This window comes from Diospyros lotus, chromosome 4 (assembly GCF_014633365.1).
Source record: "Diospyros lotus cultivar Yz01 chromosome 4, ASM1463336v1, whole genome shotgun sequence".
NCBI lineage: Eukaryota > Viridiplantae > Streptophyta > Magnoliopsida > Ericales > Ebenaceae > Diospyros > Diospyros lotus.
The window spans coordinates 34,062,889-34,134,977 of record NC_068341.1 but is presented as its reverse complement, the minus strand read 5'-3'; the positions used below and the strand labels follow the sequence as shown (position 1 = coordinate 34,134,977).

General features: G+C 37.4%; 2 pseudogenes; one reads left to right on the top strand and one right to left on the bottom strand.

Annotated features, from left to right (window-relative positions):
- Positions 1-45,334: 45,334 nt before the first annotated feature.
- LOC127799794 (cytochrome P450 89A2-like) lies at positions 45,335-47,038 on the bottom strand (annotated as a pseudogene).
- Positions 47,039-55,767: 8,729 nt separating this feature from the next.
- On the top strand, positions 55,768-66,319 carry LOC127799792 (cytochrome P450 89A2-like; annotated as a pseudogene).
- The last annotated feature ends 5,770 nt before the right edge of the window (positions 66,320-72,089 follow it).

Genomic DNA, 72,089 nt, shown 5'->3' with positions numbered 1-72,089 from the left:
TTAAGCACCAAATCTAGCTTTTAAATGATTCCAATAGCCCTAAATCATCCCAAAAATCTCTCGAAATTCTCGGCCAAATTGCCGGTCACTTCTGCCATTAAACTCAATCACACTACCACTGTTCTCGGCCAATAGCCTTCCCCAATGCAACCATCATCACCTGGAAGCTATTCTAGAGCCTCCAAGAGATCTTCCCCACGCCCAGAGGTGGCTGGCCAGTAGCCACCGGGTGGCCGGTCGATTCCACACCATAATTTTTTTTTTTTTTTTGCACTTTTACCCCCCAAGTAATTTCCAAACTCATTTCACCCCTATCCTTGATACTCCTAAACTTTCCATTAATTCCTTTATTGCCTATAAGTTCCATACTCTTCATTTCTCTCAAGAATGTTTGAAAATGTCATCATTTTGACCTCCCTTGAGTAGCTTACATATTCTGCACTTTGGCCTGGATGCCCGTATTTGCGTGTTTTTTACCTCAAACCCTTGTGAATATCTTGGTTTTGTCAAATTCTACTTATTTGGCTAATTTTACCTTCCTTGACTTGCTTTGACATGGACACTTGCCTTTCATTTATGTTTTGGATATTACATGTTGGCCTAAAACTATGATAAATTTCATTTTTGACCCTATAACCTTTAAAATATCTTTGATACAAAATACAGGGTATTACATCATCTCCCTCTAAAAAGGAATTTCGTCCTCGAATCACTCACTCTTAGGGTTAAACAGATGTGGATATGAAACTCTCATCTCTTCTTCGGATTCCCAAGTGGCTTCTTTTTCGTCGTGGTGTCTCCATAGTACCTTTACCAATGGAATAACCTTGCTTCTTAAGACCTGATCCCTTTGATCTAAGATTTGAACTGGATCTTCAGGGTAAGTTAGATCATTTCGTATCTCTATTGTCTCATTTCAAAGAACCTGTGTAGGATCTAACTTATGCTTCTGCAGTTGGGACACGTGGAACACGTTGTGGATATTTGTTAATGCCACTGGCAAAGCTACTCTGTAAGCTACTGGTCCAATTTTCTCCAAAATTTCATATGGATCGATATATCTTGGGCTTAGTTTTCCTTTCTTTTTCCCTCAAATCACTATATTGAATGGGGAGACCTTCAAATATACCTTATCACCGATTAGAAATTTCAAATTCAATCTTCGATGGTCGGCGTACGACTTCTAACAACTTTAACTTATTCTCATTTTCTCCTTAATTCTCTTGATCTTTTTAGTGACGGTTTGAACTATCTCGAGTCCAATCAATCCTATTTCCCCAGTTTCCACCCAGTAGAGTGGAGTTTTGTATTTTCGCCGGTACAATGCTTAGTAGGGAGCCATTCCAATGCTACTATGGTGTCCGTTGTTATAAGCGAATGCCAGTAGTGGTAGATGTTTCTCCCAACTTCCTGAGAAATCTAGAACGCACACTCTCAACATGTCTTCTAACATCTGAATTGTTCTCTTGGACTGACCATCAGTCTGGGGATGGTAAGTCATGCTAAGTTTCAACTGCATTCCCATACATTTGTGGAAACTTTCCAAAAATCTTGATGTAAATCGTGAGTCTCGATCTGACACTATGCTTGTAGGGATTCCATGTAATCGAACTATTTCTTCAATGTAAAGTTGAGCTAAGGTATGAATCGGTTGCCCTATCTTAATAGGCAAGAAATGCGCTGACTTTGTCAATCGATCTACTATCACCCAGATCGCATCGTTTCCTTTGGGACTTCGAGGTAGATTGGTCACAAAATCCATGGTAATGTGATCCCATTTCCACTAGGAATGTCTAAAGGTTATAGCAATCCTCCTGGTCGTTGATGTTCAATTTTGATACGTTGGCAAGTATCACATTGCTCCACGTATCGAGCTACATCATTTTTCATCCCCGGCCACCAATAAACTTCCCTAAGGTCCTTATACATCTTTGTGGACCCTAGATGTACGATGTAGCTAGCTCGATGAGCTTCTCCCAAAATACTTTGCCTCAAGTTTTGATCTCTTGGCACATACGTCCTTCCTTGAAATTGAAGTATACCATTATCATACTTGAATTCAAAAGCCTTCACTCGATCATTCTTATCTATCCATTGATTCCTCCTTGCCTCCATCTGAAGAGCTGACCTAATCTGATTCACTACATCAGGTTGGATGGTTAGGTTTGTCAAATACCCTTTGGTTGGCTTAGGCTTGACACTTACTGTCAGGTAACTAAATTCCTCAACCATTTTCCATTCTTTAACCATCATGCTAGCCAAAATTTCCAAACTCCTTCAACTAAGGGCATATGTGACTACATTTACCTTCCCTAAATGGTAGGAGATGATACAATCATAATCTTTTAGGTACTCTATCCATCTTTTTTCTCGCATGTTTAATTATTTATGGGAGAATATGTACTTCAGACTTTTGCGGTCTGTGAAAATTTTGAATTATTCTATGTATAGGTAGTGTCTCCACAACTTCAAAGTGTATATGATAGCTGCTAATTCCAAGTCATGGGTTGGATAGTTTTGCTCCTACTTTTTAAGTTGTCGGGATCCGTAACCTATTACCCTTTCATCTTACATTAGAACACATCTCAAACCTATTCCAGAAGCATCACTATACACCACTGTGAATTTTTTCGACGGTCTTGGGTGCTTGCCAATTTTGAATTGCTTCAATCTTTGCTGGATCGACAACTATACCTTCCGCGAAAATTATATGTCCAAGAAATGCTACCTGAGTAAGCCAGAATTCACACTTTGAGAACTTAGCGTACAACTTGTGGTCGTTTAAGGTTTGCATTACTATCCTCAAATGTCTTTCGTGCTCACTCTCACTTGCAAAGTATATCAAGATATCATCAATAAATACTATCACAAATTTGTCCAGATAGGGTCTAAAGGTACGGTTCATCAAATCCATGAGCGCAGTAGGTACATTTCTCAATCCGAACGGCATCACCAAATATTCATAGTGACCATATCGAGATCGAAAAGCGGTCTTAGGTACATCTTCTAGCTTAATCTTCATTTGGTAGTACCCTGACCGGAGATCTATTTTTGAGAAAAACTTGGCTCCTTGAAGCTGAGCAAACAATTCCTCAATTCTAGGTAACGGGTACTTATTCTTTATAGTTACCTTGTTTAACTGCCGGTAACCAGTACACATTCGTAAGCTACCATCCTTTTTCTTTACGATGAGTATCAAAGCTCCCCAAGGCGATACACTTGGTCTAATAAATCCCTTGTTGGTTAAGGCCTATAATTGCTCTTTTAGTTCTCTCATTTCGGCTAGGACCATCTTGTACGAAGGTATAGATATAGGCTGAGTGCCTAGCACAAGGTTTATTGAGAATTTAATCTCTCGACATGGAGGTAATCCTGGTAAATCTTCGAGAAAAACCTCAGGGTATTCATTCACAATTCTCACTTCTTCCAACTTAGGACTTTTCTTACTCTATTCGGGTTTGGTTGATTGTAATGCCTGTAAAGTCATGCCTTGCTTTTCTTTACCCTTACTATTCTGACCTTGAAAAACAACCCACCTTCCACTAGGTTGGAGTAGGATCACCATTTTATTCTTACAATCTACCTTAGCCTCATGTAATGATAGAAAATCCATTCCTATAATCACGTCGAAATCCTGAATGTCCAATACTGCTAAATCTATCTTGAGATTTTCTCCTCTCACATTGAAAATACATCCTTGACAACCTACCGCAGTTCCTAGGGTCGCACCCACAGAGTGGCTATAACCATTTGATAACCCAGTTCCCTTGGTTTTAACTTTAAACTATCTACTGATACATGTGAGACAAATGAATGCGTAGCACCTGGATCTATTAAAGTATGAATGGGAATATCTGAGAAGAATAGTGTACCTTCGATAACTGTAGGATCGGTCTCAATGTCCTCACAGGTCAAATTGTACACACGGCCTTGACGAACATTCTACGCTCCCCCGCTCGGTTGCTCTATCTTCTGCCTCTTCAAGCACTTTCACGAGATGTGTCCCAATTGTCCACAGTTATGGCGTACAATCCTTCCCTGATACCCAATTTGGGGCGTCTCTTTGTTCTTTGGATAGTTCCTCTTGATGTGACCTTCTTTGCCGCATCCATAACACCTTATGAAGCATCTCTTTCCCAGGTGTTTCTTCTAACCCTGAGGACATTTTCCTTCATCCTTGAGTTGAGACATTAAGTTTCCTGTTTTACTGTCCTTGCTTCCCTCCTCAACACAAATTATCCTCAACTACGTTAGATTCCTTTCGGTGGTTAGAGCTCGGTTCAATGCTTCTTTATATGAGTCGATCGCCCACGCACTCAGAGCTTGCTGAAGACCCACTTGCAATCCAAATACAAATTTTTGTGCCTTTTGATCTTTGTCAGTCTCATACATGGGCACGTACTTCATCAATTAGATAAATCGAGTATCATACTGGGTCACAGACATTTTGTCAGTCTACTTCAGCCTCATGAATTCCCAAATTCTTTCTTCCTTCCAACTCCTAGGAAAGTACTTGTCATTAAACATTTCCTTAAATCATGCCCACATAAAGATTAGTGTGTCTTCATCTTCGTCCTCAAGCTCCTGACGAGATCTTAATAACGAACGCTTGGTTGATTGCCACCATCGTCCTGCCTCTTCCTTTAAGATGTAAACAATGCATCTTACTTTTTCCTCCTCACTGCATTGAACATGCTGAAGTAGCTTTTCCATTTGCTCAAGCCAATATGTTAGTTCCTAATGATGGCAAATATATCTCACGAGGGGTGAATTGGGATTTGTATAAATTTTTGATAATTTAAAACTTTGATTGTTGGTAGAATACTAGGTTTCGAAATATAAGATATATGTTTCAAAATAAAACTTTCTGCTAAGTAGGTTTCAAAACCTACTATATATGTTTCGAAATATACCTCACTGTTTTGCATGTTTCGAAATATGAAATGTATGTTTCGAAATCTACTTCAATGTTTTGCTTGATTCAAAATCTTTTACCTTGTATTTCAAAATAATGATTTTTGGAAAAGATGATTTATATAATTAAGAGTATACCAAAGATGTTTGTATATCAAAGATATGTTTGTATGTATGTATACAATTAATCTTAAGAAAAACTTGTTTTAGACTTTGATAACAAAACTTATGAATGCATGTGCAATAGGCAATAATGATAAGCGAAAGCTTTAGAACACTTGCACACAAGATGTATAATGGTTCGGCACCCCGCTTAGTCCACTACCTTCAAGCTTACCTAGTTGAAGGATTTGTCAATCCCAATCACTTTTACTAGTGATCAACCACAACAAGGGTTTTACCACGGTTCACCCTAAAACCTTACAAAGTGAGTTTTTACGGGCTCAACTCAAACCTAGCACCAAGTGAGTTTTTACGGGCTTAACTCAAACCTTACACTAAGTGAGTTTTAAGGCTAAACTCAAACCTTTGACACAATGAGTTTTAGGCTCAACTCAAACCTTTACACCACAATGAGTTTTAGGCTAAACTCAAACCTTACAATATTAATAAGATAAATGAATCTTATCTTTACAGCCCAATAGAATGTAAGCAATAAAATGCCTTTCCAAATGGCTGTACAAACCTCTTAACTTGAGGTGAGGAGAGCTACAGAGATGAGACTCGATGTTTGCACTTGCTTCTCCTCTTTTACATCATAATGCACATCTTAGGATGAGTGGATCTTCTTGAGAGCTTGTCAAACGGATTGCTTGTGTGTGTGTGTCTCTAGTGTGTGCTCACTTGTTCTTACTTGTTGTCTCTCAATCAATCTTTTCTTGTCTTCAAATACCTGCTATTTATACCAAGAGATAGAAATCTGGCCATTTATAGCCGTTAGAGACAAGACAGAAAAGTAGATTTTTAAACATACTTAGTAGGTTTCGAAACATCACAGAGATACACTAAGGTTTCAAAATATACAGTCTTTTACAACTGGACAAGCACTCAAAGACAACATATAATGGGAGACAGATTCTAAAGAATCTTATGGGCACAAAGAATAAATAATGGTCCCCATTTTCAAACTTGAATTTGAATTATCATAGCATGAGAATGCATTAAACAAATGATTTTGATAAATACAAAATTGCAAAACAAATGCATCTCAATTTTTTAAATGATCTGCTGACAGAATGTCAAAGGTTTTGAAACATAATCCAAAACCTGGTTTGAAAACACATATATTGCATAGATGTTTCGAAATAGCATACACTGAAAACATTGAAAACCTTTTCAAAGGGGTTTCGAAACATGCATGGAAACATGACAAATTTTCAAAATGATTTGCTTGAAGGCACAATCCACAGCATGTATACGTCACAACTTATTTATATTTTCTTTAATACATAAATGTAAATAACAAAGTACCCCCTATTTGGATTCAATAAAAATATCTAGAAAATCAAAATCCAAAACAATAAGAAAGTAGATTTTGGGTTTTAATACAAACTCAAGATTTAGCAATATTACCACCTCCAAAATATATACTTTCTATTTAATGAAAAATTCTTTAAAAATCATTTTAGCATTACTGAATGTTAGCTATCAAAATACTAGGAGATAGTTTTCTAAAAAGAAAACATTTTATTATATGTCTCCTTATAAGGTGCTAACCTTCCAGACTTAGTTAATACAGGGTTTTGAAATCTTGATACATGAAATTCATTTGGTTTTCATTTTCATTAAGTAGTACTAGATATTGAAATTGATATATATTGAAAATTGTAGTCTTGACTCATGACTTAGAGATTAAACCAATATATATTTTTCATCATTAAAACTAATATACAAAAAGTGCAACAACACAGTACTCGGCAGAGCTGGGATCATCACACACTCTACCCTTAAACACAGGGGGTCTGAGGTATCGGTACCACTCTAACGCTTGTCGTATGTCGAGTAGGTTCCTCTCTACTCACATAAGTTAACATGTTCTCCAAAAATCTTTCCATCTGATCGAGCCAATTTTCACCAGAGCTTGATTCCCCAACATACTTCCCATTTCCTCCCTAGTGATTTCTACGCTCACCCTGACTCTTGAGGTTATCTTCATCTTTTCTCCCATAATCATTGTTGACCGCATCTCAAGGTCGTCGTGTATTCACCATCTGGAGTGAACCATGAAAATAAGTTACACTCAAGACGAGATCGTTTCTTTAAAGTAAGGCAATCTTATTTCTTAAAATTAAACCACGAAACGTAACATCCTAACATAGCAGAAAAGAAAATAAACATAGCATCTTTTATATTATTTTTTTTCCTTCCTTCAGCTAATCCTTCGGCTTCCAAATCCCTGGCTCCTTATAACCCACTTCTCGTCGGATTCCGCCAGGGTCCTTTATCATCCTCCTGAGACTCCTCATTAGAATTGATGTTGATGACATCCTCTTCTTCTTTAAGTTCCACAGCGACGACATCTTCCTGAGCTTCTTCGTACAAATCCACATGCTATGCCCTTGATCCTTGCTCAAAATTCACTTAAGGTTTCAAAATCCCAATTCTTCCATATCCACTGGGCATATATCTTCCATTCCCCTACCATCAGGTTGATAAGATAGTTGATCTGGTACTCTGCCAGATCTTCCAATTGTCGATACCTTAGGGGTACATCATTTATGATTTCTTCCATAGCATTCAAAAACTCAAGCACATCTTCCTCTTGCGGATTTCCTCGGGCTTCGATCCTTTGAGCCTAGTGTGTCAGCAACACTTATCAACCATCCTTATTAATAAAAGATAGATTCTACTTAGAAACCTCGAATGTGTATTTCCTAGAGTTTCATATCATTCATTCTAGGTTTCAAATGCCTCTTAGGATCCATAATCCTATTCTAAGTTTTCGTCTAATAGTTCTAACCAAGCTAAGTTTGACAACCTAACTTAACCTAGGGCTCTGATACCAATTGTAACACCCTGCCTTACCCAAGCATGTTACTATAAGGGAATTCCCGAGGATATATTTTTTTTCCATGATCATCACGTGTGGTGCATCAAGAACAATCTTCACATGCTTTAACATGCCCGACACATAAGACAATCCAATGAGTAATCTCTCATGCACACATATGCCGACACCCGCGGTGATTCCAAGAATAATCTTCACATGCATACAAAATCCCAGAAACCTCAGTCTTGCCAGTTTAACTAACAAGATCCATAGTCTTAAACTAAACGAGTCATAATATTACACAGCTAATAATAACATCAAAATATCATGGTCTACCAGGAGGTTCATACATAGTGTTTTGACATCATATTACAACGTTACATAATGATGATAACACTATCACGCCATCATTTATACATATATCAAAATAAGTACTACTGCTTCAAAATGATACAACAACTGTCACACTAAACACCATCGGCCCTCAACTGCCTCATCCTCGCCTTTGCAACAGTCCTTGGCTGGAACATTAAATGTTCCAGGGGCATAGCCCAGATTTGATGATAAAACATCTAAATGATTGCATGATACAGTTTACCAAATGCATGAATGATTACGAGCATGTCATATACAGACAACGATAACATGCAACATGTCTATCTTGAGAAATCTCCCTGGCATACTTAATCTCCCGTGGAAAATCCATTCCACACATCGTTGGGATTGACCTTACCGTGATATACATAATCCTCGGGTGCCCATCCACTTCACCCGATCACTGGGATTAACCTTACCCCATTCTCAAGCAGACCCCATCCCCCCCCCCCCCCCCGCGCGCACAGATGTAACAATGACACAAAATCAACACTACGATGATATGAAAACCACACGCCATGCACCGACTCTTTCATAAGTAAAAACAGTTGATGTAATATACCACATGTTCAATATGCATACGATGCCACAAATACTTAAGTAAAACGCCTACACGATACATCCCAAGTTCTGGAGGGTATAACCGCTCGTTGCAACTAATCCAAACACGTACAACCTAAGATCGGAAGAGTAGAACGGCTCACCTGAACCCACTATACACACACCAAACCACTTTCTAGAAAAAGTGTAAGACTAGAATCGAACCACTCACCTTATTTGCAAAATCGATTTACGCCTCGTAATGCGTGATAAGCCTCGATAGTTGTGCAATCCTTTCCTCCAACAGTCACTATGTCTCCTATTTACCGTCAAGACTATAGAAATCAATATTTCTATTTTTCCCATAATTTCATCAATTTTCTTTATTTTTCTCTATTTTCCATAACCTTTCTTTCCTTCGAAAATTCATAATAAATACCAAACACCCAATTTCTCCAAATATTTTTGCATAAATATTCCTAAAATAATTTTACGGCCTTGAAGCTCTCCTTAAGGCGATCCTAATGGTACCCTTTGGTGGCCGAAAAACTCACCGGAAGGCTCTCAAAAGTCCAGTTGCAAGTCGTGGTCTGGCGAGGCCCGACTTTCTGGCCAGCTTCTTGAAACCCTATGAAACGTATGCTAAACTCTCCCAAATTCTCCAGAAATGCTTCCCAACCCTCAAAGAACAAAAGCTCTCTAACCTTGAGGCTCGATTCAAGCTAAAATGAGAGAAATTTTGCTCGATTTGCTTTTGAAACCCTTAGCCCTCAACCCCTTTTATACCCATTCTTGACGCCAAAATCCACCAAATATCGGGCATTCTTATCCCTTAAGCACTAGATCTAGCTTCTAAATGATTCAAATAGCCCTAAATCATCCCAAAAATCTCTCAAAATTCTCGGCTAAATCGCTGGTCACTTCCTCCATTAAACCCAATCACATCAACACCGTTCTCGGTCAATGGCCTTCCCCAACGCAACCATCATCACCTGGAGGCTATTCTACAGCTTCCAGGAGAGCTTCCCGAAGTCCAGAGGAGGCTGGCTGGCGGCGACAGGGCGGTCGGTCGGTTTCACACCATAAGTTTTGTTTTTTTCACTTTTGCCCTCCCCAAGTAATTTCCAAACTCATTTCGTCCCTATCCTTGATACCCCTAAAATTTTCATTAATTCCTATATTGCCTATAAGTGTTGGAAATGTATGCCCTAAAGACACGTTTTGTTTAATTTATGGTAATGATGTTTCTTTTATTCAGTTTATGGCACATATATTATTTTCATTTAATTGTTGGAAAGGTGTCCATGCTATTAAGTAAGTGATTCATGTGATGGGTCGTTCTTCACAGTTAGGCATGAATCATGGGTACTTAATAAGCAAGAAAATATAACTCTTGATCTTTTGATAGAACTGGGCATTCTATCATGATAAGATCATTGTGCAATAGATCCTAATGGAGGATGGCTTGCCTTAGCCAGTAAACAGTCCGTTTACTCTAATTGTACAAGCGCATTTGGAATGCGTAGAGTGGACCTGTGATAGAAGCTAATGACAAAGTGCTAATTATCATGGAGCTAGTCTATCACTGCTACTACGTGGACGAGTACTCTAATACTTGAGTATTAGTTGGTGGTCTAGTGAACCTAGAGCTATATTCTTAGATTCATTGCAGGTGAGGTCTATCAAAGATCAATATCCTTTTGAGTTGGGAGTATGGTTTCTAATTAGCTAAGACAGACTAATACAAGATAGTTTCTGTGATTCACCCCCTTGTGATTGTCCAAGAATAATCGAATAATCCAGGGCCCTGGGAACGTGACTTATGAGTGTGTGCTTCTGGGTAGCTCCCAATGATAAGCAAGTACATTCGAGTAGTCACGGATTATTGGACTAGTGATCTAAGGATGGTAGAAGTCATTTAGAAAGGTGTTAGTACATTATTCCTTTCTAAATGATGGGTGTTACGCAGAGGGGTATTTTCGTCATTACACTAGTAGGTCAAAGACATGGCATATGCAAAATTATTCGTGGGGTCAGTGTTACCATATGGTGATAGTTGGAACACTTAGAATGACAAAAATATAGCTACTAGGTAGCAGGGATATTTTGGTCATTTTAACAGCCGTGAATAATTTGTCTTTTGGTCCCCGGGGTAGCTCGATGTAACTCATGTATTTTTAATACATTTGGCTTGTTGGATGAATTACATTAAGAGAGAGTTATTTTATTTAGAATGGTCCATTGGGCTAAAATAAAATAATGGTTCATTAGGGTCTTAATTAATTAATTGGGCTAACCCAATTAGAAAATTAATTAAAAGATCTTGGCCCATTAGGGTTTGGCCCACTAGGGTTTTTTAACCCTAGGGTTCTCCCTATATATATCTCTCTTTAGTTGTTTTTTCATCTAAGTCGTTTTTCATTCTTCTTCACCGAAGAGAGGCCACGAGTTCGAGTCATACTCCGGAAGATCGAAAGGGGGCGTTTGTGTTCTGATGTGACGGAGCCGAAGGCTAGCAGGGCAGCCGTCGTCTCCTCCACCCGAAGAAGCACCCATCGCTCCATTCCGTCCGGTAATCCGCCGAAAAAGTAAGTCTCCTAGACTCTAACCAATACGAGGATCGTTTTATTTTTAAAACGCTTCCGTTGCATGCTTTTGATCCTCGTTCATGATCCTACAATAAGTTCCATACTCTTCATTTCCCTCAATAATTGTTGAAAACATCATCGTTTTGACCTCTCTCGAGCAGTTTACATATTCTGCACTTTGGCCTGGATGCCCTTATTTGTGTGTTTTCGACCTCAAAACCTTGCGAATCTCTTGGTTTTGTCAAATTCTACTTATTTGGCCAATTTTACCTTCCTTGGCTTGCTTTGACATAGACACTTACCTTTCATTTATGTTTTGGATATTACATGTTGGCCCGAAACTATGATAAATTTCATTTTTGACCCTATAACCTTTAAAATATCTTTGATACAAAATACAGGGTATTACAATTACTACTTTTGGTTGTGCGTGCAAGGAAGAGTCATCCACTACGGGAGGAAGAGATGGCATTAGCAATATCGTAGCTCCTAAATGTTTCTTTAGTTGACTCACATGAAAGACATCATGTATTTTAGACTCAGGTGGTAGCTCTAATTGATAAGCAACTAGTCCAATGCGAGCCAACACTTTATATGAGCTGTAGAACCGAGGTGATAGCTTGAGAGTGCTCTGAAAATGGATAGATTATTGGCGGTATGGTTAGAGGCGTAAATAAACGTAATCACTAACATTGAACACCACCTCACGCCTATGTTGATCTACCTGTACTTTCATTCTATTTTGTGCCATAACCAGATGATGTTTTAGTGTCTTTTAATTGGCCTCTCGATTTTGCAAGTATTCATCTACCACCTACACTTTGGTGGTTTTAGAAACATAAGTCAGTAAATTAGGTGGAGAGATGCCATACACTACTTTAAAATGGGTGAGTCGAGTAGCGGAATGGATCGTCGTATTATAGCTATATTTATCCCAAGTGAGCAATTCCATCCATTTTCTAGGTTGATCATGAGAAAAACACCTCAAATATTGTTCAAGAACTCTATTTACCACTTCGGATTGCCCATCCGTCTATGGGTGGTAAGTAGAGCTCATGCGAAGCATACGTAGTTCATTGCATTTGAAACAAACCCTTCCAAAAGGCACTAACAAATACTTTATCTTGGTCACTCACTATCGATTTTGACATCCCATGCAGCTTTACAATATGATTTAAGAAGGCCTTAGCTACTGTCAAGGTTGTTAAAGGATATCTAAGTGGCACAAAATGACCATACTTTGATAAACGATCCACTGCCACCATAATAACAGTGTACCCAAGTGAGGAAGGGAGTCCTTCAATAAAATCCATAAAGATATCCTCCCAAATTTTCTTTGGAATGTCCAAGGGTTGTAAGAGTCTAGCGGGTTTAAGAGTGTCAATTTTACAGCATTGGCATATGTTGCACTCCTTAATGAATTGTCGAATTGTAGAACGCATACTTAGCCAAAGAAAAGTTGTTCGAATGTGACTCAAAGTCTTTTGAAACCCAAAGTGGCCCCGTCTGGTGATGAGTGATTATCTGATAATATGGAGGGAATCAAAGTTGAACGAGGACTCAATAGGACCCTATCTTTTTTTAACCAAATGCCATTCCTTTGTAGATAAAGGTGAGGAATTCTTTCATGATCAGACTTGATAACTTCATAAAAAAAATCTAAAAAGATTTCTTGCTTGAGAGTCTCCCACCAATCTGGATACAACTTTGAGACATGAAACTCCAATGCCAAAATGCGTCAGAGTGCATCAGCTCTCTTATTCTCCATGTCGTTCTTATATCGTATCACATGATCATACCCCAAAATTTTTGGAAGCCAAAGCAGCTGTGAAGGAGTTGTAATACGTTGCTCCAAGAGGTATTTCAAACTTCTTTGATAAGTTCTAATGATAAAGGGGTGACCCAATAGGTATGGTCTCCATTTCTTGATAGCCTTGACAATGGCCAACATCTCCTTGTCATATGTAGATAATGCCAATGTTGAGCCTTTTAAAGCCTCATTAAAAAAAAAGCCATAGGTTAGTTTTTTGGAGACAAAATTGCACTAATGCTAGAGTCACAAGCGTCATATTCTACTATAAATTGCGTGGAGAAATCTGGTAATCGCAATACAAGTGCACTAGTGAGGGCGGCCTTGAGTTTGTTAAAGGCATGTTCGATTGTAGCATCCCAATAGAATCCTACCTTTAAAGTTAAACGTGTGATGAAAGGAGTAGCAATAATTCCAAAACCCCTAATGATTTTTTTGTGATAGCCTACTAGCCCACGGAATGCCCGCATGCCTTTGACAGAAGTTGGTACAGGCCACTCTTGGACATCTTGTATTTTTGCCAAATCCATTGAAACCCCATTTGTTGTGATGATGTGGCCGAGGTAATCAATTTGAGTGGTCCCAAGTTGGCATTTGGAGGATTTAGCAGTGAGCTTGTTGGGGGATAACAACCCCATAACTGATATGAGATGTTGTAAATGCTCATCCCAGGACCTGCTATATATCAGTATGTCATCGAAAAACACTAAAACAAACTTATGGAGAAAGGGTTAGAATATGTCATTCATGAGACTTCTAAAAGGTTGTTAGAGCATTTGTCAATCTAAAGGGCACAACTACGAATTCATAGTGTCCTTCACGGGTGTGAAATGTTGCTTTGTAAATATCTTCTTACTTGACTATAATTTGGTGATATCTAGAACGGAGATTAATCTTCGAAAAGTATTTGGCTCCATACAATTCATCCAGTAATTCATCTATCACAAGAATCGAATATTTATCTTTGGTAGTAACGCTATTCAATATTCTATAATCCACACAAAATCTCCAGGTACTGTCCACCTTCTTTACCATCAATACTGGAGACCAAAAGGGGCTGGTGCTAGGACAGATAATACCTGCATTCAGGAACTCTTGTACCATGCTTTCAATTTTTTCCTTTTGGTACTAGGGATATCTGTAGGGGCATACGCTCACTGGTTCTTGGTCAGCTTTTAATGGAATTTGGTGATCTTGCGATCGGTGTGGAGGGAGATTCATGGTCGTAGCAAAGACTTCCGAAAAGTCCTCAAAAAGTTAGTTCAAGTCTATAGGTGTTGTCACTTATCACCTGCCTGAATTCAAATATTGAGTTCTAGTGAAACTGAGATTTGCAAGTAGTGTTGTTAAAATAACACCAGATTAGACTAGGGTTGCAGCTGACAATTTGAGAAAAATAATTGGGCACACAAAATTTATGTGGAAATCCCCCAAACAAATCGGGGTAAAAACCAAGGGAAAGGATAGAAGAATTCACTATGAGAAATAATAGGAGTTACAACCTTTCTTCTAGATCACAAGGAGATAACAAGAAAATAATCTCTCTTGAAAATAGGAGAAAACACTATTTTCTCTAACTCTCTATTTTTCTCTCTCTCAACAATTGAGAACCTTTGATAAATTAAGATACTTGAGCAGAAGATAGGATGCTCAACAAATGAGCTGGGGAGGCCAATTTATAGGCCTCCCTCATGTGTGAATGCATTAGGCAGGAAGCATGAGCAGCAGCCAATTTTGGCTGCTGCCTAACAAAGGTTGGCTACTTACCTTCCCAATTTAATAATGTTTTAGCCACCTTCCACTTCTTCAATTGCAATTCCAAGTGCTGGTGGCTTTGACTATTCAACAATCTCCCACTTGAAGATTTGATTGAGGATCAATCAATCTTCACACCATTCTTTCTTCCTTACCATTCCCTGTTGCTTACGTCTCTGCTAGACTACTAGAGGATCGACACCAAACAAATTTGTCAGTATTGACCGCCTTTGTCATAAAATCTTCTAGGTTGTCCTTTGTATGAATTTTCTGCATATCCACTGTTCCTTCTTCCACTTTCTCATGAACGAAGTGAAACTGAACTCGAATGTGCTTTGTCTTGGAATGAAATGCTGGATTCCTTACAAGATGCAAGGCACTCTGACTATCATAGAATAGAGAAATCTTCTCTTGTTTGTGCCCGAGTTCCCCCAATACCATCTTCAACCATACTGCTTCTTTACTAGCTTGTGTAGCTGCTACATATTCTGCTTCTATTGTTGACGTGGTCACAACTGAATGCAGTTTTGAAACCCAGCTTACAGCTCTGCTATTAAGTGCAAACACATATCCTATGGTGGATTTGCTTTTGTCAATATCACCTACATAATCTGAGTCAACATATCCTCTGATAGTAAAATCTGATCCCCCATAACAAAATGCAACATCTATGATCCCCTTAATGTATCTCAGGACCCTTTTCATGGCATTCCAATGCTCTCTACCAGGATTCGCCATATACCGACTAACCACTCCCACTACATGTGCAATGTCTGGTCTTGTACAGATCATAGCGAACATTAGACTTCCCATTGCTGATGCATACGATACTCAAGACATCTCCATTTTCTCTTCTTCACTGCTAGGACTCATATTGGAGGAATTGACTTACAGTCTTGCATGTTGAAGGGTCACAAGATCTTTCTTAGGTAGTTCTTTTGAGAAAGCCAAATCTTCCTGCTATTTCTGTCTCAATGAATTTGCATCCCTAGAATCTTGTTTGCTGGTTCCAAACCTCTTGAAATATGCACAAGGGTATGCATTAAGTCTGTTGTATCCAAAGCTCATGATGAAGGAATCAAATCTCTTATACCAACATCTCGGCGCCTGTTTGATACCGTATAGAGATTTGTTCAACCTACAAACTAAGTTCTCTTTCTCTTTTTCTTCAAAACCTTCTGGTTGGAGCATATATATTTCTTCTTCAAGATCTCCATGAAGAAAAGTTGTCTTCACATCTAATTTTTGTAGATGTAGGTCAAATGTAGCACACATTTTTAGGACTACTCGAATTGTAGTAATTCAAACAACATGAGAAAATATCTCATTGAAATCAATCCCTTCTTTCTGAGCATATCCTTTTACCACCAGTCTTGCACGATACCACTCCACTTGATCATCGCTATTACGCTTGATCTTATACACCCATTTGTTACCAATAGGTTTTCTTCCTTGTGGTAATGACACAAGTTCCTAAGTCTTGTTCTTATGAAGAGCTTCAATTTCTTCCTGCATTGCTGCCATCCACTGAGATGCGTCTGAACTGTTCATTTCTTCTTGAAGAGTTGATGGCTCTCAATCCTCTATTTGAAGACAGTATGCAACATTACTCTCCATAACATAATCCGAGTGCCAACTTGGTTATCTTGTCAATCGACTTGACTGACGAATTTCTAGTGCCTCAAACACAACTAGTTCTTGTTCCTCATGCTCTAGTGCTGCTTCAGAAGAATCATTTTCTTCATATTCCTTTTCTACCTGTACCACGATAGTCTCTGGATTTTCTTTCACCGTGCTATCATCACCTTCTTTTCTCTATAGTTTATCTTCTATAAAGATAACATCCCTACTGACTATAACCTTGCGGGCAGTGGATTCCCACAAGTGATACCCCTTCACTCTGTTAACATACCCCAAGAATAAGCATTTCCTGGATTTTGGATCCAACTTTATAGTTTCTTGGGCATTGTACATTACGTACACTGGACTTCCACATATATGGAGGTTTGAATAATCAGTTTTCTTCCCATTCCACATCTCCATCAGTGTCTTCAACTCAATTGCAGTTGATGGGGCCCAATTTATCACATAACAGGCAATATTAACTGCTTCTTCCTAGAAAAACTTTTCTAAGCCTGTAACTCCCAACATTACTCTTATTCTTTCCAACAAGGTTCTGTTCATCCGCTCTGTCACTCCATTTTGTTGATGAGTGTATGCCGTAGTGAACTATCTTTCAATGCCTTCCTGATTACAGAATTCAACAAATTCATTGCTGATATATTCTCCTCCATTATCTGTCCTTAGGCACTTGATCTTCTTTCTAGATTTAAGTTCCACCCGCGCTTTGTATACTTTGAAAACTGGAAACACATCTCCCTTCCTCTTGATAGGATACACCCAACATCTCCTGGAATAATCATCTATGAAGGACACAAAATATTGTGCTCCTCCCAGGGACATAACTACTTCTTGCTATACATTATAGTGAACCAATTCTAGAATTTCTTTGCTTCTAGAATTTAATGTGTTAAACTTTAACATGTGCTGCTTACTTGTAACACAATACTCACAAAAGGGTAAGGATACCTTTGTGAGACCCGGAAGTAGATTATGTTCCACAAGAATTTTCATTCCTTGTTCAAACATATGTCCAAGTTTTTGATGCCACACTGATCTTTCACTTGGATTACTTGAAGCAACTGACGCTTCTCCTTCCAACAGAGTCTCTCCCTTCAATATGTACAATCTTACAGTCACATTTTCTCCCTTCAATAGTACAAGCGCTCCTTGAATCACTTTCATGATCCCTTTCTCAACCACAATTTTGCAATCAAGTTCATCCAATTGTCCTAAAACAACAAATTCTTCCTCAAGCCTTCCACATGTCGCACTTCTCGAATAATGCGAATTGTACCATCATGTAGCTTCAACTTGATGGTTCCAATACCGACAATCTTTAAGGCATGATCATCACAGCTGTACACAAATCCTTCAGAGATTGGTTCATAATGATGGAACCATTCTCTTCGAGAGGTCATGTGAAATGAGGCTCCCGAGTCAATGAGCCATATATCAGCAAACCTTTTTCTACCTTCATAAGTCGTCGCTGCTTCACAACACAGTGCATCATCTTCACCTAAGGTACTTGCTACATTTCCTTGAGGACTGGAATTTTTCTTGTTCAAATTCCAACAATCCTTCTTCAAGTGACCCTTTTTACCACAGTGGTAGCATTTCAGGTTCTTCTTACTTCTTGACTTTAACCTACCATGATTTTGACTACCACTTGAGTCACGTTCCGTTAATCTCCCTCTCACCACCGTTAGTACCTCCGCTTGTGGCGAACTAGCTAACCTGTTTTCTTTGTTTTTGCACTGATTTTCTTCTTCTAGAACAACAGCTGCAACATCATCGAAGACTAGGATTCTTATCGTGGAAGTATTCGTCATATTGATGATGAGTTGATCATACGAATCTAGTAGACTTTGAAGTAAAAGTTCAGCATGTTCATTTGTCTCTATTTTATAACCCAAAGATGTGAGTTGAGAAAATAGAGTATTCAAAGTGTTGATGTGCTCTGTCACCAAAGTAGATTCTGACATCCATAGAGAATACAATTTCCTCTTAAGGAAATTTTTGTTGTGAAGTGTTTTGGACTCGTACAATTTTGTAAGATGATTCCAAATATCACTTGTTGTTTTCTTCTCTTTGATGCTAGATAATATCTCATCTTCTAATGCTAGATGAAGATTTGCAATAGCATTCCTGTCCATCTCATTCCACTTGTCGTTATCTGTGAAGTCCTCCAGCCTATCACTGATGGCCACCAGGCAATTATCTTTTCTCAAGATAGCCTTCATCTTCAATTTCCACAGTGAGAAATTTCTCCCATTGAACTTTTCAATCTCAAATTTTGTAGCCATTACTTCTATCACGAACTGCTTTGAGCTCAAAAATAGCTCCCACTATTTCACGTGAACAGTAACCGTACGTATGAATAGTACCCCGTATACGTGAATAGTACCCAGTACCTTTCCAAAAGAATAATTAATAATCTAACCTATTTTCTGGTGTGGAGGATCCACTTTTACAATGGCATCCACAGAGCATACAATAAGTAGATATCAACATTCTAATGTAAGCTCTGATACCACTTGTTATAATAACACCGGATTAGAGCAGGGTCGCATCTAATAATTTGAGAAAAATAATTGGACACACAGAATTTACATGGAAAACCCCCCAAACAAATCAGGGTAAAAACCACTGGCAAGGATAGAAGAATTCACTATGAGAAATAATAGGAGTTACAACCTTCCCTCTAGATCACAAAGAAATAACAACAAAATAATCTCTCTTGAAAATAGGAGAAAACACTATTTTCTCTAACTCTCTATTTTTCTCTTTCTCAACAATTGAGAACCTTTAATAAATTGAGATACTTAAGGAGAAGATGGGATGCTCAACAAATGAGCTGGGAGGCCAATTTATAGGCCTCCCTCGTGCGTGAATGCGTTAGGAAGGAAGCATAAGCAGCAACCAATTTTGGTTGCTGCCTAACAAAGGTTGGCTGCCTACCTTCCCAATTTAATAATGGTTTGATCACCTTCCACTTCTTCAATTGCAATTCAAAGTGCTGGTGGCTTTGACTATTCAACAAGTAGAACCCTTTACCTGTTAACTGTTGTAACTCACTGTTATCTAAGGGTTTAAGGTTGGTTCTTCGTAGACCTTAGAGCTGGTATGACTATCCCTCATATTGAATGTCATTGTCAGCTTTCAGTAGTCTATCTCTACTGGCCCAAGAGTCTCTAACCATTGCACTCCCAATACAACTTGACTTGTGGCTACCAGTAATACAAAAAATAATCATCTAGGATGGTAAGGTCTTAGAAAATCATCGTAAGGTTTAACCAACGACTTGTACACTCAATTTGTTCATAGTTACCCACCATTACTTGGAGGGTTTTATCACGTACCACCAGTAGAGCTAGTTTTTAGACCATTGACTGATCGATGAAGTTGTGCATACTGACACCGTTGATGAGCACTGTGACCTCTTTGTGTTTGATTTTTCCCATCATGCGTAGAGTTTGAGGGTGGGTTATCCCTAACATTGCATGGAATCAAATTTCTGACAATGAATCCTAGAGCGACAGGTCCTCTTTATTTTGTTGTTCCTCATACTCTGATTTGGGAGAAGAATCTTCTATCATAAATAACCAAGGCCACTGACACCTATGATCGAGTATGTAACATTCATCACAATAATAGCAAAGCCCTCGCTTGCGGCTTTCCTTGGCTTCTTGGCCTGATATTCGACAGATAGGTGGGGTTGATCCTTGAAGCAACTTCGTCCTTGGTGGAGGTCCAAGAAGACCCGCTGTGTTGTGTGGTTAGTTCCGCGAAAAAGGGTTGGTGTTTTGTGATCGAATTACACTATTGTTTTCCACTTTCCTCTGTAATGAATTTCTTTCTTCGATCAACCATGCCACTCCTATTGCATCTGATAGAGTCAGTGGCTGCTTGATTTTTACATCTAATCGTATTCATCTGGTAGGCCAGCGATGAAGCACCCCACAAGAAATGGCTCAGGTAAGTTGTAACGACCCGTTAGTGGGTCTGGGTGCTATATTTTGTAATAAGGTATCCATGATATGAGAATGATAAGTTTTGGTGATTGTCATGTGTAATTATAGGTTATTTCCAAGAAAATGTGGAAAAGTCAAATGTTTGACTTTAGTGAAGTGGGACCCACTATATTCCGAGGTATGGGTCGGGTTATCTCTTTGCAATTTTTGGTGCTTAGTTAATGTCTAATTTACCCTTTCATATTAAGGATTTAGCTTATTAAATGAAAAAGGGTATTTTGGTAAATTAATAAAAAGGGTATATATAGAGAGAGAGAAAGAAGGGCTTTTTTTTGCCCTAAGTGGAGAAAGGGAGAAAGAGAGAGCGGATCGGGAAAGAGGGAGAGAGGTGCCAATGTGAGTAAGTTCTTCCCCTTCCATTCTTTCTAGACTTTGAAGCCTCCAAGAGTAATTACTCAAGTTAAGATTGCTTCTCTTCCCTTTTTCTCTCATTTTTCTTCCATTTTGAGTGTAGGATCAAGTATATTGAAGAGAACATCATCTCAAGCAAGTCTTGCAAGGAGGAGGAGTTCTAAAGGCAAGCTCTTCTCCTCTTAATCTTCTTCTACACTCTTAAATCTTGGTATTTTGAGAATATGAGTTGAATACCTCCATGGTTTGCAAAACCCAAACCCATGTGGATACCTATGTAGAAATTATTGTAAATCTCCATCAACCCTTAGTTATTTCACTTGAAGTGTCTTGGAACTTCAAATAGGGTCTCTTCCACCCTATAATCCATGGGGGTTGTGGTGGGATTTGAAGGAGAGTGGCTTATATGGGTGATTTTGGGTATTTTTGGCATGTATTTGGGGATGTTCGGGCGTTTTTCTTTGAGTTTGGTCGACCAATTGTCTTTAATTGGTCAACCGATGGGGTGTAGAGGGTTCTGTCGGTCGACTAAGGGCTTAATCGGTCGACCAACTGGGTGTTTAGGTCACTGTTGGTCGATCGATCTTTTCCTTCGGTCGACCGATCTTTCACGTTTTCAGCCTGCGCATGCTCCAGTGTTTCGAGCATAACTTTTAGTAGAAAACTCCAATTGACAAACCGTTTGAAGGGTTGTAAACTAGACTCGATAGGATTCATTTTGGTATATAATTCATCCCATTTTGATAATATTTGATCAGTCCATTATTGTGAGCTTTGAAGGGCTTGATTCTCCCTTCTGATTATTGCAGGAATGAAGCTAGGTTCCTAAGTTCTTGTTAGAGGTTGTTGTGGATGAGAGTCGAGCATGTGAATCCCTTTATTTTCAGTATAATTCTAGTTCTTTCTTATGCATGTAAAGAAGGCTTGAGATATGCATTGGGGGTTCCATATGGCTTGAGTGCTTGTCACACAACCATGCTATTTATTTGCTAGTTGTTAAGCACAAGCATTTGCATTTGGCATGTGATTTACTAGTTGGGAGAGGCTTGGCGGGATGCTTGGCTTATGGGGGCTTTGTATCATGTCCAGTCTACTACGCCACCCTTATGTGCTGCATTTGCATGAGTCTTGGTGCTGGTTTTGAGATACAGTTGTACAGTGTCGGGCTTTCCTGGACCGAGTTATTAAGGATGCCTCGGCGTGCCTAGTTTTTATTTTGGACGCTTATGTGTGCCAACGAGTGTGGTCGCTCCCACTCGAGCGAGCTTTAGCTCGTAGTTCAGAGACAGTCTGCCTTCAGGGCAGTGGCAGGTTTGTTATCAGGACTTGGGTGCCAGTGCATTCCTTATTTGGGCCCCAAGATCCAATATGTGAGCATTATTACTTTTCAGTTGATACCTGCTTCAGTTTATGAGCCTACATGACATGTTATGCATGAGTTTTAGTTTGTTATGTACTTGAGAGGCAAGTGTATTCTTAGTGCCTATTCTTGTGCCTTCCTTTCTTATGAGCTTGCTGAGTCATTTGGACTCAACTTGTTTCTCTTCATTCCAGGTAAAGGCAAGGACCCAATCAGGGGCGAGTCTAGCAGTTCCCGACTTATGGGTTAAACGGTGTACAGGGCCATGCAGACCTAGCAGTTGTCAGCCTAGGAGTTTATTTTTATCCATTTTGTCGCTTTCAGTCTATAGTTTTCTTCAGTTTATATGGGTCTGTGTGGATTGTGTTTATTTTTGTGGCCGGTGTGCCAGTGATGTATGTTATGCATGCCTGGGCTATGTAAGCCTAGAGATCAGTTGTTGTATAGTAGGAACTAACAACACTAGAAAACAGGAAGCACTTGCACAACCAACACAATGTGTAGTACTCCTCTTAATTTATTCAATTACTAGCAACAGTAAATAACAGCAATACAATAAACAAATCTGATAATGCCTTAAGACTAGGTCCAAGCACTTGACCATGCATTCCCTGCATCTGTCCTACATGCAAGGACGTACCACCATGCAAAGAACATATTAGTATCATTGGATTCGAGATGCGTTTAATGACATATTGTTTGAAATTAAGAAAATTCACATCTATCCCAATAGATCTAATATGTTAACAAAAGTACTACCAATGAAGAAGCTTGAGGTTTGTCGTTCTCTTATTACGATGACAAATAACTCTCCATGTAGTCAGAAAGGGGGATATTTGTAGGGTTGGATTTTCTCTTTTGTAGAGATGACCCAAAATATTAGTTTACTATTTAATAATAAATCCCATTTAAGTTAGGTTTATATGGAAGATTTAAGGGAATTTTTATCCTACAAAAGTACAATCTTTAGAAGGGTGTTTTTACCCCATTAGTTGTTGGTCTTTTCAGAAAAAAATCAAAGAGAAATAGAAGTGTAGAATTTTTTTTGTTGAAGAGGTACAGTTTAGTTTTGATGAAAAGGTAATTTGAAGGTCCATATATGGTTCCATTTGGCTGAAATTTGGTCACTCTAATTGCGACATATGGCTCTACAATTTGAATGGTGAAGATTAGTTTTTGAGTTCTTTGTGAACATATTTCTATGATAATTTATCAAATTTTTATTTAGTAAGATTGCTTATTTTCTTTTATTAAAGTTACTTGGTTTCCAAGAGTGATTATTCTTAAATACATATTTATTGATATATTGTTATATGCATTGAGTTAATGATAATTAGATAAGACCATTGTGTATTGTCATTGTTTCTTTGAGGGAAGATTTGGGTGGATCTTGTTCTCGTGATTTTTATTCCTTGCATTAAGAGGGGTTTTCTATGTAAATTTTAGTGTTCTTTTAGTTAATTCATTGCTACACTTTGATTAATATTATTCTATATTGTACCTAGTTTGACTCTATCATTGTTCACGTAAGAAAAGAAAAGTTGACGATTTTTTAACATAACTATTAAGTATTACTTTAACTTATTATCTTTATCAACATTTAATAGAACTTAGATTTACAATAAAAACTAAAGAGAATCAAGTCATAGGACCCCATAATTTATTGAACACCCATAGCCAGGTTAGCTTAAGGCATAGGCCACTAAGGCTAATGCCTAGTGCCCAAAAAAAATGGCACACCAAGAGAAGGACGAGAGATGTTGGAGGGAGGAGACATTGGAAAGTGAGGGAGACGTCAGAGGAAGGAGACTGCAGATGTCAATAGAAGGAGATGCTGACAAAAGGAGATGGCAGATGTCAATAGGAGATGATAGACTAGGAGATGCAATCGTTAGTAAGAGGAAGAAGGAATGAGACCAAGAACAAGAGATAGCAAACACATTGTCACCAGTTAAGAGGCGATGATGTTGTTACTCGCACAGGACAACAGGAGAGAGGGAGAGAGAAAAAGAGAGAGCTATAGTCGATTGTGCCGTTGCCACCTACTGCCGACCGCCAAGAACCTCACCAACTCTTAAGCCGACATTGCCCGTAGTAATAATATTTAATGTCATCATATATGTTTAGCATCTATAATAACATGCATATAAAACTAATGAATAATATTTCAAAAAAATATTTTGTTAAGTGTCATTAAGCCAACGTCATTTATCATGGCAGGGGATTTAAACTAAGTTCCAATTTAATTTAATAGTTAAAAATGTGAAAGATAGTACTTTTGGAAATGCATACGTATAAACATGATAGTTTTACTATTTGGACGGGGAGGGAAGGGTAGGGTTGTTTATTGGAAGTGTAATAAATTTGTGTCTCAGTGTGTGTGTGTGTTGGTTATACATTAACATGCACGTGTAATGGAAGCATCATGGGGATTATATATATGTATACATAGTTTAACTCAGGGCCAGCCCTGGGTAGGCAACAAGGCAGTCATCGCCTAGGGCCCCCACCCATGGCCAGTACTAAGCCCATCTCATATTTAATTAATTTTAAATTAAAAAATTTAAAATAATAAAAAAAGAGATGGCGTTAAGAGGAGAAGTCGCAATTAATTGACAACAAAATGAATTTGATGTAACAAGACAATGTGTTGTCATTTATATATATATATATATATATACTAGCGTATGCCCGTGCCTAAAGATACGGTATAAATAATATTAAAATTAAAATACAGTTATAATTTATACGTATTATATTGAAATTTGTGAAGAACTTGTAATAATTTTGTTTGTATTAAACGCTCTACAAAACTCAAATAAGAAAAACAAACATATAAGATTTATAATTGTTAAGTCAACTTGTCATATCAATTAAATTTTGATGATTAACAAAAAGAGAATTTTTAATACACAAATTATAGTATTTTTGTGATTAACAAAAAGAGTATTTTTCTTAAATATATTAATTGTAATATCGAATTATTTTTTATTAATTTATAAAATATTTTTTTCATAGCATATGTATTACCAAAAATATGATTTCTTGTTAAAAATATTTTTAAATATTTTTTAGATTAATTTATAAAATATTTTCATTGCATATGCATTATCAAAAATATTTTTTTCTATTAAAACTATTTTTTTAAATATATTTCTAATATTAATTTATTAAATATTTCTTATATATCATATGTAATATCAAAAATATTATTTTCTATTAAAAATATTTTTTAAATATATTTTAAATTAATTTATATAATATTTTTATATCATATGTATCTTTAAAAGTATTTGAACAACTAATTCACTACAAAAAAACGGGTTTTTTGCGACGGTTTTGAAAACCGTTGCAAAACATGGTATTTTACGACGGTTTCTCAATCACCACAAAATATGTTTTTATGGCGGTTTGTCCAATATTTTGCGGCGGTTTCGAAAAATCGCCGTAAAATTAATTAATTAAAATTACAAAATTAAATTTAGCAGCAGTTTTAAAAAACCACCGCTAAACTCACTAATAAAAAAATAAAAAATAAATTTACTGGCTGTTTTCTCAAAATCGCCGCTAAATTCATTATTAAAAAAATACAAAAAAATTAAATTTAGTGACGATTTTGTCGAAACTACCACAAAATTCAATAATAAAAAATCAAAAATTAAATTTAGCGATGGTTTTGTCAAAATCGTCGTAAAATTCAATAATAAAAAAATCAAAAAAATTAAATTTAGCGGAGGTTTTTTCGAAACCGCTCCAAAATTAAATAATAAAAAAATTAAAAATTAAATTTTGCGGCAGTTTTAAAAAATCGTCGCAAAATTCACAAAAACTTGAGTTTGTGTGTAATACCCTAAGTCATATTTGAATAAGAAGAAGCTTCGTTTGAAGCTTCGAGCTCGAGCAGCGTCGCCAGCGGCGAGAAGGCCGCCGGAGAAGACGGACCAGCACGGGCGCGTGGCTGCACGCGCCTGCGAGTAGGAAGACGACGCATGCAGCCCACGCGCCCGTCAGAAAATTTTAAAAAAAAAAGAGTAAAATTTTGAAAAAAAAATTATTAAATTTGAAATATTGTTTATGATATATTGGTGAAGCAACTTTCTGGAAATGCCAAAATTATTAATTATTTAAGTAGATTTTTTTATTATGGAAATAAAGAAAAAATAGGATTTTAATTCGAAAAATTTCAAGAAAATTTCAGAATGTTATAAGTATTATGTAAGAAATATTAGTGAAGAGAAATTTAATAAATTGAAAGATTAGGTAATTATTATGTAATAATTACATATTTAGCTATTATGAAATAAGGGAAACTAGGAATTAAAGTTAGAAAATTACAAGAAAAATTCCAGAATACTAAGAATATTATTTAAGGAATATTGGTAAAAAGAAAGTAAATTTTTATGAAGCCTAGATAATTATTATGTAATTTTGGAAGAGATAAAGCTTAGGAATAAAAGAAAAATGGAAGAATTATGAAAAACTAGCAAATGGTATTCTAAAAATAAATCTATGTTGTAGGGATCCTTGTGAGCAAGGAGATTAAGGGATAGCCGCTTGGCACGTGGTTCGAGACAAATTAGCTGTAAGTATGCTACCTGAATTTAATACAGTTATAAATGTAAATGCTTTATCATATTGGCATGCTATGATATGAAACCATCACATAGACTGCATCAATGGCATGACTATGAAATGCATACATGCACAATGATAATGTTGATCACATGCATATGAGGCCGTAGGGAGTACGAACTGACACTGCTGGCCTATCAAGGGTGCACCCATACACCCCGGCTTCGAAGAGGTGGCCGCTAAAATAATAGGCAGCATGAGGGGTGTAGTTGACACCTACGATGAAAGACATTGCATACACTCATAGCATTGCATTTGGTATTCTTACTTAGATGATTCATCATCTAACATGGGTTCGCCCCTGGAACATTCAACGTTCCAGCCGGGACTTGCAGAGATGATTCAGAGAGTGGTGATGTGTAGTGACACGAGACACCAAGATGCACCATGTTATAATATGATTAGTGTAAGATTTATGTATTTTGTACCATCATTAAACGCTTTATGTATTAACTTGTATTAAATGCCATGTACAATTATTAAATTATGCATTACCATGAGCAGGTTCGATTCAGCTTCCGCTTGTATTTAATTTCTAGTGTAAACATCTCGTCAAGCACTAGATAAGGCCTTAGGGAATTTCGAGAATAATGTAACAAAAAAAAAAAATAGACTAAATTTCCTAAGATATAACACGTCCGAAAAGGCGGGCTGTTACAGTTGGTATCAGAGCCCAAACAGAATACATAGGAAGGAAAACTTGGATTAAGCCTAGCAGGACGAGAGTACCAATATGAGAATGATTAGGGTTACTAACAAAAGTTGTGGTGACAGGATGGATGGAAATTTTTCGGAGCAAATCTTAGTCGACCATTGGGCACACCGTTTGGAACATCGAGTTCCGCTACCAAACGAGGGGATCATGGAATACCTCGTCCAAATAGAAGAAATTATCGACGATGTGCCCCCAAGCTACCGACTTTGGCCTGAACTCGCTCAGTTTCAGTTAAATATGATGGTCGGCGTATTGGAAGATAAGCTGTAGGAATTTGCAAATTGGGTCCGGCATCAAGGCGAACAGTTCCCCGAATTCCGCCTTTACTGCGCACGTGTTCACGAGCTACTCATAGAAATGTACGAGCTAATACCAGTGGAGGAGCACGACGAAGACATGGAGAACCCACTAAAGGAAGAAGAAGAAGGTATGGAAAACCCAATTGAGCCAAGGGAAGCAGAAGAAATGGTAGATCCAATAGAAGAAGAAGAAGAAGAAGAAGAAGAAGAAGACGACATACCCATATTCTGGGGCCGAGGATGACCTTCTTGAGTTCGAGGACACCGATTCTGAAGACGAGGAAGAGACAGAAGTGATGATGAATGACCCCGAGGCACCCCCATACGAATCTGATGATGAAAAGAACATTTGGGTCTGGAGGTCATCAGGACCAAAATAGACCCATCTCAGAAACCCCCTAACTAACATACAGTGTTGTCTGTAATCTATGGGACTATGTAGCATGTACATATAACATTTTGCAGTTGAATGTATAATATCAATAGAGGTAATCGGATGGCAAGATCATGTTCTCTAATCCAGGATATTACTTTTCTTTCAGATGGTGAACACTCAAAGACAGTTAGCAGTTGGGCCTAGGACGCCCAACCCACAAGTTGGCAACACCGAAGGAAACACCAGTAGACATCCAGAAGGCGACTCCAGTCAAGAGACTGGAGGTAGTCGACTAGATCAAATGGAGCGAATACTAGGGGCTGTGGTGGGACTCATACAAGAAACTCACTTTCGAGACAGCCATGCAGTCAGCATGCTTGATCTCTATCGTCGACAGAACCCTCCCATCTTTCACGGGAAGCTTGGCGCAGACCCTAGTGAAGGAGAATTTTGGATCGAACAAACGGAGAAGCTACTAGACCACCTGCACTGCAAAGAAGAAGAGAAGGTCAATTGTGCCACCTTTATGCTGCAAGATGAAGCAGACAGGTGGTGGAAGGGAGTCAAGAGGGCAATGAACCCTCGGGCCAGGGCTCCCTACATCACCTGGGAGCGATTTAAGGAGCTTTTTAATAAAAAATACTTTCCCCTGAATGTGAGAATGAAAAAGGAAAGAGAATTCATGGAATTAAAACAAACTGGATACATGACTATTGCTCAATATGAAGATGCTTTTAGCCGATTGATCCGGTATATGCCCATTTATGAAGGAGACGAAAGGATCAAGGCCCAAAAGTTTTTGGGAGGGTTGAACCTGAAACTCCAAAGGGCATTGAGTAGTATAAATACTTAGTCCTATTCAGAAATAGTGCTGCAAGCTTATACCACCGAGGCTAACCTGAGCCGGATTGACGCTATCCAAGGAGAGAGTCAGCAGGGGAGCAGTCATAGAGCCGGCAAGAAGCTGGAACCCCAGAAGCCGAAGTTCAAGCCTGGTACCCCATGCGCCAAATGCTAGAAGCAGCGCCCAGGGAGGCCGTGCCGGCTCAGGACAAAGGGGTGTTACAATTGTGGAGAGATAGGGCATCTCAACCAGAACTGCCCGAAGAAGAGAATCACCTGTTACAACTGCCAGCAGACTGGTCATTTTGCAAAGGATTGTCCTAAGCCGCGACTGAAAAATCAACCTCAAGGGACGACCGAAAATGCTAGAGTTCAGCAGGGAAAGGTGTTTCATCTGACACGACAAGATATGGCAAAAGACCCAGCCGTAATTGAAGGTACCATGCTATTATCTGGTATTCCCATGCATGCATTAATAGATTCAGGTGCAAGTCACTCATTTATCTCGCATGCATTTGCTAAAGTATTAGGAGATAAACCAGAAAGTTTGAATTGTCGTATGATTATCGCATCCCCAATGGGGAAGTCTCTAGAAACTTCATTAGGATACAAAGATAGAAAGATTCGAATAGGAGAAGTTGAGTTCCTGGTGGCTCTAATCCTTCTGGAATTTCAAGATTTTGACGTGATCCTAGGAATGGACTTCCTAACTAAGTACAACGCGACATTGGACTGTAAAGATAAAACAGTCTATGTCTTAAGGGTGGAGACCTGAATGTCAAGTTTCAAGGGCAAAAGAGGGCAAGTGATCGGAGGTGGATCTCGGCTCTAAAGGCTGAGAAATTATTACGACAAGGAGCACAAGGGTACCTGTCTTGTGTCCTAGAGAAAGGCATGGAGCCATTGAAGATCGAGGAAGTACGAATCGTCAGAGAATTCAGGGATGTGTTTCCTGACGAATTGCCTGGATTGCCACCTAGGCGAGAGATTGAGTTTGCAATAGAAATCGTGCCAGGGGCAGGACCGGTTTCGATACCCCAGTACAAAATGGCCCCTGCAGAGTTAAGGGAACTAAAGACCCAATTACAAGAGTTGCTCGACAAAGGATTCGTAAGGCCAAGTATGTCACCATGGGGAGCACCAGTACTCTTTGTTAAGAAAAAGGATGGGAGCCTGAGAATGTGTGTCGACTATCGACAGTTAAACAAAATAACGGTTAAGAATAAGTACCCACTCCCCAGGATTGAGGAGTTGTTCGATCAGTTACAAGGAGCCAAGGTCTTCTCGAAGATTGACCTAAGATCAGGGTATTATCAATTAAGGATTAAAGCAGAAGACGTGCCTAAGACAGCTTTTCGCTCTCAATATGGGCACTATGAATTTCTAGTGATGCCGTTCGGACTAACCAATGCCCCAGCAGCTTTTATGAACACTATGAATTGGGTTTTCAGGCCATTCTTGGACAAGTTCATGATCGTGTTTATAGACGACATACTGATATATTCTCCCTCAGAAGAAGAGCACGAATCACATTTAAGGATAATATTACAAACATTACAAGAACATAAGCTGTATGCCAAATTTTTGAAATGCGAATTTTGGTTGTACCAGGTGGCATTTTTGGGGCATGTTATATCGGCTGAAGGAATATCGGTCGACCCAGCCAAGATAACAGCTATAGTAAATTGGAAGCAACCTCGGTCGATTACCGAAATTAAGAGTTTCTTGGGATTAGCCAAATACTATAGGAAGTTCGTGGAAGGGTTTTCCAAAATTGCAACACCCCTCACCAAGTTAACTCAGAAGGGGGTGAAGTTCGACTGGAGTAAGCAGTGCGAGGAAAGTTTTCAGACACTTAAGGACAAGCTGACAACCGCTCCAGTACTAGCTATGCCAAATGGATCAGGAGGATTCATGGTCTACACTGATGCCTCGAGAAACGATTTAGGGTGTGTGCTGATGCAACACGGTAGGGTCATTGTCTATGGGTCTCAACAGCTCAAAACCCACGAGCGGAACTACCCGACCCACGATTTGGAGCTGGCGGCAGTAGTATTTGCCTTAAAGATTTGGAGGCATTATTTATATGGTGAGAAGTTCGAGATTTTTACTGATCACAAGAGTCTGCAGTATGTCTTCTAACAAAAAGAATTAAACATGAGGCAACGAAGATGGATGGAGCTGTTAAAAGACTACGACTGTACTATTCAGTACCACCCCGACAAAGCTAATGTCATAGCAGATGCCCTGAGCAGGAAAGAAACCCCCTGTATGGCCGGAATAATGATGGCAGAGTGGAAGCTAGTTGAAGCTTTCAGCTTAATGGTGGTAGGAGTAGTTTCCCGAGGAAACTCAGTCTACGCAGCTAGTCTCACGTTGCAACCAGAATCAATGAACCAAATACGACAAGCCTACTCGGAAGACCCTCGAATAAAGATGTGAGTGGATGATCACGGGCGAGCAAAGAAACCAAAATTTGAGGTAAGAGAAAATATCCTTCATTTTCAAGGAAGAATATATGTGCCCCATGTGAGGGAATTGCGACAAGTAATTTTGGGAGAAGCCCATCGATCCAGATACTCAATACACCCTAGCGCCACCAAGATGTACCAAGACTTGAAAGCTGTGTACTGGTGGCCGGGAATGAAGAAAAGTGTGGCAAGATACGTAAGTCAGTGCGACACGTGTCAGAGAATCAAGATCGAGCATCAGAAGCCGGGTGGAAGTTTGCAACCGTTAGAAATTCCAGAGTGGAAATGGGAGCACATCACAATGGATTTCGTGACTGGGTTACCAAGAAGTCCTAAAGGAAATGATGCCATCTGGGTGATAGTTGACAGATTAAGTAAGTCTGCTCATTTCTTGGCCATGAAAGTAAGCCAACCAATCAGCAAATTAGCTCAATAGTATGTAAATGAAATTGTCAGGTTACATGGAGTACCTGTAAGCATTGTGTCAGATCGTGACCCAAGATTCACTTCTAAGTTCTAGGGAAGTTTGCAAGAAAGTTTAGGTACTCAGCTTAGACTAAGTACAGCCTACCACCCCCAGACTGATGGTCAATCAAAAAGGACCATTCAAACCCTAGAAGATATGCTGCGAGCTTGTGCAATGGATTTTCCAGGTAGTTGGGAAGAGCATTTATCGTTAGTAGAATTCGCTTACAATAACAGCTACCACAGCAGCATTGGAATGGCTCCCTATGAAGCCTTGTATGGCCGGAAATGTAGATCCCTGATCTACTGGATTGAAGTAGGCGAACGACAAATCTTGGGACCCGAGATAGTTCAGAAAACGACAGAAAGGATAAAAATCATTCAAGAGAGAATTAAGGAAGCTCAGAGTCGCTAGAAGTCCTACGCAGATACAAGAAGAAGGAAATTGGAGTTTCAAGTGGGCGACAAAGTATACCTGAAGATATCTCCAATAAGAATAGTGACTAGAAGCAACAAGAAAAAGGGCAAGCTAAGCCCTCGATATATAGGGCCATACGATATAGTGGAAAGAATTGGACCAGTCGCTTACCGACTCGTTCTACCCTTAACTCTATCAAACCTCCATGATGTGTTTCACGTATCGCAACTGCGAAAGCATGAGCCAGATCCTTCCCAGATAATGCCAGCTGAAGCTATCGAGATTCAAGAAAATCTCTCGTATGTAGAAAAACTAGTCAGCATTTTGGATCATAGGGATCAAGTCCTAAGGAACAAATCAATTCCCCTGGTGCAAGCTTTGTGGAGAAACCCCGTGAGCGAAGAAATAACTTGGGAACGAGAAGAAGATATGAAACTCAACTATCCATACCTGTTTGAAGACCCTATAGTTAGAATGAGTGAGGAATGATCAAATTTCGACGAAATTTTTGTAAGGAGGGGAGAATGTAATACCCTAAGTCATATTTAATAAATTAATTTAGTCTATATGATATTAAGTTTATGTAATTAATTTGATTTAAATTAAATTTGATTAGTTTAAGTATGTATGTGAAATGTAAATAAATGTATAAATATGTAAGATTTAAGATTAATGTGATTAAATGAAATTATAATATGATTAAAGGAAATCATAATATAAGTATATATGCAGGTATGAATATCGTGTATATATATGTATATATATATATATAAAAAAAAAATCGGATTGCAGAAGCAATGCGCGGCCAGAGCATAGCCGCGCCTGCAAGTTGCTTCTTGGGGGTAAAGGAAGGGTTTTTAATGCCAAAATGATCGGGGTTTGGCCTCTGGGACGCATGGCCATCGATGGGGAAGCGAAGCACGTCGAAAATGGGCTATAAATAGCCGCTCCAAGACTGCCCAATCCATCCGAAAATTTCGAGGCTTAGATCGGTCGATTGGGAGAGAGTTTGAGAGATTGGTGAGTGGGGTTTTGATCTTCAAGTTGTGGGCATCGTTTCTGTTAAATTTGGTGGCTAACGGAGCAGCGAAGAGGGGGGGATCGAGCTCGCTAGAAAACGCGCAACTCGCCAGAGCCGAGCCTTCAATCGACGATTTGAGGTATTTTTAATGCTTTTTTCCAGTTTTTAAAGCTATTTTTGGAATCAAAAGGTTGGATTTGGGGGGAGAAGATGTAATACCCCAAGAGCCCAGAGAAGTTAGTATATATCGAGGATAGTGTAAGGAAGGAAACAACACCAGCTGGATACCTTTTGGGCTGAATGTTGGCAAATAACTCCCAAGTTAAGCGTGCTTGACCTGGGGTAATCCAGGGATGGGTGACCCCCCTGGGAAGTTCGTGTAGGCCCATCAGGGTAAGTTGTTCCGGTCCTTCCTATCGCTTGAACGGGATGTTACAAATAGTATCAGAGCCGACCCCCGACCCTCTGAGCGCGATGGTAGGGTAAACCTCAGCGAGGACGCTGAGTCCCCGAGGGGGGGTGCGTGTAGGCACCTTAGGCGAATCCCACATCGGCCATGCATCGGGGGGAGATCTGGGACCGGTTGTAAGGTCGCATGACGAGGACGTCATGTGCTCAAGGGGAGGAGAATTTAATACCCCAAGAGCCCAGAGAAGTTAGTATATATCGAGGATAGTGTAAGGAATGAAACAACACCAGCTGGATACCTTTTGGGCTGAATGTTGGCAAAGAACTCCCAAGTTAAGCGTGCTTGACCTGGGGTAATCCAGGGATGGATGACCCCCCTGAAAAGTTCGTGTAGTCCCATCAGGGTAAGTTGTTCCGGTCCTTCCTATCGCTCGAACGGGATGTTACAGAAGAAGCTTCGTTTGAAGTTTCGGGCTCGAGCAGCGTCGCCGGCGGCGAAAAGGCCGTCGGAGAAGACGGACCAGCACGGGCGCGTGGCTGCACGCGCCCGCGAGTAGGAAGATGGCGCGTGCAGCCCACGCGCCCGTCAGAAAATTTAAAAAAAAAGGAGTAAAATTCTGAAAAATAATTTATTAAATTTGAAATATTGTTTATGATATAATGGTGAAGCAATTTTCTGGAAATGCCAAAATTATTAATTATTTAAGTAGATTTTTCTATTATGGAAATAAAGAAAAAATAGGATTTTAATTCGAAAAATTTCAAGAAAAATTCAGAATGTTATAAGTATTATGTAAGAAATATTAGTGAAGAGAAATTTAATAAATTGAAAGATTAGGTAATTATTATGTAATAATTACATATTTAGCTATTATGAAATAAGGGAAACTAGGAATTAAAGTTAGAAAATTATAAGAAAAAATCCAGAATACTAAGAACATTATTTAAGGAATATTGGTAAAAAGAAAGTAAATTTTTATGAAGCCTAGATAATTATTATGTAATTTTGGAAGAGATAAAGCTTAGGAATAAAAGAAAAATGGAAGAATTATGAAAAACTAGCAAATGGTATTCTAAAAATAAATCTATGTTGTAGGGATCCTTGTGAGCAAGGAGATTAAGGGATAGCCACTTGGCACGTGGTTCGAGACAAATTAGCTGTAAGTATGCTACCTGAATTTAATACAGTTATAAATGTAAATGCTTTATCATATTGGCATGTTATGATATGAAACCATCACGTAGACTGCATCAATGGCATGACTATGAAATGCATACATGAACAATGATACTGTTGATCACATGCATATGAGGCCGTAGGGAGTACGAACTGACACCGCTGGCCTATCAAGGGTGCACCCATACACCCCGGCTTCGAAGAGGTGACCGCTAAAATGATAGGCAGCATGAGGGGTGTAGTTGACACCTACGATGAAAGACATTGCATATACTCATAGCATTGCATTTGGTATTCTTACTTAGATGATTCATCATCTAACATGGGTTCGCCCCTGGAATATTCAACGTTCTAGCCGGGACTTGCAGAGATGATTCAGAGAGTGGTGATGTGTAGTGACACGAGACACCAAGATGTACCATGTTATAATATGATTAGTGTAAGATTTATGTATTTTGTACCATCATCAAATGCTCTATGTATTAACTTGTATTAAATGCCATGTACAATTATTAAATTATGCATTACCATGAGCAGGTTCGATTCAGCTTCCGTTTGTATTTAATTTCTAGTGTAAACATCTCGTCAAGCACTAGATAAGGCCTTAGGGAATTTCGGAAATAATGTAACAAAAAAAAAAAAAATAGACCAAATTTCCTAAGATATAACACGTCCGAGAAGGCGGGCTGTTACATTGTGGGTGCAAAGTCAATTTTTTGAAAAATAGTGGTTCGATTACTTTATAATTAATATACGCGAATATATTACAAGGTAGCTTTGCAGATCAGCTGGCTTCACGCGCGTAAGGGTGGTCACGGGATCGAAACTTGGGAATTACATTGCTGGAATTTATTCTAGCAGGCACGGTGGGCGGGCAAATGCACGGGTGGGCACGTGCATGGTGCGCAGGGGCGGGACAGTGGGCGAGCAGGGGCGGGACCTAGTGCGCGCTTGATTTTGGCTTGCATGTGGTAAATAGCGATGGTTTCAAAACCGCCGCAAAAAATAAAAAAAATCACCATTAAATTATTTTTATAATTAAATTTAGCGGCGGTTTTAAAACCATCGCTAATTGCAACAGTTTTCAAACCGCCGCTAAAAATATCACTTAACGGTGGTTATACCAACAGTTGATAAAAATCGTCGCTAAATGCTACGCAGCGGCTGTATCAACGACGATTTTCAAAACCGTCGCTAAATCACTTTGTGGCGGTTAAAAACTGCCACTAAATGCCAAAAAAATCGCTGCTAAAAATCAATTTTTTTGTAGTGTAAGTGCATGTCTTTGGCTTTGAACCCAAGACCTCCTATTCGTCCAAGTCTTCCCTTGTTAGCTGATCTACAAGCCCTCTTGAATATTTGAGTGCACATATTAATTTTAAATTATACTAAGTTTTCCTACTATAAGGGTCAGATTTTTTACCGTTGGAAAAGTACTCAAAATGGCTATAAATACCCCCCCCCCCCCGCCCCCAAACTCATTTTTTAAGTATCCACATACTTCCATTGCATATCCAAAGCACTCAAAAGCTCTCAAGCAAAGCATCCAAATCTCTACAACAAATTTTATAGTAAGAGGAGAAAAGTTCTTCAAATCTTCTACAACAAATCCGAATCTCTCCATTTGAGATTACAAACTTATTTATTTATTTAAATATTATTACCTTGTATAATTTGTTCTTAATTGTTTATTTGTGTCCAAGTATGAACAAATTATTTGTAACATTTAAATTACCATTATAGATTGTATAGGTTTTCTAGAACCATTAAAATCTAGGTGAATCTAGTTTTCAAGATAAGTTAGGAAGAAAACATTGGTGTAGTGGTTGCCTAAAACCCATTGTAATCTAGATGTGTATCTAGTTTTCAAGATGAGCTAGTGTGAAAACTTAGGTGAAATTATTTTAGTGGAACTCCAATGATGGTTAAACCTTGAGAGAGTGGACTAGGTGTGTGAAGATACCGAACCACTATAAATTGTGTTGTGCATCATTGTATTTATTTTTGTTATATCTTGTTGCTTACATTTATTATTAATCTCAAATATAATTTATTATATTTATCAAATATATATATTTCAATAAAATCATTAATCAAGAATATTTATTAAAATTGAGAAAATTTTAATTACTCAATTCACCCTCATCTTGAGTGGTCATACCCTAAGGGACCAACAATAATGTTCATCAATACTACAAATCAAAATAGAAGAGCAAGAAAAAAAATTATAAATACTGAACAAAAAATAGAAATTAAATTTATTGTATACTTGTTAACGTTTTATAATAAAAAGAAAAAAATTACTAAATCTATATAATAAAGCATATTAGTAAATGCTCTACAATCTGAACAAATAAATATTTGAAAAAAAAACATTTCACATTCAATAAAAAGAATTTTGAATAAATATTTGAAAAAGAAACTTTTAAAAAATATACATAAAAAAGAGTATATGACACTATGCAATTCCTAAAAAAATCTATATAAATATATATATATAACATTCGAAAAAGAAAATTTTAAAAATTATTGATAAACCATACCATAGGATGTGCATTTTCCTTTCCTTTGCCAGAAGGGATAGCCTTTTCTATTTCCTTTTATATTGCTTTGTCTTTTTCTTTTACCTTTGCCTATAAAAAATAAATAGAATATATTTATAAATTATTTTTAAAATGATAAGAAAATGCATATCTAATGTTCAAGTGACTTTTAGGCTTACCTCACGAATGCAAATAGTATTAAGGTCACGCTCATCACAAATAACAACATTAATATTTCTTTCTTGAAGAAATCGAACCTATACATACAAACACTTTAGAGTGATAAATAAAACTTTATACACATAAATAAAAAAAATTAATAAATGGAGTTGATATTACGATTTGGTGTAAGTCTCTATTCATCTATAAAGTATGAGAAAAAAAAAGTATTTTATTAAAAGAAAATTATATATGATAAGTTTAAAAAAAATTGTAAGGCCCGCTTCCGAATATTTCCATTTAACATAGGATATTCGAAAGAAGGTCATTATAGAGATGATATAGAGCAAAAACTGAACTCAATTAACCACTCATTTCATTTCTAGCAGCGGAAATTAAATTAAGATTCAATTACATTTTCAAAATCTCATAATCCTAGGCTCGATGGCCATACAAAATAATAAAAGGCTCAAATGCCAATAAACATAATAGATTCTCATCACTATAAAACATCACCAAATCACTAACTATGATCTTTGAAGTTAGGATGCGTCTCCGTACACCACTATCCCTGGATTACAGTCCTATTGGACTTGCCCCCAATAATAGTCTTTCTTTTACCTGGAATGGCAAAGGAGATCAAGTGAGCCACAAGGCTCAGCAAGTTTGAGAAACAATGGACAATATATATATGATCCAAGAACATGGTGATACAAAGAAGAGTAATCAAGGACTCCACAATTATATACAAGATTCATAATTCATTAATTTATCAATTCAACTTAATATATCATGTCACCATGTATCACTATGCAAATGTGCATAAAACTTCAATGTCATTATCAATTTTCATAGGCTCACAAACCATCAATCAATACATGCAAGAGTGCATCATTTCATTATCAGTATCAATTTTCCCGACTCTCAACCCATAAATCGATGCATGCAAAAGTGCATAAATTTCATATATAAAACCTCACAAATAAATATGGAGCCAATCTACCGAGCTATGGCCACCTCATCTCACATCAGGTGCTCTAGGGTACCATTTCTCCCTCCACGCAAAATAATAGGTGCGCAAAACATATATATATATAACATGTACATGTATGCATTTGACAACCACATGTATTTCAAGTCTTGTTTCCGCGATATTCATACTTTCAATATCACTTACCCATACTGGGCATTTTTCCATCGTCAGATAAATTCAACATATCTTACTTCATAACGTTTTTCACGTTTAAGATGTAAATTATAGCCTATAAGTAATTTTGGGAGATGTTATTTAAGGTTAAAACTTGATTCAACATTTGGGGAGTATTAGAAATTTAATATGTTATTTTCCTCTTCTTATAATTTCCTTGAATTCATTTAACTAGTTCCAGTATACAACTACTTGCATTTATGCTTATATCTGAATCATAATAAAGAATGACAACCCAAAAAGATTTTCATCTCACATGTTGTTGCCATACTTATATATATTTTATGTCCATCTCAAAATATTGGATAGTTGTTCACTCATATCAAGTATGCACACGCTACAGTAATTATTTCAATAATTCATTAAATCAATTGATATTTTACTCTTAGAAAATAAAATAGTTTTGATAATGATTATATGAAAATCAATCTTCAAATCTATACATGAGTTTGAAGCAAAGTTATGAAAATCAATCTTTCTTGAATTCTATAAGAAGTAAGGTTGAGTGTTAAGATTCAAAATTAATAACCTTTTGATAATCTCAACTTGCTTTCAAAAGAAACGAAGTTAGGAAATGTTAAGTGTTCAGATTTTCCAAATGGATAGTCGATTATGGGATTATGGTCTGTCCACTATACTTATGGGTAGTTGAATATGAGATTATGATATGTCAACTATACTTATGGATAGTCGACTATGGGCTATGGATATTTGACTATGGGTTTATGGATAGTCGACTATGGGCTTATGGATAGTCGACTATGGGCTATGATCTATCGACTATGCCCAAGCTTCTGTCGACTATGAAATTTCTCTAGCGACTATATATGAGGACTTTGAGTATAAATATAAGTGAATGTAAATGGGTTTGCTTTGAGCAGGGCATTTAGTAACTTGGGTGTGGGTAACTATATGTATATATATGTGTGTGTGTGTGTGTGTGTGTGTGCGCGCTTCCAGATATGCACAGGGTCTAGGCATCTGAAGGCTGGTTGGGTATGTATATATGTATAGATATATATGTGGGTGAGGAGATATCGGATTGTGGGTATATATACATACCTCGGGTGGCTATTAAAATCAAACAGGGAGTATACAAACGGCTATCCCAACATTATAAGAGGCTGCTCGAAACAGGGGAAAGCTCCCAAACTTGCAGCTTCTGTGGTTACACATACGTATATATATATATATATATATATATATCTAGGTGGGTGGTTTGAATGGAGTGATGAATATATGTATATATATATACACGAATCGAATAGTGCATAGGGGGAAAAACACATTTAGTTATAGCTTAAAACTTATTTTTACACAGATACATAATGAGCAAGGATTCTGTATCGATTCAAACCCAAATAAATGTCATTCACTGAAAGAACTTGGAGATGATTAAATCCCCTTTAAAGACATCAACGAGACCCATAACTCATCGAGAATCAAAGATCTAAGTGTATGAAATAATATAATAGTAAACAATGGTAGCAAACCAATATATATATATATATATTTCTTCCACATAGAAGCTCAACAAAAGACAAAGATGAGATAGATGAAGAGAAGAACTTGCATTGGAATGAAATAGGCAAGAGAACTTGCATTGAAAATAAAAGAAGAGTGCAAGAAGAACTTGCCTGAAAAGAAGAAGAAATCCAAAAAGAACACCACCAGCCTCTGTCCACTAAATTTACTCTGCCACAGTAATGAAGAAGAAGAAAAACAACAGCAACAATGAATAGAAGTAAAGGAAAGAGATGAAGAAGATTACGTAGTAGCTAAAGAAGGAGAAGAAAGTGATGGCCAATGGAACAGGAGACAGAATCATCAGCAAATCGTTGCAAAGGTACAAGAGTATCAGTGCACAGAAAAAGGAGAACAAAAGGGAGAGGAAGAGGCTGCACACTACAGGCTGCGCCTTCCTTAGAAATTGACAGATCTATCCCTCATCTAACAACAATCAAACTAAGGTCCAAGGGCACTATTGACATTTGTCATTTTCTTTATTTCTTTTCTCATATATATTCTTTATTCAACCCAATTGGAATTACACACTTGCCCTTACCTTTTTATCATGGATAACCATTCATTAACCCATTTTAGACATTTTACATTTTATTTCAATTTCATATTAAATTTCAATCATTAATTGCAAATGGGCTCAAGCCCAACCCATTTATCCATCTCAAATAAACTAGGCCCAACTAAATTAAGGCCCAACATTCTTCTTTCAACCTTCACTTATTTATATCAACTTTACACTTGGGCTTAACTCAATTCCAAGCCCAATCCCCCTTCATTTACAATTAAAATTCTAACACAAATCAATGGTCCAATTCATTTAAACTTTTACCACATCTTTAAATCCCATTTGAATGGGCTCCCAAATTTTTTATTTCCACTTACACTTTATTCCATAAATAAAATATTTTCAATCCTCAATTAATTAAAGTAAGAATTTTGAGCCCATAATAAAATACCAGAAAACGCCTAGACCTCCTAACGGGTCGTTACAAAAATAGTAGATCTTACATTAAAAGAGAGGTACTTAAATTTACATGAAGACAAAAAAAAACCTTACTTGACCAAAAATAGTGATATTATCCATAACTGTTTTACTTCAACCTAAAAATGTTTGGTTATACGATTTTAGACACTAAGAAACAAAAAATTAGCAATACTAAAAGTTAACATGGATTTCATTGGCAATGAAATGTTATTTCCAAATCAATTGCTACCAAATTGGAAAATAAAATTTAAATATTTATTTAAATAAATAACTGTCATGGATAGAAAATACTTTATGGGTTACAATCAAGAGGAAAAGAAATAAAAATATAAACATCTAAGAGAAAGAAAAAGGCCAACCCAATGTTTATAATAGATTATTTTAACAATTACAACAATTGTTCAAATTTGAACTCTTATATTTCTTAACTACCTTTAATTTTATAGAAATCAAATTAAAATCAAAATCAAAACCTGTAAGCACCCCCGCCCGAATATCCCAACCACCCCGTCTATCCGAACGAAAGCGCTTACATAAGGGAAGAGAAATAAACACAAGACAAAAATACCCTGACATGCATACATAAGAAAAATACAACAGCGGAAGCAAAACGATATACATGCACGCCTACAAGTACCTCGCTGGAACAGCGGTCAAGGAGTATATAAAAATATACAGACACCTATGCCAACAAATAAAAGATACAAGGAATAACCCGGCACAGTAAAAAATGAGAGACAGAACTCCTAACAAAACATCAGAGACAACGGGGGCAAACTAAATGTACACCTACCGACACGGCTGGCTGCTAAGTGGAACGATCCTCGCCCTCGGCCTTTGCTTTACCCTTACCTGAAATGATGGAAAGTAAGGTGAGTCACAAGACTCAGCAAGTTATAAGAAAATGAAGGCTGTACAGTAAATAGAAGAGGAGATCACCCCAAACATAGTCCCACACATACACACATGCCATGAGACACTACAACACAACAGCATAGCATAAAGAAAACAAATACCGATCCTTGGGGCCCACACAAGACACCTGGCACCTAAATCCAATACTAACCTACTGCTGACCTGAAAGACAACATAAATCTCCAACAAACCTGCGCGCGCTGTCCCGGGTCGATACTCCCGTCACCCATGTGTCTGTGTCGGTACTCCCGTCACCCATGTGTCCGTGTCGGTACTCCCGACACCCGAGCCATAGGCTCCCTAGGAACGGTCCTCCCGTCCGGGAACTAATAATTGCCAGTAACCATGCAATACACATAAAAAATGCAATGGCGTAGTGAGCATCAACATGATACACTAGCGCCCATACATCCAGGCTTCAGGCCATGCTCCGCCCATATAGTAAATCACACGCGATACATATGCCCGTGTTGGATGCAACATAACCAAGCTAGAATGTCCGTGACCAAGCATAACCAGATCATGAAAACCCCAACATGCAGCCCGTACCCATGTACACACCAAATCATGCAATAAGAATAAAATGTAACCAGTCATGCTATAATCACGTAATGGCAGAGCTAGTCAACAGTGCTTGGCACCGATCAATGGTTAGTGAATAGGAGAGACCAGCCGACACCCTAAGATAGACCGTACAACAGTCACTCCATCACCGAACAGTCGATCCTTACCCCCACTACACAACCGCTCTAGCCTATAAACAACCAAAATCCATACTAATACCCGAACATCTAAGAACCTAGCCCTGGGTGAGTACGACATCATTCCCACAGTCTTGGGGGTGGCACAAACCCCCCGTAGGCAACCAACGAATAAAATTCTCGAGACCAGTTTAATAAACTAAATTTTAAAACAAACCGTTTAAAATTCCATAATTTATTAACAGCCGAAACAAACGAAGGGAGGTCAAATAAATTGACAACGAAAGAATTGATGAGGAGGGTATAAAGAACTTGCCTTTACGAAGTTATCCTTAGGCTCGATTTGACCTAACACGGTAAAATTTATACAAACTGCAACATCCAAATTATTTGCCAAAATTAACAAATTTGGACTCTAAACGAAATTTTGACCGTACAGAATATTTATTACTAGCTTGACTACATACCTAGCTAATCAAAACTTGAATTAAACTTGATTAAATATTGATTTTTTTCACCAAAATCTCCAAATTTTTCTCCCGCGCACGCTGCCTCCTTTCTGGAAATTGCTCACTGATTAATTGCAAAAAGAACACCCGAAATTAGGCTTAAATCGGCCAAAAAACAAGCGGAGGAGACGCGGCCACGTGGCAGCGCGCGGGCCAGCCACTGGGAGGGCACCGCCTCACCGAAACGACGTCGTTTCGGACGCCCAGTGGCTGAAATAAATCAGCCAAAAATTCGGTCCTCGCGCGCCCGCCTGCCGCGAATCGAACCCGCGACCTCGCCCACGCCCACATGCCCACGTGCCACCCACGCTAGCCAACTCCCTCAACCTAATAATGCGGCCCATTAAATTTAAAGGGACCCTTGGTCCCTTTTACGGAAATCGCACCAGCCCCTCCAACTTCCATTATTTACACTCTCACCCCCCCCTTATTAATTACACTAACGCCCGAAACTTCTAAAAATTCCACAATTTAATTTATTTCAATTATTTTCTTATTCCAGAAATATTCTAAAATAATTAATTAATTACCCTAATTTCTTATTTTCTTAAAATCACAAAATCTATTATTATTTATAACAACAAATTATTGTAATATTCTTTTTAATTTAGATTAACACAATAACTCAATAATTAAATTAATTTGCTATTTAAGGGTTGCTACAAAACCCGTTATAATCATAAATATTCTAAAGTTCACCATTTATCACTTGAAAAGTCCAAACATAAATTTATGCCAAAAAATATTTCAACAGATAACAAAGTCATTTTATGAGCAATAATCAATAATTATTCTCCCTTAAAAAGGTGCGAAAAAAAAAACATAAATTCTCTTGTCATATTACATATAAATGTTAAAATGTCAAGTCTTCGAAATTTTTCTTTTAATTAGGGACTCTAGATATTCAAAAAAAAATTATATGAAAAAAATAGTCCCTCTCTTTTTAGAATCACACATTACATTTGAATGGTACAATTTTTTTTTTTATAGTAAAATGTTAAATACATTTTTTTGAGTGTGTGAATTTAATTTTTTTGTTGTATGAAAATCAGCTAAACAAATCACCCTCACTTTCTTTTAAATAGCTCCAAATAAATACTTTCAATGTATTTAAACTTTCACTTTTTTTTTAAATAGCTCCGCAACAAATCAACTACCAAAAAAAAAAATAATCTGTAAAGAGACACAGAGATATACATATACATTTATATAACAACATGTCAAAACAAATGCATATAACAATTACATATACAAGTAATAAACACACAAACACGCCTATATATATATATATATATATAAACACACCTATCAATGGGAACTCCAATTTGGAGTAAGAGAAGCTTAGGTTCCCCAACAGTGGACTGTCACGGAAGCCTTGTGTTCCTAACCGTGAGTGGTCAGGAATCTTTGTGTTCCTGAACCTTGAGTTACCCTACTCTACATGATCAGGAATTTTTTGATTTTTATATTATGCTTAAATTTTAGGGCTCCATATACAATTTTCCTCTAGGGCCGACCCTCATTAACATGAATGATTCCCAGATATTTTGTTAACTACCGTGTGCTTTAGGAAACTACTTTCAAATTGCTGGATAATAGAAACTACTTGCAGCATCATCATGTCTGTCTTCTACGGGCAGAATGAATCGATTTCGTGGCCATTATTTGCTGTAATAGAACAAATAGCGGTGGCTACTCTAGGAGACACGTGCACTCGCAGTGGGTTCTTCATGACGACGGTGAATTCTTGTTTCTCCGATAGATCAACTTCGTCGCCGTCCACGGCCTTCCATTCCAAGTACCAGACCAAGTTGGCCACGAACAACTCCAGGTGAAGCAGAGCCAACCCGAATCCCGGACAGATCCTCCTCCCCGCCCCAAATGGCATCATCTTTATCTCTCTGCTTCCTGTTATGTCCACTCCTTCATTCATTCCATGCCCATTCCCATCAAGGAACCTCTCCGGCTTGAATTCCATGGGTTCCTCCCAAACCTTGGGGTCCCAACCCATCTCTGCCACCATGAAGTTCACCGTCGAGCTTTTCGGCACCATGTACCCCTCCAACTCCACGTCCTCGGTCACCGCGTGCGGCAGCACGAAGTGGCTCGGAGGGTGCCTCCTCAGCCCCTCCAAAACCACAGCTTTCAGGTACGGCATCCTCTGGAGATCATCCTCTCTTATGGAGGCATCGAGTTCCTTGGTTTTCAGTTGCGGCGGCGGCCCCACACTAGCCGTAATCTCCTCGTACAGCTTGGCTTGGACGTGGGGGTATTTGACAAGGTTGGCCATGATCCACTGCAGGGCCGTTGAGGTGGTGTCGGTGCCCGCGTTGAGAAACTCAGAGCAGAGGCTCACCATACCGTCGTCGTTAAGCTTCTTCTTCTCGTCCGGCAGCTCCAGGTCCACCAACGTGTCCACATATGCCACCACGCCCTCTTCTTCTTTATCTTCTTGCGTTTTCTTCTCCTGTTCATCACGATCTTCGTCGGCCTTGAGCATCTTCTTCTTCCGTCGTAGTTGTTGGACGACTTGGAGTCGGGCTTTAATGAGAGGAATCAAAACCCTGTCCTGATTCTGGCGAATCCGAATCAGCTCGTTCCAGCGGCGGCGGAACACGATCTTCCCTAACCTGGGCCAGAAATTGAGAATGTTGAAACGGTTGAAACTCAACAGCAAGTCGCGTTGAACGGCCTCGATTTCGTTGATTTGCTTCTCGTTCAGCTTGTCCCCAAAGCACATCAGCACTAGAAGACAGAGCATGGCGTACCGGAAATGGTCCACCACCTTGACGGCTGCGCCGCCGGAGTCGAGGAGGCGGTGGATGAGGATGGAGAGCACCCATTTCCGGGCGCGGGAGTAGAATCTGACGCGAGACGGGTGGAGGATCTCGGAGGTGAGATTGCGGCGGAGGAGGCGCCAGGTGGGGCCGTAGGCCGCGGAACTGATGTTGTGCTGATTGCTTCTGATAAGACGGGTGGTGGGGAGGAGGACCTTGGGTCGGTCGGAGAAGATGGCGCCGTTCTGGACGAGGGCGCGGTGGGCTGTGTAATGGGCACCGATGAAAATGGCTGGACGGGACCCGATACGGAGAGTGAGGATTGGGCCGTACTAGTCACGGAGGCGGCGGAGGACGCGCTCGAGCTCCGATAATGATTTGCGGAGCAGTAGGAAGCTGCCAATGACCGGAACAGAAGGTGGGCCAGGAGGAAGCTTCTTACTAGAAGAAGAAGAAGAAGAAGAAGAGGAAGAGGCTAATAGGGTTAGGTTGAGGAAGGATTTGAGCAAGAGAGCTATGCAGAGGGAGACGACGACGATTAACCACGGCTCCGCCATTCCCGTTTCTCTGCTGTCTCCCTATCAATCAGTTTCGATGTCGATAGTTAGATAATTGAGGCTACTTTATAGCCAAAGCCGAAGATAGAAGACAAAACGCATACGTAACAATCAGGATAAAGGATATTATTTAAAAAGAAATCCTCGCCAAAAAAAAAAAATTAAAATTAAAAACAAAATTCTTATAAATTAGTTGGATTGTGTTAATTTCAAAATCTAAAATTAGAGATCTCTAATGATTAAATTTCATTCTTAAAATAAAGAATTATGTGTTACTAATTTTTCAATCAGGATAAAAGATATTATTTAACATTGTAAAGTGGTAAAACATTTGAATTTTCACATGAAGTATTAGAATTTGAATCAATGCGACAACTTATTGAAAGGTTTAAATTTCACATGGAGTGTATTGAATATCCAACTTTAAATATATATAAACTATATTCGAATTTGAATTTATTCAAAGGATAAATCACGGAGAAAGGTCACCCCTCCTTGAAGATTAGTCGAGCGAAACTTGGACACCTCAGATAAATAAAGAAATAATATTTAAAAAAAATTCTTGTAAAAAAAATTTAAAATTAAAAAATAATTCTTATAAATTAGTTGGATTGTTTAATTTCAAAATCTAAAATTAGAGATATCTAATGATTAAATTTAATTTTTAAAATAAAGAATTATGTGTTACTAGTTTTTCATCAGAAATCAGCCAAATTAGGTTACGGAATGACTTCCACATTATTAATTTAATTTAAGGTTAATTCACTCGTTTACTTCATAAATTTTCATTTTTTTATCTCTTATATCTTATAAACTTTAAAATTAATCATAAAGCCTCTTCAAAAAGCTAAAGTTTTTTTTTTTTTATAACCACAAAGAGAAAAAAAAAAGGCTAAAGTTGAAGGGTGTGACACTTAGTTTAAGAGATGTCGTAGCTAATTAATTTAAAAAAAAAAAAAAGAATTGATTAGATAATTTTTAAAACTCAGGAGATATCCGGAGACAAAAATGAGAGTACATGATGCCATTCTATGATACCTTTATATAACTTTATTTTCTTTATATCCCAATTGTAGGGTGTAAGGATGAAAAAAAGTACTTAAAAATGTTCTTATTAAGTACAAGTGAGGTGGCGTCATCGTTCTTAAAGATGTTCTTTATATCCCAATTTTGCCCAATTGAGGTGGCGTGTTGATGTATTCTCAATTTTAGTTTTTTTTTTTTTTAATTTTATCTTATTTTAAAAATTATTTTAATTTGAGCCTCATTTTATCTTATGATTTGTAATAAAAGTAGGGCAAAATGACACTATTTTGTTGATGTGTTAATTATTGGACACATCAACACACAATCTCAGCTGTCACGTTAGTTGTCAGATTGATCGAGAATAAAATTGACATTAATCTTAAAATATGAAAATTAAATTTAAATAATTTTTAAAATAGGATACAATTAAAAAATAACCTAAAATTGAAGATAAATCAAGTTATTAGTCCAAATAAAAATTATTAAACTTTACGCTACTTCCTTTTTCTTAGGTTTTATTTGATTACGTGCCATTCCATTGTTTACCTCACCCCCTCTTCCACGTTGGTTTAATAAGAACTGTTTAATAGAACCAAATATGATTATTATTCCAATAATTATTGTATTAAAACAAAATTGTTATGAGCACACCATTTGGCATGCCTACCAATTTACACATAAAGGTATATATCTGTATTCTTTTCTACAACTAATTTGGATGTAGTTTCAAAAATCTAATCACATTTATCTCACTATCATTCATTTAGATAGGGTTGTCAAAGTAGTTATGTTAAGGGGGGGGGGTGAATTTGGCTCCCCAGATCTTATCTTCTTTAAAAATACAATGTAATAAATTAATGCACACAAATATAAATTCAAGGAAGAAATTAAGAAGATTATGCATATGTGTTTATAGTGATTCAGCTAATTGTCTATATATCCACTACCTTCACTTCCCATCAAGGATTTTTTAACTTCAGTATGGACTGTTTTTTGTACAAGTAAACACTATCCTCTATACAAACCCCTTAACTTTTAAGCTATAACCTTACAATGCTTTTTAAAAGTCTCAAGGAATAACCTTTTTACAAGATAGAATGAAATACAAATTGAGAGAAAAATACTCCTAATACTAGGGGTCCTCATAAATTAAGCTCAACACAAAGAGAATAACACTCTAGAAATCAATGAGTATGAAGAGCTTGTTCTTTGTAAATGAGAAATCATGTTAGTGCATGTAATCTCAAAGAAATCAAAGGCATATTACATAGAAATATATTACATATTTGATCAGAGAGCATTAAATATCATTTTAGACTGCATTGAATGCGACCCAATAGCTAAAAAATTTAAATTTTCAAATTGTGCGAGCTACGTTACTCAAGTAATGTCATACTTTAGTCGAGTAACAATCTATCAATTATTTCAAATTTAAAATTCATACCTTAGTTATTCGAGTAATAAGTTTTGTTATTTGAGTAAAATTTGGGATGTGTCTCAATGCTTGCATGGAATGGCTTGAAGGTGAGTGAGAATGAGTTTGGTATGTGCATAATTAATTGCAATCAAAAAGGGGAAAGAAAAGTCTATGTGTAAACACTCTGATTTTTAAGTCAGATATTGAAAATTTGAAGGCCATATTAAAACTAGTATCATATTTTCTAAAATGAGGTTTTATTTATTTATAGAGGAGGATGGAGTTTTCCTAAATCTCTTAGAATTAAGATTATTATGGATAATATTTATCTTAATATTTTAGAATTTACTAGATTATAATTTTCATGAATAATATTTATCTTAATATTCTGAGATATTATTATAATTAAAATTCTTTATGCATAATGTCTATCCTCTTCATATGACTTTTAGAGAGATTTTCGAATATCAAAATTATTTAGTTTAAGCGTTGTGTGAGATCCCCTCATCTCCTGATTAGGGAAAAATTACACATTTTTGTCTCAAAAGATTATTTTAAACTTTTTTAGTCTTCTAATGATCTTTTAACCATGACACATCAACATGCAAATACTATATATCTTGATCAGATTTAGTTATGCAAATATAAATTAATTCAAGACCCAACTTTAATTGATTTTTTAGGATCCAAGTCAGTTTGATTATGGCTCACAATACAAAAGTGTTACAGTGGAAATGAAACGAAGCCAAATTGTTTTGGAATGTATTAATTTTTTAAAAAGAAAAACGTAAAAGTACATGATGCCAAATTATTATCATATCATTTCGGCTATGACTCTCTCTCTCTCTCTCTCTCTCCATATATATTTCAGAAAAGATAAAAGATTCGTCCACACGTACATATACATATATATATATATATAGAAACGGCCAAAACAAAACACCCAATTGAATTGAAGCTGTAAACGGTAACTCAGGCAAGCCGCCATTTATGAACCGTATATAGTCCTTTAATCGTACTGAGAGAGCTAGCCAGAAGACCTTCAAATAATAATTGCATAACATGAGATGTTGTGCTAGCTAGCTAGCTAGCTCCATATCCAAAGACCATGGATCAGTACGTAGTGCTGTAAGAATAAGGTGAAAACAAACCAACTGCATGCGCCATGGCTAAATTTGGCTAATAAAAAGAGGCATGGTTTGGTGGTTCTCCTTTTACGTGCAATAGCTCTTCGTCGTGAGGCCCGACCTATTGACAAATCAAAAAGTTTATTCTCTCAGGACCCATAATTATGTCAATTTAAAAGACTCATAAATTTTAAAAAAAATTACTATTTTATCCCTTTATCATTTGTGAATTTACGATTATGCCAATTTAGGTGGGCCCAATTGTCTGTTATGTTTTATTTGTGAATTTTTATTGATTTGTTGGATTCTAATTTAAAAATTAAGTTAAATATTATTATTGCTTAAGTTTAAAAATTAAATTTCATTGATATTTTTGCCTCTAAAACCGCAAGGAGAGTATTTTTAATTAATTAGTTAAAAAAAATTTTGATTTTATTCTGATATAGTATGAATTTTTTTATATTTTATTATAAAAAATAAAATTTAAATATACACTATGATTCAGGAGTCTATTTTTATATTTCGACTCAAAATCTCAAAATGTCATGTACATGATGTTCGCGACTGTGGTGGTGCCCTAGTTGTTCTCAAGCTCTCTCATGTTTTATGAGTTGGGGTTTCGAATCTTAAATTCATCATACCTCGTAAGATGATTCAAACTCATAGTGTTAAAAAGAATAGTAGATGCTGCAAGATTTGACAGTGGAGTTAGGACAGCAAATTTGTCGTTCGTCACCTAGTTATAGTTTAAACTAGACATTTCTTAGTGAGGAAAAAATCTATTGATTACACTTAAAATTACTATATATATATATATATATATATGTTGGTCCACTCACCTTCCTGATCTTTTATTAAGTAAAAAAATTATAATTCTTGGTCCACTCACCTTCCTGATCTTTTATTAAGAAAAAAAATTATAATTCTTGATAGTGGTAAGAACATTTCAATGGCAAGATATATATATATATATATCCTTATCACTTATACAATATCCATGAATAAAAGAGACATTTTACATCCATGCAAAAGTCATTGTCATCAACTAATATAAATCATTATTTGAGTTGGGCACCAAAAGTGATCCTTCTCTCTATCAATGTGATTTTATTATTTCGATTGTGTGTCTTCTTGTTATTTATTTATTTTTATTTACCTAAGGTATTCAAGTTTTACCAAACTAATTTTTTGGGGTAGGTGACTCTTGATGCATTTCCCGCGTAAATCTGGATATTGACACAGTTTATACACACTCAGAATTGGACATTCGGTGCAATTCATGCAAAATTTGTCTTTCAACCTTACTGTTATCTTTTAATTAAATATTGTCTTTCAATAATAATTCTACTTTTTAAGTCGTTACACTGATTCAAACTCTGATATTCTATATAAAATTTTAAGTATTTTAACACTATATCATGTGCGTGAGAAGTGTGTCTGTCTTCTTGTTTGGAGCTAGTGAGAAACCAAAGGGACATTTTAACCATATTTTGTCCTCGTGGCACTGGCGATACAATACTTTGTCCAAACAACTCTCTCTCTCCATACACAGAGAGGTTATGCTTCCGCATTCTACCTATTCATATTTATTAGTCATCTTTTTTATGTAATTAATTAATTATTTATTTACATCGATCTTGCTAACCTTAAGACCAATAATCCTATGATTTTTTGTATGTTTTCATGGCCACCAGACCATAAAATTAAAATTGTCCGTCTTTAATGTCAACTAATGTCCTACATGTGCTATACATATAGTAAATAAATATCAAATTTGTTTTATTATTCAAAATAAACTACGTGACATTACTAGTTAATATATAGGCATCATCATAAACATCAAATACTTCAATCTCTAGTATTAGGGAGATTTGTAAAACAAAAGACTTTTAGGAGCGTGAGGTATCTCTCGCGCGGGCCCTTTAAGTTAATTTCTATAGAAGAATATATAAGATGAAGAGAAATATATATGCTTCTTGATTGTTGGCATTTTGGAGGGATTGATTAGAAGGCTTGGAATTGGGATATGCCCTGCTTCTTGTTTATTAGGGTAACTGGCGCAGTGGCTGGCGGTTTCAGCTCTCTGGGTAGACTAATTCTAGCTCCAACTATATATATATATGTGGTTTATCATGACAAACATACATGGGAAAGAAGAAGCGTGTGGCTTATCCTCTCTTCTTCTTCATTTGGAGAAGATGGATGTTTTGGCGTAAAAGTGGGGTGTGGCACCAGTTGTGTTGAACACTCTTTCTTTTCTCTCTGTCCATCCTCATATATTGTTATTTAAACAAATAACATTAATACTGAGAGATAATGTTAGAGTGATATAGTCAGAGAGAAATAGAAATGGCGGAGACGTGGTTCATTGTCGTCGTCTCCCTTTGCCTGGCCGCTTAATTTGTTCAAATACTTCCTCAACCTAATCCTCCTATTCGCTTCTTCTTCTTCTTTGCCTTCTAGTAAGAAGCTTCCTCCAGGCCCACCCGCTGTTCCAGTCATCGACAGCTTTCTCTGTTCCAGGCCCATCCTCCGTGATGGGAGAATGAGTACCCAAAGATTTACCTGTTCAACTCGTGAGGAGTGTACCCAATGGCACAACAAATACCCCAATATATGAAGCACAAAATTAAGTCAAATAAGAACAAAACTTCAACGCACGAGAGAAACAATTTTTAACATAGAAAACCCCTTCCAATGTGAAAGAGTAAAAACCACGGGACTTAATGGTCCACTCCAAAAATTTTACTATGAATAACAAGGTTCTACAAGTGATTGTTCAACAACAAAAATAGGTACATAACCTCAAATCGACTATCTATCATGAACAACTTTACAACATAACACAAAAGAAAGAATGGAGAGATATCACCAAAAATAGGTTGTTGTTACAAGATTCAAAACTGGAGTTTTAAATCTCAAATAAACAATCCGACCATCCAAATTGAAGTTCCAGATGTCCTCTGTCTAATGGACCACGGAAGACCCCCCAATTTGCAGATGATCAAAGATTGCATGTTGCTCTTCAACCCAGAAAAATCTAGATAGCAAACCCTCTGTTTGGAGACCAATAACTGAGCTTCAAACCTCAAAACGTTAATCCAACCATACAGAATGAAGAACCAGATGTCTTCTACAAGCTGACCAAAAATCAGCAAGATCGAACCACGAATGATTCTCCAATCGAATACTTGATCAAACCTGCACACTCCACACATCTTTTCTCCAACTCTCATTTTTTCTCTCTTTGAAAACACACGGTTACCCACCCATACACACCTTCTCCTTTTATACTAAAGGATTAGAAACACTAAGGGCCTTGGGCTTAATTCTTGATCATGGCCAAATAATTTTTGGTCTTCTCCACATAGGAAGGGACCCAAAAACCCAACACTCCGCCACCTCCCTAACCAGCACAACCCATCCTCATTCTTCGAATTGGGTCTCGACCAACCATCTTCATTGACGCCCACTCCATCGCCCATCAGGCCCTAGTCCAAAACAACGCCATCTTCTCCAATTGGCCTAAGGCTCTCCCCACCAGCCGCTTCATCACCAGCAACCAGCACAACGTCAACTCCCCCGCCTATGGTCCCACCTGGCGCTTCCTTCGCTGCAACCTCACCTCCGAGATCCTCTACCCCTCCCGTGTTAGATCCTACTCTCGCGCTCGAAAGTGGGTTCTCTTCATCCTTATCTGTCGCCTCCTCAACTCTAACGGAGCAACCATTAAGGTGGTGAACCATTTTCAGCATGCCATGTTTTATCTCCTAGTGCTGATATGCTTTGGAGACAAGTTTGATGAGAATCAAATTAACGAAATTGAGGACGTTTAGCGCCACCTGCTGTTGAGTTTAAACTGTTTTAGCATACTCAATTTTTGGCCCAGTTTAGGGAAGATTTTGTTTCGTCGCCGCTGGAACGAGCTGATTTGGATTCGTTGAAATTAATACAGGGTTTTGATTCCTCTAATAAAAGCCCGACTCAAAGTCGTCCAACAACGTCGACGCAAGGAAAAAAATAATCAAGGTCGATAGAGATGACGAACAAAAGAAGAAAACACGAGAAAATAAAGAAGAAGAAGGCGCAATGGCATACGTGGACACCTTGGTGGCTGTAATATCCTAGTATTTTGAGAATAATAATAATAATTTTTTTTATTTAAAATATTTTTTGACATCCATTAAATATTATAATTGAGAAAACTAATGGGCTTGGAGTTAGTGAGCTAAGTTAAAAAAATAAAGGCTAAGTAAATGGATTTAGAGTTCGTGGGCTAAGTTAGAAAAAAATGAAAGACTAAGTAAATGGGCTTAGAATTAGTAGACTAAGAAAGTGGGCTTAAAATTAATGAACTAAATAAAAGAATAATCTATTCAAAAGAAGATTTAGTAGAAAATAATTAAGGTGACAAAATAATTAAAGATAGTAGGTGAAATAATTGAGAAATTTGGAAGATAAAGTAGGGTGTGGACAAATAATTAAAGATTATGGGTAAGATTTAGTGAAAAATAATTAAGAAATGTGACAAAATAATTAAAGATAATGGGTGAAATAATTGAGAAATGTGGGAGATAAAGTAAGGTGTTGACAAATAATCAAAGATAATAGATGAAATAATTGAGAAATGTGTGAGATAAAGTAGGGTGTTGACAAATAATTAAAGATTATGAGAGAGATTTAGTGGAAAATAATTAAAAAATGTGACAAAATAATTAAAGATAAGAGTTAAAATAATTGAGAAATGTGGGAGACAAAGTAGGATGTGGACAAATAATCAAAGATAATAGGTGAAATAATAGAGAAATGTGAGAGACAAAATAGGGTGTGGATAAATAATGAAAGATTATGGGAAAGATTTAGTGAAAAATAATTAAGAAATGTGACAAAATAATTAAAGATAGTGGGTCACTACAATTATTCTAAGTTTAATTCAACCTTCTATAAATAGAGGAAATTTGAAAGGTTTGAGAACTTAAATTAGAAAGAGACAGGTTGTAAGAAAAAAGATTTGAGAGTGAAAGAAGGATTTAAAAAACAGAAAGAAAGAAAATAGGAAAAACAAAATATAGAGAAAAATACCAAAAATTTCTAGAAAAATCCTATAGGCTGAGTTTAGTAGTTCGTTTAAAAATTTGTGGCAGAAGACGTCGTTAGATATGCAAACTGAGGCTTCGTCGCAGTATAGAAGAATATCGAATCGCTCCATAGGAAGGTGAGTTATCTTCAAAAATTTCTTCAAAACTTTCAGAAATAGGAGAATGATATTTTAGAATTGTTGATGATGAAATTGGAAGAGAAATGTATGATTGGTATTTATTATGAATTTTTAAAGCAATAGATGCTTGAAAATCAAAGAGAAAATGAGAAATAAATACAACATGGATTCTAAAAATTATGAGGAAATTTCTAGGCCTTAGGAATATTGTTTTAGGAATTATTGTGAAGAGAAATTGAGAAAATTTTATGAGGAAGTATTTATTTCATAATCTTGAGAAAATAATATGAAGAAATGAGAAAAATTAGGAAACTAGAGAAAATTAGAAATATGATTTTTATAAGTAATTATGATGCCCAGGGTACGTCAAGGTTCATAATTGAGTACAATATGAAGTTTGACGCAAATTTGAGACAAAATTATGTTAAGGGTAAAATTATCTTTTTGTAAGGTAAGTGATACTTCCCAACTGGATTTAATTTTATGAAAATGTTTGGTTTGTAAATAGTTCTACCCAAAACCATATTTTTAACAAATGATTTTATCATGTTGAATGATGAATTGAATATATGTTATGCAACCAATGTATTTAAGTTCTGCTATTTTGAATTCTGAATGTTTTGAGAAATGATAATGTATAACCCTATCATTAATGATGATGTAAGAACTTATTTATGATTAATATTAAGATGTTATATTCAATTATAGCTTATACATTTGATGTTTATGATGATTCTCTTGCAAGATAGATGCATGAAAATTTTGGGATGGATATGAGAAATGATACGGTTTAGTAATAGTTTTTAGGAAAACAAATTTATTATCCCAGAATTGTCCTGAGTTTTAACGCGCTCAGAAATCGGGGCGTTACAGTGGATCTGGAGTTGTCGAACAATAAGAGGAAGCTCGACGACGACGAGATAGTAAGTCTCTGTTTCGAGTTTCTCAATGGGGGCATCGACAGCACCTAGATAGCTCTGTTGTAACGCCCCGCTTTCCCCCGCGCATTATAACTTGGGACAATTTTGGGATAATAAATTTTTTTCGTTCAAACTAATTTTGAACCACATCATTCCTTGAATCTGTCCTAGAATTCCCATTTATTTTTCTCGAAAGAAAATGATTATACATATCAAATACAGAAATAAGGATCGAACCTGATACCTTAACATTAATCGAAATTTAGATCCTCAACATAACTTAATACAAAACAAAAATTCTCAACTAACATTAACCTTAAATAAGGTTATACATCCTCATTCTTTCAAAACGTTCAGCATTCGAAGTAGCAGAACTTAAATACATAGGCTACATAACATACATTTCATTCATCATGCACCTTGCTAAGTGTCATTTCATGCCTCATTTATCCTCGTATCTGCTACAATCTCTATTTAGAACGTTTGAATATTTCAGAGGCAAAGCCCAAGTTAGATGATAAATCATCTAAGTAAGGGTACATAAAATATATTTCGTGCATGAATGCAATGTCTTACTCATCATGAGGGTCAACTGCACCCTTCATGCTACTCACCATTTTTTGCGGCTACCTCTTTCGAAGCCGGGGTGTATGGGTGCACCCTTGGTAAAGTAGCGGTGCCAATTCGTATTCCTTACGGTCACAATGCGAGTGATCAATGATATCAACATGTACATATGCATTTCATAACATGTCATGTATGTAGTCTACGTGATGGATACATATCAGAGCATGTCAATATGATGAAAGCATTCTCGAGGATCGGGGTTTGAAATATAAATCACCTATAACCAACCATTTTTCATAAAACTAAATCTAGTTGAGAAGTATCACTTATCTTTTCAAGCTTATCGGGTTATTTCGATATTCGTGCCTTGCCTTGAAATTCGTGCATTGCCTCGATTTGCTTGTCAATCTCAAAATTCGCACAAGTCATTTCAAATTTAACCCTCAAAGCATCTTAGTCACCACATTTATTTAAATAAGAATTAAAACCTATTTTTTCATAATTTCTTGCATTTCTTTTTAATTTTCTCTCTATTTCTTCCATTTTTCCTCAATAAATCTAAATTAAATATTTCTTAAATATTTTCTCAAATAGTTCACTATGAAATTTCATAAAATAATATTGCCGAATTTTTGAAATTTTCTAGAAAATTTTACTTACCTTAACTTGGCCTCTCTGGCTTTCTCGGTATGCGTGCCCTGATCTCAAAACGCGTGCTCAAACTGATTTCTCGCAAAAAATCTCCAGAATATTAATAAATATCCACTTCCTATTTCTCGGGATTTTTTTTGATAATTTTCTACATTTTTTTTATTTTTCTTCTATTTCTTTTCTTCCTTTTGCTTTTCTTTTTTTTTTTTTTCTTTTCTCCTATTCATCTTCTTCTCCATGCTTCTTCTTCCACGCCTGCAACTGCCATTCTTCTTTTCCCCTTTTTTTTTTTTTTTCTTCTTTCCTTCTTCTTCTTATTCTTCTTCCTCCTCCTCCTCCTTCTTCTTCTTCTCTTCCACTGCAACGCACCAGCACCTGCGCACGCCCTGCCTGGCCCTCCAGTCAGCCATCGTGGCTTGCCAAATCCGCCTTGCGTCACCTCCAACCACCCCCGCGCGCGTCTAACCTCCCTGCTCATTGCTCCGCTCGCGCCAGCTGTTGCCCTGCTCCGCTGTCACGCCGCCCCTGCTTTGCTGCCCAGCCGCTTGGATGCATGCGGCTATGGCTGCTGCCGCTCCTTCCATCTTCACTTCTTCCTCCCTCCCAATCCCTCAATCTCTCCCTCTTATTTATAAGCAATGCACTACCTACTTGGCCATCCCCTATTGCGCCCAAGTCATCTCCCTATGCATCCACTTGGAAGTTTTACAGAGGCATGGCCATGAAGATTTTGCAGAGGGATGGCCTCCACGCACGCATACATATCACATTAACGCTAAATTTCCTAAAATCCTACTGCCTTACCTACCCCATCTCTTACAAATTTTCTTCCAAATCTTATAGCCAACGATTTGTTTCCGTGCTACCAATTGCACAAATTTGCAGCCCACTGCTTCACGCGCTTATATATACATATATATATATCATATATTATACTATAAAAATAAAGAAATTACATATCTAAATTTTAAAATTCATTTTTATTTTACTTAGATAATTCTCTAATTGCATTTAGATCCTCAAACATCAAATTAATTGACATTACGATACTGAAAATTCAAAATTAATAACTTAAATTTTACTTGATATAGACGATTTCGTCTTTACGTCCTCACCGGACCATCGTTTCACCCCGATACCGGTGAAGGGTTGATCCTTACGCAAAACCAGAGGCCCCCTAGGGTTTCGTTAATTTTTTGAGAGCCTTCTACAAAGATTCGGTTTTGCAGCCTAAATGACAGTTACATTTTAGCGATATCGAAAATCGTTCCCAATTTGATTTCTTTCGATATCATAAATCCTATCTCGGGATGCTCATCAATGCCGTATTATTTTCCTTTGGCATCTCGACTTCAGGGCACTCCCTGTAATCGATTCGGTAACTTAATTTATCATTAAACTGATCTTTCGGTATTCCAAACTTATTGAAATTATGTGGCAACCTCATACAAACATGGGGTATTACATTCTCCCCTCCTTACAAAAATTTCATCCTCGAAATTTGCCATATGTTCCAGATCTCAAAATTTCATCATCAAAATTAACATCCGACTAATTGAATAATTAGGGAAAATCCTATCTAATTACCTTATCTCAAATAATCCTGCTAAAGCTCTTTACAATGATCTTATCTCTAGGACAACTATACTATCTATAATCGTCTCTTAATCACCAGACCTCTAGCACGTATATCTTATTCGAAACTTAAGAATACCATCACACATATAAATTAGAACCCTTGGGCTAGCCATGCTCATTAATCCCTAGACAAGTACACTTGTCAGCTTTGCATGCCTTTCAAATTTCTCTTTGAAAACTCACAACCACATATCCCTGTCCTTGGGCCATGAGTCTCAGCTCGAGCTCTTATCCACGTCGGTACAAATATCGTCGAAATGAGCTCGTAACTCTCATATCCACATTATTAATTTTCAATTTGCTTTTCACTAAGTTGTCCAATCAATATCCTTAATCACAACATTTCTCTAATTCTGATTTCCTATGACGTCATTTATCTTGAACTAATCAATCATGATTTGATAATCTTCCAACTTTAACACAAGAGTCCCTGATCTCGATATGTCTTGAATTTTATCAAATTGATCCTCAAAGAAATATTTTTATGTCATCAAACTATTTCATGTACCCTTGGATCCGAAAACATCACAAATATATGTCATCACATATCCTCGAAACTAGTTATGCCTTACCTTAGGTTATCCCAAACTTAGTCATTGCTTAATCATTACTTGTGCAAATCTATTCGAGATTTCTATTGTTTCTCCATTCTTGTAGGTATTCATCTCTCGATATAATCTCAAGTTTCTGCCAATTGACCACAATCATCTTCTAATCATGTCATGTAACTATTTTCTTAAGAAATCTTTATTAATAGATTCTATTTGTCTCCAAAACTTCCTTCCGTAACTTAACATTTATTATCGACCGAAATTTAACGTTGTCTCCCAAGTCTAGCAATACTAAGATCCTTGCATTGCTTGCTCCTTTGTTACTTGGTCGCCAAAATAATACCCATTCATCCATATACCCATAACTTAAATAACTCCTTGCACTTTTTGAAGTGATCCTCAAATAACATTTTATATCATCAGATTAATCATTTGATCCTCAAATTTGTTTGAATTAATCCTCGAGTAATAATGTTTCATGTTAACTAACTTTAATCATGCTCGATCCTTAAGGCGCCATCTCATGCCAATTGACTATAATCATACTTTACCATAAACAAATCATATGATTACTTTCCTCGCATCTGGCCATCGGATCTTTTGACTTCCAGTCAACTGTAGCACAAGTTCACTTGCCAACTCACAACCTTTAGACTTGCTCCCTGATTCTAATGTTTAATCGTCTTGACAATAGTGTTATCAACTTTATTTGTACTATTCTAGCCCTTAGTCCACACATAGCTTAGCATCTAATAATCTCAAGCCATCATTGGTAACTTCAGACTCATCATTTAAGAAATAATCCTAATAAATTTTTCGGGAATAAGTCCTAGCATTTCTCTTGCTTACTACTTTTTATTGACCGCATGCGCTTGGACCACATATCCACAGGCTCATTTATTATTATTATTATTATTACTCACTGACATCATTTTAATCATCGCCCAGCTACACATCCTCGATTTTTCTACCAGGGCTATCTTAGACTAATCATCTAGCCTAACAGGACCTTTATTCTTCAAAATCGAAAATCTTAGATCTCCAATAGATTTCGATCTATTACTAACATTCTGGCACATCTGTAATTACCTGTCTCTCTCAAACACGCCAAAGATTCCTAAAGACATGAATCCATAACTATCCTGCTAACTGGAGTGAGTAGGTACTTACGTCTCCCATGGTACTCCGATTCTTACTAAATCATGACTTTCACAGCTTAAGAAAATAAATCTCTATTTCCTTAACGAGATTACCCAAGGACCTTCCAAATCTTTTCTTGGAAAACTTTAAAGTCTTATCACGAATCCTTACATTCTCAATCCTTAGGGAAATTCCTCGAAAATCCCAAATCAATTCATCTTTGAAGATCTTTATTCATATCACTTTACCTGGTTCCCATCCTTCCTAAAACATCCGAACCTCAAACTTCCAAGGACTCTTTACCGAATGATACTTTAAACCTCAAATAACGATTCAGGTCCCCATGCGGTTGCACAAGACACAACCCACTCACCCCTTCTCACAAACTTTTGAATCCTCAAGCCCACTTGGCACATTGAATCGTAGTCAGAACCTCTATTGACTAGGTCTCTCATCATTCTCCCTTAGGGTAGATATGACCTACCAGCAACTCTTGCCTTTTTAGGTACCCGATCTCTTTCCTCGAACTAAGATTGCCATCTCATAACTCATGGTCAAGGCCTTGAACTGGCCATGCTCTACTACCCGAAATCTCGTTTACCGAGAATCCACTGACTCTCGCATTTCACTCTTTAGATCCAGCTGACTATCAGCACACGACCATTCATGATCTCATTTCCATACTAGATACCGAGGTATTCTACCCCTCGAGCCTTACGGCACTTGTCGTGTTACCAACTCTCAAGATGACCACGAACCCAAATGCAATTCTTTAAATAGGACACGCAGTCAATATTCAATCCATCTCATTTTGGGTTGATTCCCTAGGCTTCCAGCCTCTTTCAATAAGCTAGGGCCACACCTTGCACCCTAGACCATTGGGACTTGGACCCCACACACTATTAGGGTTCCTTATCCCATTTCTGCGAGTGATATTGAAGACACCACTATCGCCTTATCAATTAGCATAACTCACACGCCATCACTTAACCACTTTCAATCTCTCGCTCAACCCAATTCGTTGAATCCCTAATCTTTACATCTCATTTTTGAGACACTAAATGATTCTCGAAAATACTTATCATTTAACCCTAACTCAACAGATAGGCTATGCCACATCAAACTAATCATCCATGGGCTCAATCGTTCTCGATAACTACCAGTTATCCTATCACTCATCATAAGGATTTCAACTAATGACCTCAAATTAACAGTCTTTGAATCTCTCAGATCCATAATCATGGTTACTAAGTCAACCTTACACTCGAATCATATCATCGGATCTTAACTTCAATAGCTAGATCATTCCGCTTGTGCTAGCCCCCATCAGGCTTTTACTATTCATTAAGAATAGTAACTGGATACTGAAATAGTGTATGTTCGTGAATAGTACACTAGGTAAGTTCCCAGGAAAGAAAGGTGGGTCGCAAATGAACACACTTAAATACCAGGTCTTTCCTTAGCCAGAACTTTCCTAGACATGCATTTCCACTGCACAACACTTAAGTCTAGTAACCTCTTGGCCTTCAACCGACAATCCCCGAATCTCCTAAATAGGGATTTCGTCTTACGAATCATTAATTTCTTTCCCCTAAGCTTCCACTTGGGGTTCCTACTAACTGGTTCTGTCAATATTAGATTTCCTTAAATCTCCAAATTGTTATTCTCTAATTTCCAAATAGGGTTTAACTCTGATATCAACTATATCCAAGTCACTTAAGTTTTCCATTAAACTTAAGCTTTGATACCAATTATAACGCCCCACTTTCCATGGCACATTATAACTTGGGACAATTCTGGGATAATAAATTTTTTTCGTTCAAACTAATTCTAAACCACATCATTCCTCGAATCTGTCACAGAATTCCCATTCATTTTTCTCAAAAGAGAATCATTATACACATCAAATGCGGAAGCAATGATTGAACCTAATACCTTAACATTAATCAAAATTTAGATCCTCAACATAACTTAATACAAAACATAAGTTCTCAACTAACATTAACCTTAAATAAGGTTATACATCCTCATTCTTTCAAAACGTTCAGAATTTGAAGTAGCAGAACTTAAATACATAGGCTACATAACATATATTTCATTCATCGTGCACCTTACTAAGTGTCATTTCATGCCTCATTCATCCTCGTATCTGCTACAATCTCCATCTGGAACGTTTGACTATTCCAGGGACAAAGCCCAAGTTAGATGATGAATCATCTAAATAAGGGTACAGAAATTATATTTTGTGTATGAATGCAATGTCTTACTCATCGTAAGGGTCAACTGCACCCTTCATGCTACTCATTATTTTTACGGCCACCTCTTTCGAAGCCAGGGTATATGGGTGCACCTTTGGTAAAGTAGCGGTGCTAGTTCATACTTCTTATGGCCACAATACGCGTGATCAATGATATCAATGTGTACATATGCATTTCATAGCATGTCATGTATGTAGTCTACGTGATGGATACATATCAGAGCATGTCAATATGATGAAAGCATTCCCAAGGATCGGGGTTTGAAATATATATCACCTACAACCAACCATTTTTCATAAAACTAAATCCAGTTGGGAAGTACCACTTACATTTTCAAGCCTATCGAGCTATCTTGATATTCGTGCATCGCCTCGATTTGCATGCTACTCTCAAAATTCGCATAAGTCACTTCAACCTTAAGCCTTAAAGCATCCTAATCACCACATTTATTTAAATAAGCATTAAAAACCTATTTTTCCATAATTTCTTGCATTTTCTTTATTTTTCTCTCTATTTCTTCCTATTTTTCCTCAATAAATCCAAATTAAATATTTCTTAAATATTTTCTCAAATAGTTCACTATGAAAATTCATAAAATAATATTGTCAAATTTTTGAAATTTTCTAAAAAATTTTACTTACCTTAACTTGGCCTTTCTGGCTTTCTAGGTATGTGTGCCCTGATCTCAAAACGCGTGCTCGAACCGATTTCTCACCCAAAATCTCCAGAATATTAATAAATATCCACTTCCTATTTTTTGGAATTTTTTCGATAATTTTCTTCATTTTTTTATTTTTCTTCTATTTCTTTTCTTTTCTTCCTTTTTCTTTTCTTTATTTTTTTTTCTTTTCTCCTATTCATCTTTTTCTCCATGCTTCTTCTTCCACGCCTGCAACTGCCATTCTTCTTTTCCTTTTTTTTTTCTTCTTTCCTTTTTCTTCTTCTTCTTCTTCTTCTTCTTCTCCTCTTCCTTTTCCTTCTTCTTCTTCTTCTTCTTCTTCTTCTTCTTCTTCTTCTCCTCCTCCACTGCAACACACCAGCACCTGCGCACGGCCTACCTGGCCCTCCAGTTAACCACCATGGCCTGCCAACGGCGCCGTGCGTCACCTCCGGCCACCCCTGCGTGGATCTGGCCTCCCTGCTCGTTGCTTCGCTCGCGCCAGCTGCTACCCTGCTCCGTCGTTGTGCCGCCCCTGCTTTGCTGCCCAGCCGCTTGGACACCTGCGGCTATGGCTGCCGCCGCTCCTTCCATCTTCACTTCTTCCTCCCTCCCAATCCCTCAATCTCTACCTCTTATTTATAGGCAATGCACTGCGTACTTGGTTATCTCCTATTGCACCCAAGCCATCTCCCTGTGCATCCACTTGAAAGATTTACAAAGGCATGGCCATGAAGATTTTGCAGAGGGATGGCCTCCACGCACACATACATATCACATTAATGCTAAATCTCCTAAAATCCCGCTGCCTTACCTACCCCATCTCTTACAGATTTTCTTCCAAATCTTGCAGCCAACGATTTGTTTCCGTGCTACCAATTGCACAAATTTGCAGCCCACTGCTTCACACAATACATATATATCATATATTATACTATAAAAATAAAGAAATTACATATTTAAATTTTAAAATTCATCTCTATTTCACTTAGACAATTTTTTAATTGCATTTACATCCTCAAACATCAAATTAATTGACATTACAATACCGAAAATTCAAAATTAATAACTTAAATTTTACTCGATATAGACGATTTCGTCTTTACGTCCTCACTGGACCATCGTTTCATCCCGAAATCAGTGAAGGGTTGATCCTTACGCAAAATCGGAGCCCCCCTAGGGTTCCATTAATTTTTCGAGGGCCTCCTACAAAGATTCGATTTTGCAGCCTAAATGATAGTTGCATTTTAGCGGTACCGAAAATCGTTCCCGATCCAATTTCTTTGGATACCATAAATCCTATCTCAGGATGCTCATCAATGTCGTATCATTTTCCTTTTGCATCTCGACTTCAGGGCACTCCCTGCAGTCGATTTCGGCGACTTAATTTATCATTAAACTGATCTTTCGGTATTCCAAACTTATCAAAATTACATGACAACCTCATACAAACATGGGGTATTACATCTGCAATGGGTGATGGCTAACTTGGTCAAATACCCCAGCATCCAAGCCAAGCTATACGAGGAGATCACGTCAATTGTGGGGCCACTGCCACCGCCATAGCCTCAATAATCGAAAACTAGGAAACTCAACACCGCCACAAGAGATGAGGATCTACAGAAGATAGCAGTGGTGTTGAAGGGACTCAGGTGACATCCACCGTTCCACTTCGTCCTTCTGCACACGGTGACGGAGGATACGGAGCTGGAGGGATACATGGTGCCAAAAAGCTCGACAGTGAACTTCATGGCAGCGGAGATGGGTTGGGCCCCCAAGGTTTGGGAGAAACCCATGAAGTTCAAGCCGGAGAGGTTCCTTGATGGGAAAAGGCATGGGATGAATGGAATGGTGGACATAACAGGAAGCAAAGAGATAAAGATGATGCCATTAATTTGGGGTGGGAAGGAGGATCTGTCCGGGATCCGAGTTAGCTTTGCTTCACCTGAAGTTGTTCGTGGCCAACTTGGTCTGGTACTTGGAATGGAAGGCCATGGACGACGACGAAGTTGATCTATCAGAGAAGGAAGAATTCGTCGTGGTTATGAAGAACCCACTGCAAGCACATGTCTGTCCCAAAGCAACATCGATAATCGCCACTTATTCTTAAAAATGTCTAAAAGTCAATTTGGCAATGTATCCAAAAGTGTTGGCCTGCATTCCTATTCGATACAACAAATAAAATGATGAACCAACAGTGGGTAATGTAATTAGGACAATGCTACACGAACAAAAGGGTGGACAACTCCAAGTTCTCGCGATATTTTGACATTAAAATATCGCAAGAACTTGGGATGTTTTTGAATTAATTTTTCATCTTTACCCACCTATTTTCAAACCCACCCTCTCTCTCAAAACCACCATTTCTCTTAAACCCACTCCTATCTCTCCCCCCTGACTGCACTCTCACCCTGCAATTAAAACACAAAACAAAACACAATAAAAATTTTATATTTTTTTCTTTATTTAGGTGAGAGGTTTATACTCGTCAGTGTACGAGTGCAGTTGTAGTCCAAATTTAAATTTATACTTTCTGGATGAGTTCAGGTCGTCCACTAAGAGATTTATTTATGGCAAAAGAAAAAGAATGTCACACATACGCACACACATTTAGATGGATTGATAATAAGATTTTTTATGATTTTTTTTTTAGATAACAAATACTATAAAATAAAGCAAGGCAAAAGTTGAAATAAATATTGAACGTGAGAATATGAAATTGGATAGTACTTGAGTTAAGACAATTTTAGTGCCAACCGGTTGATTCCCAAATTTTAACAGAAAAGATTAGCAGCTTTAATTTAATTTCAGATATGAGGGTTTGTTATTAAATGCAATTAGAGATGATGATAGTTCTAGTTTAAGCAATCCCCATACATGATATGTTGGATTCTAATTTAAGAAACTACCATAAATCCAATTGCAATTAATACACAAAACAACTAAATTAATCATCCGGGTTTGAGTATGATAGCGTTTCCAATTCTAGTAACTCTCATGCGTGACATGAAAGCTCTAAGTTAGGTTTACGCTCCAATCCAAACCTAATGATTTCTCAATAATTAAGACACACTCATACTGAAATTTAAATTAATGTTACTCATTTAAAGCGCAGCTTTCTTTGGGAATCATTGGCGTTGGACACTATCCTTGCCTTAACCCAAGATTAGATTTAGCTACTCATTTCCATTTGAAAGTTAATTGACAAGAATTTAAACGACGTAATTTAAATAGCATAATTTAAATGACATGAATTAAAATAGCAGAAACTAACTGGCTATTTAGGCGGTGGATAATTAAAAGACAAGACTTAAAATTACAGAAATTTAAAGGCATAAACTAACTGGCCATTTAGGTAATAAATAATAAAGTAACAATAAATGACATAAGAATTTAAAAGAAGAAAGAAAGGACGTAAGATCACAAGAGAACACAATAGAGAAAATAAGAAAGAACAAAATCAATTCTCAAAGAGAGAATTCTAAGGAAACAACTAAACTTTGATTCAAGAATAATAATCACACTTACAAATGCAATCAAGTGAGCTATTTATAGGCCACAAGATGCAATACAAACCACACAATTTTAATTATCAACTAGACATAATTATATCTAATGGGCACTCACACACTTAAAGTTAAATGGATTTTAGCTAAAATACATACTTAATAAAGCACTCATAAAGTTAAATGGATTTTAGCTATAATACACACCTAATAGTTAAATAGGTTTTAGCTAAAAAAACACACATAATAAAGCACTCATATTAAAAAAAATAAAAATAGATTTCTATAATTGGGTTTTTGATCTTCATTAGGATTAAAAATAATGCTTGAGCCTTCTCCAAATGATATCTTCCATGTGTTGCTCAAATTAGGCCTTAATTCTTCATGTACTTGAATTCTTCATGCCTACAAAAAAATAATAATTTAATGTTATTAATAAATTATATTATATATATATGTATTACACATGGCACATATATATATTAGATTATATTATATATATATTACATGCACGCATATAATGATGTATATATATTATATATAATTTTATATATTATTATTATTATTTTTAAATTTTACTTTAGAACTTCATTTCATTCATTTTTCAATTTAAACTTGCATATAACCATAAAATATATATTAATATATAATTTAAGCCATTTTTAAGATCAAAAGAAATGTGTAATTATAACATAATTTTTACAAAATTAACCACTAATCACCCCCTGCCCCCCCCTCCCCCACTCTCTCAAAACCACCATCTCTTAAACCCACTCTTTCTCTCAAGCCCATCCTCGCGAGTTGCAGCATCTACCATCACCCCACCCTTACCCCACCACCGCGATGAGCACCATCATCACCCCTATCCAATCAAGCACAATCCGTCATCGCCCCCCACTGCAAGCACCATCTACCGTCGCCCCTCTCTCTGCCGGTTACATTACCTCACCCCCACCAAGTCTCCCCCACCACCGGCCATAGATCGTCGTCTCCCTCACCATACTGTTGCTCAAATCGCCATCGCCAACCGCTTGCATCGTCTCACCCCCACCCACTATCGCCCCTCCCTCGACCGCGAGCAACTGCAGCCCAATTTCACCCATTCTCTCTCTCTCTCTCTCTCTCTCTCTCTCTCTCTCTCTCTCTCAGCCTTAAGAGAGGAATGCGCCACTACTACTCGCACTGTTGTTGCCCACCCCCATACCAACGCTCGGACCGCCACCATCGGCCCCTCGCCACCACTACACTGCACCATTTATCCCCTACACCCAGCCGACCTCGACCTTGAGAGAGAAACCCACCACCTTCGTCACCAGTCATCTCCCCCACCAACCCCGCTTGCATCACCATCTCCCTTGCCAACGCCGTCACACCCACCCCACCAGCCATAGAAACCCTTGATTGAATGATCTTTGTTTTGTTTCTTTTTTTTTATTTAAGAAAAATCTAATTTTAATACAAAATAAGAGATGGTTTTAAGATATAATTGGTACTGTTGCAGTGAGTTGGTATTTAAGGTGATCCTAAATAAGAAAATAAATTATTTAATTGCTTGTGTGATCTTATTATATATTAATATTAACATTTTTAATGGCAATCATCAAGATTGCTATCGTTATATCTGACTACAAAATAATAAGAAAAAGATTGTTGTTATATTTGATTGTAAAATAATAAGAAAATATATCTAATTATATTGGATTTGATCTTAGAAATTCTAAGTTTACTCCAATCTTATTTTACAGAGATTTTTAACTCTATCAAAGAGTCAACACACAAGCCAAAAAAAGAATTTAACAAATGTTAAAATTTCATAAGTAAATGATTTAATTATTAACAAATGGCCTAAAATTTGATCTCTCTACAAAAAGCCAAAATTGAGGCCATGTCAATTTATAGGATGTGAACGAGGGAGGGGCGATGGTAGGGGAGGCGAGGCGGTGCGAGTGGTTGGTTGGGGTGGGGCAGGCGACCATGTGGGGGCGACTGTCAAATACACTTTGCAAAAACAATTTAAGCAATATTTTCTATCCCTGACTATCAAACATACAACTAAAATAAATTATGTTCATTTACAACTTAAAATAAATCATATTCTTTAATTCTTATTTCAACAACCAAATTACATAAAAAAATAACATAAGCAAATAGAAAAACTAAAGTAGAAAAAAGAATAATATATAAATATATATAAATGGTGTGGTGCAGTGGTGATGGGGGGCTGACAGTGGCGATCCGAGCGACAGTGTGGGGGGAGGGAAACGACAGTGTGAGCAACAGTGGCACTTTCCTTCCTCAAGCTGAGGGAAAGAGAGAGAGAGAGAATGGGTGAAGTTTGGGCGACAGTTTCTCACGGCGGAGGGGGGCCAAGGCGGTGCGATTGATAGTGTAGGGGGCAAACGCTATAACCCGCGGAGGTGATAGTTGCTCATAGCGGAGGGAAGGGCAACGACGGTTGGTGGTGATGCGGTGCGAGCGGCTACTAGGGGGCGATGGTCGTGCGAGCAGCGGTGTAGAGGGTAAACACTACAACCCTTGGGGGTGTGTTTGAGAGAGAGTGGGGGAATGTAACACCCCACTTCTCTGGAGCGTTAGGTAACGTAAGATTTTGGGGATATTTTTTTTTCCAATCAATAGAAACTCAACAGAAAACCGTTCCCCGAAGATCCCGTTACACCTTCTCAGTATATCAATTATGAACCATCAATAAACTAAGACAGGTTCATCATCTCAAATGCGGAAGCTAGATCGAAACCTTAACAAGTCATAACCGAAACCACTTTATTCATAATATAAAGTCAAACCAATGTTTTACATGATGTGCTCAAAATAAACAACATAACTGAAATGACATAATATAAAAACATCATCTAATCGTCGTCATTCCCCGACAATTGCCTTTCCCTTCGCACTGCTGCCTTCACCTGAAACGTTTGAATATTCCAGGGACATAGTTCAAATTAGATGATGAAACATCTAAGTGAGAGCTCAAAACACATTTTCATAAATGAATGCAAGACATGAAATAAATCAATACACCTGGTAAGCTCTAGCCCAAGAGAATCCCAAGCGCTTAACCTTACCACGGGAAAAGAGCAATCTCTCTAAAAGCTATACCACCATACTGACTCGACGACACTACGACACGATGCGATTCTAGCTTAAGTGGGTAAGCCAACATATCTCTCCAGATTATGTTTCCATTCTAAGCATCCGGGAACCACCATACAATCCCAATTCCAAAATTTCACATGGACCACCTAGTCATCATAGTGCAACTTTCCTGACCAAACGGCCTGGCACGAAAACCAAGGTGGCTATCCCGGTATACTCATCAGCACAAGATACCCCTGTTATTCTGTCACGCCCTTGGAGAATTACGGCTACACTATCCAGACAACATCTTAGGCTGACATTCCACATAAACAACACAATATGGACCACCTAGTCATCCCAGTGCAACTTCCCTAACCAAACGGTCCGACACGGAAATCAAGGAGGCTATCCTGACATGCACACAACATCAGATACCCCTATTATTTTGTCACTCCCTTGGGGAATTATGACTACACTATCCAGACAACATTTTAGGCTGACATTCCATACGAACTCACAAAATGCAAGACAATGCCACATTTCACAATTCAAAACATCATATAAACAACATTTTATAAAATGCAATGCACGAGTATAAAACGTTTAGGGACGAGCCTCTCTCATAAAAACCAACTGTTACCGGTTATCGTTTACATGCAACAAAACCATTTTGCATGAATTCACAATACCTATAGGTAGAATAAACACCAAGTTTTTAGGGTAAGACACCCGCAGTAAATCAAGTTTTGGGGGCAAACAACTCACGAGTTAAAACCAAGTTTTGTGATAGAATACTCACCTTGACATATTCGAATCACCTTGATTCTCGTGCACAACCTTGTTTTGCATCCCAAAACACAAGTACTCGTACTTGTACTCAACCTCAAGCCAAGACACTCCTAAAACACCATATTTAATTAAGGAAGCATTAAAATCTATTTTTCTCAATTTTTTCATAATTTCCTTTATTTTCTCCAAATTTTCACCTCGATAATTCCAAAATAATTATTTTCTCAACCATTTTCCCAAATATTTCAACATGATAAATCCTAAAATAAATTAATAAAAATTTTGGAATCAAAATTATCGAAAAGCCCCTGTTCACGTGCCCTCACGCGTTCAGCGCGTGGCTACGTGTGAAAGCTGGCGTGTGCAACCACATGCCACCGTCTTCCTCATTTTTTCTGCCGCCGACGGATGCTCCGATAGCCACGAAAAGGATACCCACTTAAAGCCCTTGTTGAATTGATCCTATTGGCACTGGTTTCAGGCCGAAAG